The sequence below is a fragment of the Talpa europaea genome (assembly GCF_964194135.1).
Source record: "Talpa europaea genome assembly, chromosome: 8".
Classification (NCBI taxonomy): Eukaryota; Metazoa; Chordata; class Mammalia; order Eulipotyphla; family Talpidae; genus Talpa; species Talpa europaea.
Genome location: NC_140075.1, coordinates 96,989,196 through 97,054,425, shown reverse-complemented (window position 1 = coordinate 97,054,425; position 65,230 = coordinate 96,989,196). Strand labels below are relative to the sequence as shown.

The 65,230-nt window shown below is 38.2% G+C and overlaps 3 protein-coding genes across 4 annotated transcripts in view; all 3 read left to right on the top strand.

Annotated features, from left to right (window-relative positions):
- The window catches only part of LOC311175420 (disintegrin and metalloproteinase domain-containing protein 20-like), a gene marked incomplete at both ends in the record, with an annotated part of 2,367 nt that extends 740 nt beyond the window's left edge, over positions 1-1,627 (top strand). Inside the window, one exon of the mRNA XM_084240291.1 lies at positions 1-1,627. This exon is cut by the window's left edge and continues 740 nt beyond it. Within this exon, the coding sequence (XP_084096417.1) occupies positions 1-1,627 (1,627 nt within the window).
- Positions 1,628-5,710: 4,083 nt separating this feature from the next.
- LOC311175721 (synaptojanin-2-binding protein) lies at positions 5,711-33,059 on the top strand (the record flags this gene model as incomplete). Its single annotated transcript, XM_084240786.1, has 4 exons — positions 5,711-5,774; positions 19,747-19,883; positions 29,949-30,044; positions 32,826-33,059. The coding sequence occupies 4 exons, from the start codon at positions 5,711-5,713 to the stop codon at positions 32,964-32,966; spliced, it is 438 nt and encodes a 145-aa protein (XP_084096912.1). The 3' UTR covers positions 32,967-33,059.
- A 9,801-nt stretch (positions 33,060-42,860) lies between these two features.
- Positions 42,861-61,260, top strand: LOC311175722 (cytochrome c oxidase assembly protein COX16 homolog, mitochondrial; the record flags this gene model as incomplete). Of its 2 annotated transcripts, XM_084240787.1 has the most annotated exons (4): positions 42,861-42,929; positions 46,343-46,414; positions 58,782-58,844; positions 61,144-61,260. In XM_084240787.1, the coding sequence occupies 4 exons, from the start codon at positions 42,861-42,863 to the stop codon at positions 61,258-61,260; spliced, it is 321 nt and encodes a 106-aa protein (XP_084096913.1). The 2 variants fall into 2 exon arrangements, with proteins under 2 accessions (XP_084096913.1, XP_084096914.1); XM_084240788.1 differs by lacking the exon at positions 46,343-46,414.
- Between the last annotated feature and the right edge of the window lie 3,970 nt (positions 61,261-65,230).

Sequence of the window (65,230 nt, the reverse complement as noted above, 5' to 3'; positions counted from 1 at the left end):
AGACATACACATACGAGTTTTGTTCATATGGAACAAAGTAGATCTTGAGTATCTTGGAGATGAGTATACTCCGCCTTTTCACATTTTGGAAACATTTGGTTTATGGAAATATCTTAATATCTGGAAATCTATTGAACACGATTTATCACTGCTTCTTACAGGCCAAAAAATAGGCAATGCCTATTATTTTTCCTTCCAGGGTGGGATCTGCCAAGCCAACTGGGGAGTAGCATTTGTATATGTAAGACAGTTACAGGTCATTCTAAGTTCAAGTATGGCTGCACATGTGATAGGTCATAGTTTGGGCCTCCCCCATGATGAACCTGGTTGTACCTGTTTTCGAAGAATTGCCTGTCTCATGGCCCCAGTACCTAATATTCTTGATATGATGAGCAATTGTTCTTATAATAATATATATAATCGGATTCATTTATGGGATTCTTGTTTGAGTACCAAAAACATTCCATATGATAATTTTCCTTATGAGGCTTCCCGTTGTGGTGATACTGTCATAAATTCGGGAGAAGAATGTGACTGTGGCACCTTTAAAGATTGCCTTCAAAACCCCTGTTGTGCAACCAATTGCTCCTTCACCCTGGGCAGTCTTTGCAGTAGAGGGGATTGCTGTGTTCGCTGTCAATATGCTCCCCCTGGACTGACCTGCAGAGACAAACTTGGGATTTGTGATCTACCGGAATACTGTGACGGCAAAACCCACGATTGTCCAAATGACTTTTACATCCAGGATGGAACCCCGTGTTCCCCGTTGGCTGTTTGTGTGCAAGGAAACTGTAGTGACCGTGAAATGCAGTGTCAAGCCCTTTTTGGATACAAAGTAAGAGACGCTGCACCAGCATGCTATGAAAAATTGAATGTGATTGGCGACCGCTTTGGAAACTGTGGGGTGAGGGTGATACATGGAGGAGGCAAACCTGTTGCATGTCATGTAGATAATGTGTTCTGCGGAATGCTGCACTGCCGTGATGTCCGACTAGTTCCCGGTGGAGGGGAGCACACTACATTTCACCATATAATAGTCCAAGGTGTTAAAGAAGAGGCCTGCTTTGGATATGATGCCCACTGGGGGGCAGAAGTGCCAGAGATGGGGCTGGTAGTGGATGGTGCGACATGTGGGCCAGGAAAGTACTGTGTAAAACAGAAATGTACTTATCATGAAGACATAGGTTTTGACTGTGATGTCAGCACATGCAATTTCAGAGGAGTGTGTAACAACAAGAAAAATTGCCACTGTGTGCAAGGTTGGAACCCACCATCATGTAATGAGACTGGAGAAGGTGGTAGTGTAGATAGTGGCCCGCCACCTAACAGAGAAAAACGTGGCCGTGTCAAAATACTGAGTAATTTGAACCTAATGCTACTTCTAGTTATTGTTCGGTTAATCTTTTTTCTGCTCACATTCTGTCTTGCAATCTATTTCAAAGTAGAAACTGATAAGAGAAAAGAAAAACAAACTGATGAGACAGAGATCCTGTATCCTGAAGAACAAACTGATGAGACACAGACCCTGTCTCCTGAAAAACAAACTGATGATACAGAGACCCTGCATCCTGATGAACTATCTGAAAATGAAGGAGAAAGTTTAATTGCAAGTGACACAGAGAAATGATCAATAATCATTCTGATAATTTCATATACATAGAGGTATTCTGAGGTTGTCATCTTGAAATAAATGACTTGGCAATTTAAATTGATCTGTGTGTTTAAAATCATTTAGCAATTCTTGCCTGGTCAAATCCTTAATATTCTGTAGATGATTGTATATATTGGCAGATAAAACAGGAAGATCAAAACTTCCATTTCACGGGCATGTGAATTTCAACAAATTGACTACCTGGTAAGTATGGGATCTTGGATAAATCTTGCTCTTGGTCTTACAGAATTTCAAGGTCCATGTGTAACATTCAGAAATAAACAGTTTATTTCCAGGTCTTTGTGATGATAAAAAGAAAGGACATAAGATGACCCTGGATCATTTTAGGTACTTATTACTCCCTTTTCTGTACCTTTTTCATAGTTTTCATTATTACTCCTGGTTTCTGCTCAATCTGGGAAAACCTGGTTTTTGATCAAGCTAAAAGGTCCATCAAAAGGCAATCTTCCTTAATGTGCAGTGCTTTTGATCTCTAGCATTTCTTTTGGATTCTCATGTAGGATTTCCATCTCTCTGTTTATATCACATTCTGTTCTTGCAGGCTGTCTGCTTTATCCATCAGAGTCCTCAGCATACGACCATAGTTGCTTTCAATTCCCAGTCTGATCATTCCAATTTTTCTGCTCTATTTCTGAGGTTTTCTTCCTCTCTTCAAAAGTGCATCATTTCTTTGGCGTGCCTTGTAATTTTTTTCCTTGATTATCAGATATGATGTACCAAGTAAAAGGAATTTTTGTAAATAGACTTCTAGTGTTTTCTGAGATGGGTGGGAAGGGCATGGGGGTTGTATTCCACATTCCTATGGTGACATCTCAGTCCTTAGTAAACCTAAGCCTCTGTCTGGGAACTTCACAAGTGTTTCTCATGTTGTTTTGCCACTCTTATGTTATTTCCCTTACCCCAGGTCCATTGCCCCAGTGTGTTAGGCTCTGGTTAACTGTTTCTTCTGAGACTGAGGCCTTGCTAAGAAGAAAGAGTTCTTTGCCATATTTCAAAAATGGTTCCTCTCTTCCAACCTTAGTCAGAAGCAGGAGAGGCTTTTTCTCCAATATTTAGTGTGGAAATCTAATCTAGCTCCTGAAGGTAATTCTCTCAATAGTCTGGGACCCCTTGGAGTTTTAACTTTCAGATTTTTCCAAGAAAAAACACATTGCAGCAGCTTGTCAACTGCTGTTGTTTTTCCTACCCTGGGACAGGTTTCTGCAGCACTTTCTGCTCTGCCTCTGTCCAGGAGCCATAGCTCCCTGTGTTTGCCTTTCTCTCCAACCTGGGGAGCAGTGTGTTTCCCTGTATCTTTCTGTATCTTAGGGATCCAAGAGTTGTTGATTTTTCATTCTGGTCATCTTATCGGTCACTGTTAGAACACACTGGAGACACCCAAGCTCCTTTCATGTGGCAAAGACATCAGATTAGAATTCTCATTCTCTGTTCATGAGAGGTATTGTCATCTACTTTTCTTTTCCTTATGAAGTCTAGGTTATGAAATGATTTTGAAAGACTTTCTCCATGCTATCTTTCTGTAAGACTATACAAAGTGGGTATTTTTCTTTGTTGACAATTTGAGAGGATTCATCACCGATGCAATCCAGCTCAAGCTTTCTTTATGGTGGCGTAAGGATAAAGTTTTAATTGCTATAAATGACATTCTCTCTTAGAGCAATCTTGGTAAAAATATATATAAAGATTTATTTATTTATTTATACAAGCACTGGGTACAGTCAGAAGCACGGGAGGGTGAGAGAATTCACCAGAGCCAGATCGGGGAGCAGAGCAGGCAGAAGGACCGAAGTACACTGCTGAGGGGAGCAGCGGGTGGCAGGAGAGGTCTGCGCGCCATGCGGGACCCTCCTCCGGTGGCTGGGGAGCAGCCGGGGATCGAACCTGCGCTGGGGAGGCTTCGGGCAGCTTCGCAACCCAGCGCTCAACCGCTGCGCCACCGGGGGGGGGGGGGGGGGCGGTAAAAATATTTTTAAACCAAATTTTTTATTTTATGTGTATTCTGGAGGATTGCCGGTGGGGGTGGGATGAACCTGAGTTTCATTTCATTTAGTCTTTCAACAACCTTTTTAAAAGCTATTATGCCCTTTTTCAGGTGAAACTGAATTAGGTGACGTTAGGTTATTCTGCTCAAAGCCTTTCAGATGGAAGATGGTTGAAGTTTGAGATCAGCTGTGACATCATCCCCAGTGTCTTTTCCACTATTTGATATTAACTTCTCAGGATTAGCAAATAAAAGACCTTCCTGCTGAATCTGCCTCTTTTTTGTTTTGTTTGGTAAATACAGTAGCTTCTAATTTGATTATTCAATCTCAATTTCAGTGCCATTATTGGAACTCCATTTTTCAATCCTCCAGAATTCCCACGAATCCCTAAAGTCTAGCTCCAGACTGCTTCCCACAGTTAGGTCACCTTCTTAGCACTAGGTACCATTAGCATAAAGAAACCCTCCCCGAATGTGTGGTAATCAGACTGAAAAATAAGGTGAATTCCTCAGATCCTTGTCCAGCTAACCATGGATGCCTATATATTCTATGTACTCACGGTGTTGCAGAAAAGACTTTTTTTTTGTTTTAAGCTTTTGAGTTTTGACCTCTGAAGGTTCCTTCAAGTCCTGTTTTGAAACTCTACCTGAAAATGCCAGGAAGGCTGTCTCGAAATCACAGCTAGTTCATCCACTGGTCTTACTGTAAGATTTTTTTTTTTAATGGTATTTTCCGTCATTAAAAGGGAGACTTTTATCTCACTCTCCTAGTTAGAGGATTTTCTCGAGCAAACTTGTAATTATACATCCTTCCTCTGCTAGATGATATAGCTGTGCAGATGTAAATGTAGATGCCTTTTAAATAGCTAAACAAACTTCTTGTTAGGTGAAACCCAAGAACGTTGTTTTTCTTAAAACCCTGGGAGCCAACTTTTGGAAATGCAAATATCAAAGAAGAGCGTGTCCTGTAACAGATAACTAAAGGAGTTGGCTAGGTGGTTTGCTCCAAGGTGTGGGTAACTGACATAGAATTTTATTTTTCCTTTTCATAATGGCAATCCACTAACATATAAAGTCACACCAAGGGTGCACAGTCCTCTTACATGAGAACAAGCACAAAATGGATTGTCTCTGCGTGGCTGCGTAAATGGGAAAGCTTTCCTTAACGCTTGCCCCTGGCGACCATCCTAGTCTGGCTTAACGCTTGCTGAGTAATGGAAATACTTTTCTTCCACCCCGCCTCCCCCTGTTAGGGGGAAAGGATGTCCTAAAGCTAATTCTATACAGGCTTTGTGGACTCCACCCCCACCCCAGGCCAAAGCCAAAGACACTGGGAACTCCAAACCCCATCACCACCAAAGGGAAGGTAGCTGGGACCTGAGGGTGGGGTTAAGCAGCCAGGTTGATATAAAGCCAGACACGTGGGCTTTGGGGGACCCCCATTTTGGCTCTCTGCCATCTCGCAGCTTCCGGCCAGCTCTGAGAGTGCTTTTTGGGTTTCCAGGTCCTCGGATCGGGTAGGACGCATTAAAGATTTTATTTCTCTATTTTCTCCCTGAGTTGTACATTTTCCTTATTTCCTTTTCCCTTGTAAATAAACCTTTTATTAACCTTTTGTGTGTGCCTGTAGTGGAGTATTCATAAGTCCCTTTTTAAGCGCGCAGATGAGGACCCACAGCCAGGAACCCCATTCAATATCGGGGCTGCTCTACAACACCCCCACTTTTTACATTTGTGGCGATTTTATGATTTCAAATTTTTCTTCTGCCTTTACTACCCTCCCCCGCCCCCCGCCCCGCTAACCCTCACCCCCACCCGCGCCAACAGTAAACGAGGACAGGGACTCGCTCTCGGTCCGTCCTGCTCGGCGGGGCTTCCGCCATTCGTCCGACCCAGAACCACGACTCCCAGCATGCCCCGCGCGCCCGGTTTCCGCTTCCGGTCTGGGGCTGCGGAAACCGAAAGGGCTGTGCTGCGGGCGTCGCGCCTGGGCTGCTTCACCTTCACCTGTGCGAGCCCGACCTGACCCAGGTGCGAAGCCAGACGGGCAGTGCGACATGAATGGAAGAGTGGATTGCTCGATTACTGAGGAGGAGATCAACCTCACCAGAGGCCCCTCAGGTATGTGTGGAGCGGGTCACCTCTCCGAGCAGCGTACTTGAGGGTGTGCTTGCAGAGCGGGCACCTCTGCTGCGGAGCCAGAGTCTTCTGGCCTCGCAGCAGGCAGGCCCTAAGTAGGGGGTTTTCTGCAAGGCTGAGGGCGTAGAATACACGGGCATCCGTGGTTAGCTGGACTCGCATCTGAGGAATTCACCCTGGTTTTCAGATTACTACACCTTCGGGGAGGGTTTCTTTATGCTAATGGTACTAGAAAGCCCTGGGGGTGGGGGATCCTGCTTTGGGCCGTGAACCCCACACCCCGCCTTCTTTTGCCGGTTCTGTCCCTGTGAGGAGAGACTGTTGAGCGTATGTCGGAGCACAGATTGTAAATACATTGCCGTTTTCTTTGTCCAAGTATCCCTCTTCCCCTCCTTTCATTCTGGGAAGTTCCTTTTGAGGGTCAACTATAGTGTTAAAGCAGAAGGAGACCTGAGAGATCTATGACAGCAGTTCCCAAACCTGGTTCTGCCTGAAAGTCACACAGGGTTTTTTTTTTTTTTTTGCTTGTGGAGTAGTTTTTTGTTTGTTTGTTTGTTTGTTTGTTTTGTTTTTGGCTTAAAAAAAGAAAGTTCCTGCTTTCCCACCTCTAGGAGTGTGGATTCAGTGCAGGTGTGTGTTTTTTTTACGCTACAGTCCTCTTTTCCTTAGACCCTCTTCGCTCCACTAGGCTCTTGACATTCCTACATGCTCCCTGCCTTGGATTTTGTTGCTTTTTCTTTAAAACTGTGTAGTGTATCTATTAAAATCTTTAATTTGGGGATCATGTAGGCCTCAACTTGGTATCTGTCCTCTGATTTATTCTTTGATATTTATGGCAGACTAACTTGAATGTTGAAAGCCTTAGTTTCTCATGGGTAAAATGTGCACTATAGTATTATCCATTTTATAGGGTTGTGAAAATGAAATGAGTTAATCTATATAAAATTTTTAGAGCATTGCCTGACACATGGTGAGTGCTATGTAAGTGTTTGCTACTACTCTTGTCATTGTTGGTAGATGAATGGCTAGATTAAAACAGTGAATTCTACCAAACAGTTATTCTAAGAGTCATCAAATACTATGAGTTCTATCTCTGAAGTGTTTCTGAAAGCCTTCCACTCCTTTCTGTTAACATTACCACTACCTAGAACAACCTGTCACTTCTTTCTCATCTGGAGTTTTGCAGTAGTTTGAGCAACACTCAAAAGATTTTCTTCATATGTGTGGCTACCAGAATCATCCATACTTTTTCTTCTTATATAAGTCAGTGTTACTTTTGAGAATATAATTCATTGCAAATCTATATGGCTTAGTGTCATACTCCATATGACCGCCTAAACTTTTGACAGATGCTCATTTAATATGCTTTTGACTTCAATATGCTCTTGACTTCATTTTTCTGTACTTTTCATCCATTTGGGCCTATTAAAATAGTGATAATTCCTTTTGCTTTTGCCCAACAAGTATTTAAAAGTATCTACTTGTTCTGCCTCTGTTTTGTGCCTTTTATAGCCTAAATAGCCCTAATTCTTACCTTAGCTCTCTTGTGATACGGTTTGAGGTTTGTTTTGGGTTGCTTGCTTAATAATTTAACATACTTTGACATTGTTCTTTTGCTGCAGCATTCTATGTATTTCTAATGTCTCCTGATGAAAGAAGAGCAGAAAGCTGATATTATCTTGTGTGTTCTAGCCACTGAATATTTTCAAAGTTCAGTATATGTCACTTCACCGTTTTTGGTATTTGCTTAACAGTGTTTCTTACTGTTCAGCCCACCATTCACTAAAAATTTTAACCCTATTCATTTTATAGACCTAAAGTTCCTTGCATTAGTAGTTTTCTGAATCACTGGAGGTAGACAGACTTCAAGGAATTGATGAAGAAGAATAAATATATCTAACTAATATATTTCACCCAAAATGGTTTAATTTCTGTGTTGTAAGTGCATTTATTCAAAATAAATGGACCTGTTCTCCCAATAACTTCTTTCATTTAATACCTCCCACTATAGTAGCCCTGCCTGAGGAATTAACTGCCAACCTTTGTTTTGACCTTTATTTTGTTAAATCTTACCTTACTCCCAGAAAGATTTGAGGTATTTGAAATGACTAAATAATCCACTGTGACAGGTATTTAGTTTGCTGTCAGTAGTTGAGGACATGTCAATAGGAGAACCTAAAAACAAGAAACTCTATGAAGTCCAAGCATTTGACAGTTTTCTGATCAGTAGGTTTATGCACCAAATATCTGAGACTAGAATGCTATATATCCTTGCCCTTTATTTTCTTGATTACATCAAGTGTAGTCCTCACAGAATTACAGTCCAGTGGAGACATGAGGTTTCACATGTAAACGTTGAATTTCAGTGCAAAGGTATAAATGATTAAGGGCTATGATGTGCACGTATGTAATGGGAGAGCAAAGAATGTGTGGAGGGGAATGTATTAGTCTGATCCTGTAGTGGAAAAGTTCAAAGACTGAAGCCATTGCTAATGGCCAGATTGATCACTATCAAGAAGATAGAACTTAGGTTGATTTTTATGAACGGACTTTAGGCTAGATCCAGGAATAGGCATGGATATAGCTTATGCAGTAAGAGAAATAAATGAAGCATATTCTGAGGTCAGTGAGTAAACCAGCCTAGATAGAAGGGAGGGTTTATTTAGGACCGTTCAAGGTGATAAGGTTGTTGAGATAGGTAAAGACTGGATTATGAATTATGCTAGCATTATTAATTAATGCTAGTGGGGAAAACAACTTTAAAATTCCATCTTAATTCCTTCACTGGTTAAGACTCAATTCAGAGCTATTTCCTTCAGACAGCCTCTCTTACCCAAGCTGAATATCCCCTTATAAATATCATTTATTGAGTGCCTGTCCTATATTGCCAAACTAAGTATTTTATATTATCTATTCCCAACAAGGAGCAGATGAAATGGTGATTATCCCATTTAACAAATAAGAGAAGCTTGGCTCATATCACACAATTCGTGTTTAAAATTAATTAATTGGGCTTCCCTGGTGATGCAAGGGGTTAAGACACAACCTATGAAGCAATCCGCAGCCACTACAGCACGAGTTCGAGCCCCAGCTGGCTCGAGCAACCCACATGGCACAGTAGACCTCTCCTGACTTGCCCGTTGCTCACTTCAGAAGTGTATTTCAGTCAGTCTGCCTGTTCTGCTCCCCCGTCTGTCTCTGGTGAATCCTCTCACCCTTCACATCTTTGGCCTGTACCCCAGTTCTTGTATGCATAAATTAAAAAAAAAAATAATTATATTTTTCATACATCGTTGTAGTCCCCATAGTATTTCTACTACCACGTTACTCATGAACCATCACTATATTCTCTTGTGTTCTTCCCTCCTGTTTTGCACCAACTTTCTCCCTCTCCCTTGCTGTATTCCTCAGATCTATGGTCATGTTGCTAGTTTTGGCTTTTTCTTAACCTTGTTAGGTTTCTCTATATTCCACATATAAGTGAGACCATCTGATATTTATCTTTTTCCTTCTAATTTATTTTGGCTAGCATAATCCCTTCCAGCTCTACCCATGTTGCTCCAAATGGCAAGAGTCTGTCTTTTTGTCTGCTGAGTAATATTCCATTGTGTAAATATACCACACCTTTTTGATCCATTTGTCTATTTTGTGACGTTTGGGTTGTTTCCATGTCTTGACTTTTGTAAATAGTGCTGCAATAAATATAAGGGTGCAGGTTTTCCTTCAAATTAGTATTTTTGTGTCCTTTGGGTAGATTCCTAGGATTGGAATTGCTAGATCATACGGTAGATCCATTTTTAATGTTCTGAGGAACGTCCACAGAGCTTTCCATAGTAGCTGGACCAGTTTCCATTGCCAGCAGCAATGTCGGAGGGTTCCTTTATCCTTTACCCTCTACATCATTTGTTGTTTCCTGCTTTTTTAATGTGGGCCATTCTCACTGGAGTGAAGTGGTATCGCATTGTGGTTTTTATTTGCATTTCCCTGATTAGTAATGTTGAACATTTTTTTATATGCCCACAAATTAGGTTTTTTGCATTCTTCAAGTACATACTTAGGAGTGGAGTTAATGGGTTAAACGGTAGATCTATTTTTAATATTTTAAGAAACCTCCATACTTTTTTTTTTTTTTTAAGATTTATTTATTTATTTATACAAGCACTGGGTACAGCCAGAAGCGCGGGAGGGTGAGAGAATTCACCAGAGCCAGAGCGGGGAACAGAACAGGCAGACTGACGAAATACACTGCTGAGGGGAGCAGCGGGCCCGGCAGGAGAGGTCTGTCGTGCCTTGTGGGACCCTTGCCAGCAGCCGGGGATCGAACCTGCACTGCAGAGGCTGTGGGCAGCTTCGCAGCCCACCGCTCAACCGCTGCGCCACCAGGGAGGCCCCCTCCATACTTTTTTTCAAAGATGCTAGACTAGTTCACATTCCTACCAACAGTATACAAGGATACCTTTTTCTCCACTCACACTACTTTATTTCAGTGTTTAAAACAAAACTGTCTTTATCAACATACTGTAGAATTTGTATGGATAAAGACAGGTCAGTATTGGGCCTCCATTTAAAAAGTCAATTGTTTTTTTATATAGACAAGAATGTATTTCAGAGGGGAAAGGATATTGTTTTTAACAGTGTTGAGACAACTAGATACCTATATGAATGGATGAACTTAAATACTTACCACAGAACATATGCAAAATTAATTTCTTTGAAATAGATCACAGAACTAACCAGAAAAAAAGCTAATCTATAAAATTTCTGTTAGAAAATACAGAAGAAATTCTTTTTTCCCTGGGGTGTTTAAAATTTCTTACATGTGACACAAATAGTACTGACCATAAAAGAAAAAAACCAGACAAACTCGAACTTAAAACCTTCTGCCCTTTAAAACACATAGCCTATCCCCATCCACTGCGCCCCCCGCCCCCACCCCAAAACAGGCAGGAAATTACTGAATTGCAAATGTTTACTACAATACAATAGTGAAACACTATAGGCCTGAAGTTGTCTTTCTGGAAAGGTTTTTGATCATGAATTCAGTATCTTTGATACATTTGAAGGTATTTTTAATAGATGTGAGGATTATCAAACAGTTTTGTTCTTGAGTCGGTTTTGGTATTGTGGCTTTTTGAAAGAATTTATCCATGTTATCTAAAATACCGTAATAATATCCCTTTATCTTTTTAATGTCTTTAGGGTATGTAGTGATAATTCATTTTGTATTTTTCATATTGGTAGTTTGTAAATTTCACATTGGTAGTTTGTAAATTTCATTTTTCTGGCTTTGTCTTGGTGACAATTAATCATTTACTAATCCTTTCAAGAAAGCATCTTTTGGCTTTTTTGAATTTCTATTTTATTCTGCTCATTTTACTGTTTCCTTCATTTTACTTCCTTTAACTCTAATTTACTCTCATTTTTCTAGCTTAAGATAAAGAATTAATCTTTGATATTATACCTTTTTTCTTTTCTATTGTAAGCATTTAAAGTTTTAACTTTTTTTAAAAAAATATTTATTTATTTACATAAGCACTGGATACAGTCAGAAGTGGGGGAGGGTGAGAGGATTCACTAGAGCAGAGCGGGGAGCAGAGCAGGCAGACTGACGAAGTACACTGCTGAGGGGAGCAGCAGGCGGCAAGAGAGGTCTGCGCGCCATGTGGGACCCTCACCCGGAGGTCAACTGGAGGCTGGAGATCGAACCAGCGCTGCAGAGGCTGCAGGCAGCTTCGCAACCCAGCGCTCAACCGCTGCACCACTAGGGAGGCCTCTTAACTTTCTTTTTAAAGCTATAACATTGCGTTAGCTGCATCCCACAATTGCAATATATTGTTATTTCATCGTCATTCAACCTAATACTTCCTATTTTTTTCTTATGCCTTCACCTTTCACATGTGGATTATATGATTTGCAACATTTAGCAATTTTTTAGATATTATTATTAACTAGATGGATTGTGTTTCCCCTCAGAGTTTACATGTTGAAGCCCTAACCCACTATATTGGGAGATAGGGCCTCACAGAAACAATTTAAGTTAAATGGTTAAATGAACTTACAAGGGTAGAACCCTGATTCTATAGAATTAGTGTCCTTATAGGAAGAAATCCAGAGAATTTACTCTCTCTGTGCATGCGAAGAAGTCATATGATTATATACAAGTCAAAGGACCCATAATGAAATTGGCACCATGAGGTTGGACTTTCCAAGCTTCCAACACAGAATGTATGTTGTTTAAGCTACCCAGTCTATAGTATTTTGTTATGGCAACCCAAGAAGACTAATACAGTTAATTTTACAGATTTCTAATTCAGTTCTACTCTTTGAAATTTATTGAGACTTACTTTATGGACCAGCCTACGACCAGTCTTTGTGAACATTACCTGTGCGCTAGAAAAGAAAGTTTACCTGATAGTTATTGAGTGTGTTGTTTGATAAAGGTAAATTAGATCAAGTTGGTTCTTAGTCTGGTTACAGTGTCTTATATTTTTACTGATTTTTCTGTTTATCTGATGTATCATTTATTGAGAGAGAAATGCTGAAATCTACAACTATCATCCTTTTCTTTCCTTTTTCTCATTTCAGCGTTTGCTTCATGGATATTCACGTTCTGTTGTTGCATTCATATTTAGTGTTTTAATGTCTTGATGAATTGACTCTTTTTTTCATTAGGAAATATGCCCTTTTATTCCTTGAAATGTTTCTTATTCTAAAGTCTACTTTTTATAATATTGTAGGACCAATCCAGCTGCTTAGTATATCTATGTCCATCCTTTTAATTTTGACTTGTATTTGTTTATGTATTTATGACTTCCACAGTATTCATCCCTTCCATAGAATTTTCATTCAGTATTATTTTTCTTTTGCCCGAAGAATTTCCTTGAACATTTATCATAGTATAGATCTGATTGTGACAGATTCTCTCAACTTATGTTTTCTAAAAAAGTATTTATTTTACCTTATTTTTGAAGGCGATACTCACTTGATAACAGAATTCTAAGTTGACTGGTTTTGTTTTGTTTTTGTTTTTTTTTAAAAGATTTATTTTTAAGATTTATTTATTTATGCATACAAGAGCAGGGGTACAGGCCAGAGGTGGGGGGTGGTGGTGGTGAGAGGATTCACCAGAGACAGAGTGGGGAACAGAACAGGCAGACTGACTGAAATAACACTGCTGAGGGGAGCAGCAGGCGAGACAGGAGAGGTCTGCCTTGCCATGTGGGTTGCTCCCTGGCTGGCCAGGATCGAACTCCTGCTGCAAAGGCTGCGGATTGCTTCATAGTGCTGTGCTTAACCCCTTGCGCCACTAGCGAGGCCCTGATTTTGTTTTTTAGCATTATGTTTATCTTGATGAGTTTGTTATGTTTCTTGGATCTATTTCAGTTTCATCACATTTGAGCCAGTTATTAACGAAAGATGCATCAAAGGTGTATGTGGGGGAAAAAAAAAAAAAGGTGTATGTGGGAGCTATAACTCTTAGAAGAAAATATAGGGGAAAATACTTCATGTCACTGGATTTAGTGATGATTTCTTGGCTATGACACCAAGAGCCTAGGCAACAAAATTAAATTAAATAAATTGGTTTTTACCAAAATGAAAAAAAATATGTATCAAAAAACACCATGACGAGATTTAAAGATAACTCACAGAATGGGAGAAGACATTTGCAATTCATATACCTGAAAATGGGTTAATATCCAGAATATATAAAGAATTCTTACAACTCAACAATAACCAAAAAAAGAAAAAACCCAATTCAAAAATAAGCAAAGAATTTAAATAGATATTTCTCCAAAGGAGATATACAAATGGCCAGTAAGCATATGAAAAGATGTTCAACACCACTAGCCTTAGGAAAATGCAAATCAAAGCCACAGTGAGATACTGTTTCATCTCCATTAGCATGACTGTTATCCAAAAAGTTTATAAAAAGCCCCAAAATAATAAATGTTTGCAAGGATGTGGAGAAATTGGAATCCTGGTCACTTCTTGCAGGCATAAAAATGGTACATCTACGGTGGAAAACAGTTCAGTTGAGCAGTTGCTCACATTGTTAAACATAGAATTACCATGTGATCCAGCAACTCAGTTCTATATATATACCCAAAGGAACTGAAAACAGGCACTCAAACAGATACTTGAACATAAAATTCACATCAACATTACTCACAGTAGCCAAAATGCGGAAACTTGGATTGAGTGTTCATTGACAGATGAACAAAATATGATATACATACCATAGAACATTGTTCAACCTTTAAAAAGATTGAGATTCTGATACATATTACAACATGAGGGAACTTAGAAAACATTATGCTTAGTGAAATAGAGCAAAACAAAAGAACATTGTAGGATTCTACTTACATGAGGTGTACAGATTAGGTAAGTAGAGAGAGAAAATATGATACAAGTTATTGAGGGCCAGGGCAAGAGGAGTGAGAAGTTGTTTAATGTGTACAGAACTTTTGTTTGCTATGATGAAAAATTATGGATATGAATAGTTGTGATAGTTATTACACAACATTATGACTGTACTTAATTATACACTTAAAAATGGTTACAGTGTTAAATCGTTATGTTATATATATTAACCTAAACAGTGAGTTGAATGATCAACAGAGTTTGATTTTATGTTACATATATTTTACAACAAAATAATTAAATAGTAGGCTGTCAGTGCAATTGAGTTGATTGATGTTTGGGGAAAATTAGTGAGATTATCTTGGGGTGGAAAAAAATCTGCAGATCGATGGGGAAATTGGATGTTTGTCAATCTGCTGTTCATAACTCAGTAAGTGGTTATCATTATTGGTATTAGTGGACTGTTTTGTTTCATTTTGACTATGTTCAGAATTAGTATTATCAGAATAATGATAAACACTTGTATTTTACTTTATAACTTTTATATTTATAGACAAGAATCTGAATGAATGAAGAGTTCTATTCTTTGACCTGAAAGTAAGCAATAGAGGCCCTGACTAAGGTAACAGAACTCTAGAATGACCAGTTCTTCCTCTGGAATATATTACCTGTGGGGACTGTTCTACAAGCCATTATCCCAACAATCTTACTCAGAGTCAGCCCAAAGACAGGTTGACTCCCAAGATAGCCAGCAGTACTTAGCAAACTTCTTTACTGAAGCAGGTGTTCATATTTTCTGCAAAGGGGCAGTATAGCAAAATGGTTTAAAACTCACAACTTGCTGTCAAACGTCCTGACTTAGTGACTTGGTTTTGCTTAGAGCTAACTGTGTATGTAACCTCTTATAAAATTATTTATTTCTTCACACCTGACCTTTTCCAGTTATTTGTAATAAACAATAATCACTTCATGTGTTAGTTGAAAAAATCAAATGAGATTTTATATATGTATATATAAAGTACATTGCATAACACCTGATACATATTAAAAGCTCCTCAAATTTTAATTGTTAGTGCTGCCATTACTGCTCTTAAAGACTCCTAGTCAGGAGGCATCCTCAACAAGGCATTTCTTGTTCAACTTTGCAAGGCTCTCATGTAGACATTCTTTCATTCTCTCCCAATGCTAGAGTGGTGTCATTCTTATGCCATCTTTACTTTTTTTGCATCTAGATGTCTAAATTGGGTCAGACAACTCATTTTAACCTACTACCATTTAAAAATTTATAGCACAGAAATTTATAACCAGAGTTCATTTTGCAATACTTCACTCACTTTTTAAAAATGTCTATGGAGGGCCTTCCTGGTGGCTCAGTGGTTGAGCGCTGGGTTGCGAAGCTGCCCGCGGCCTCTGCGGCACCGGTTCGATCCCCGGCTGCTCCCCGGCCACCGGAGGAGGGTCCCACATGGCGCGCAGACCTCTCCTGCCACCCGCTGCTCCCCTCAGCAGTGTACTTCGGTCCTTCTGCCTGCTCTGCTCCCCGCTCTGGCTCTGGTGAATTCTCTCACCTTCCCACGCTTCTCACTGTACCCAGTGCATGTATAAACAAAAACAAACAAACAAACAAACAAATAAATAAATAAAACATGCCTCTATAAAAAAAAAAATGTCTATGGAGTCTTGTTCTTTTTCTTCCTCCCTTTCACCTCAACCCCTTTTGGATCATTGAGGCCAAGAACTGAATTAATTATATGTTAAGCTCTATAACTCTTAAATTCCATGCTTTTTAAAAATTAGTATTGTTTTGTGGAGGGGCATTTAATTTATAAGAAGATATTATGCTATTAACATCAACATTATATTTTAAAACTCTTGCTTTTTATGAACTTTTTATGATTAGTTGTGCTTCTATTAACTATATTTAATTATCTATTCACCAAGGGATAGATACCTAAATTACCATTATTTCCACACTATCACACAACATACTGCAATTAACATATTCTTAATTACCTTTTTTAGATAGGAAGATCCCATTGGTTCAAACTGAAATGCTTTTGAAATTGAAGGGGACTATTTCAATTATACTGCGCCAACAGGTGTACATCAAGACATCCAAATAAACTAGGATATGTGTTCTACCCTATTTGTGGAAGATTTTCCTGGAACACAACTGATAATCAGCATATATGTACTAGGATAGCCTTCCCCTTTTGGTCATTTCTAGCTGGTATCTGTTGCAGTTTGTCAGCACATGTACTGGGCTGATTGTACATATTTTAAGTACCACCCTTGCTAGAAGCAGTTTATAAGGGAGACCTCTGGGTCACAGGTTATGGACCAACTTAATAAGTAAGTTCCAATCCAGTTTTGTCCTATTAGATGGATAAACTTTTTAATCTATCTTTCAGGACTTGCCATAATGTTTATTTAATAATATTTTTGTACTTAGCAATATTTGTTTATTCATTCTTTCGCCATCAAACTTACCTACTTTGGGGCCTTTACGGGCACTATTAGCTTATTAACAACTACTTGTAGTGCCTTAACCCAATATAGCAACAACTAAACAATTATAAAGGAATTTTTCAGATCTTATTTTATTGGATCCTAACTCTTATATTTTGAGGTAAAGAGGGCAGAATTTGTAATCCTTATGCTGCAGAAAAGGAAATTGAGGATCAGAGGTACACTGACTTGTTTTAGTCCACGTGTGTCTGACAAGTTATGGAGTTGAATTTAGAATCAGGTTTTCTGACTTTAATATGCTTCTTCAAAATCTAAAAGGGCAAAGAAAAGGATAAATTTCTGTGGTAGGGACTGTCCCTACCACAGGCAGAGACAGGCAGGGTCTGTTCTGTTTTAGCTTTGTTTCTGGGAATATAACTCAGTGCCTGACATATAGTAAATGATCGATAATTTTCAGTGAATTGGGTGTTATGTAGGTATTCACATATGTGTGATTTTTAACAGGAAAAAAATCAAACTAGCTTTGATTTTTTAACTGGAATTTTAAAGCTACTCAGTATGTTGGGACCCCTGCTAATTGCAGAAATGCTGTATGTTACATATAAATGTGGTCCTATAAAAGTCTAGTTGGAGAAAGGAACTTCATGTAAGTCCAGGAATTATAATGTTATGAGATGGTTCATTTACAACTTAAGTAGTGATAGGTTATAACCATGTCTCTATAGTGTGATTTCTGGTGAGAGGGGCAGTAAACTGCAGTTGTTTGTTCATTGAAAATAAACAATCAGTAAGATTTCGTCTACTCTCCTTTTTTTCGACTTCTTTCTTTTTTTCGACTTCTTTCTATAGCTTTGAATACCAGTAGCAGAGTCTCTCCTTTTTCTAACTACTATATTGCATTTAGCAACTTAACACATACTTTCTGTTCCCAAGAACCCCAGAGGCAGCTGTACTGTTTAATGAGGATGTTGGATTTCATTGAAACATTTTCTCCAAATAGTTGAGAAAGGCTGGTTGGCCTCCGTCGCCTTTCTCAAATATGTCACAGTTTTTGAAGTCATTTCAAAGCCTTTTTTAATCAGACTGCACCTACCTTTCCATCTTATTTCAAATAAATAGCCACCATTCCCTTTCCAATACGTCCCCTGCCAACACTAATACAAATTCAGAGTTACCATTTAATAACTTAACATTTTCATACCCTACCCTTCAAGGAAGTTGAAATAGGCATCTTTCAGAAGTAACTCATTCTATCTTGTATCTTAAATCCTTCTTTTCATTCTCCAACTGCAGATACACTGTGTATAAGCCACGCTATAAATTATGCTTCCTACTGCATCTCTCTTTAGCCATGTGTTTCCTTAAATCACGGATTGATTTGGGAGTGCTTATTTTAATACTGTGAGTTTTGATTTTTTTTAAAGATTTATTTACTTATGCATACAAGAACAGGGATACAGGTCAGAGGTACAGAGGGTGAGAGGATTCACCAGAGACAGAGTGGGGAACAGAACAGGCAGACTAACTGGAATACACTGCTGAGGGGAGCTGCAGGCGAATCAGGAGAGGTCTGCTGTGCCATGTGGGTAGCTCCCTGGCCGGCTGGGGATTGAACTTGTGCTCCATTGGCTGCGGATAGCTTCATAGTGCTGTGCTTAACCCCTTGCGCCAGGGAGGCCCTAATACTGTGAGTTTTATATATAGAAGATTCCATACCACTAATTGGGAACACTTTTTTTTTTTTTAAAGAAAATTGACATCTATCTCTTAAGTATTTTTCTATTGAAGCCTGTAGGTGGCTAGTGACTGTAGCTACCTATGTCTTTAAATTGTGCTGCCAAGTTTTTGCTTTTCAATTGTTTCCAAACTATCTCCTTTCTCTTTCTACTATGATTCCTAAGTCTATAGTTCCTAACATAAAGAAAACCTTATGGAAGTGCCTTTCTTTTTTTTTAATGCAGCAGTAAAATTCCTTTAGGGCTGTAAAGTGAAATCCTTCCCATGACTTAGTGGTTGGTCCATGGAATTACTATTTTGGTAGTCAGTTTCTTTTCTTTTTAAAATTTAATTTAATTGTAATAAAACACACTTAACTGAGATCTCCTCTCTTAATAGATTTTTCAGGTGTAATACAATACTGTTATCTGTGGGCACAGTGTTGTACACCATATCTCTAAAATGTATTCATCTTGCAGAACTGAAATTTTATGACTGTTAATATAGCCACTCATAGAAATGAAGAATAGAATGGTGCTTGCCAGGGGATATTGGGGATGGGGGTAAATGGAGAGTTGCTGGAGGGAGGGGAAATGGTGAGTTGCTAATCAATGGGTAGTCCATTTTCTACAGTGAATAAATCTGGGTAATCATTGTACCCAAGTATGTGATTGTTTGCTCTTGAGATAGAAAAGGAGAAAAGAGTGGATTTGTTGATTTAGTCCTGTCATGAAACATCACTTACTTACTTTTTTAGTTCCCAGGTTTTTTGCCAACACCTATACTACTACCCCTTCAACTCAAAAATAAATAAACAAACAAATAAATAAATAAATGAAACCCCCAAGATCATTTCTTCCAAAATTTCATCATTTTCAAACTCTCCCAAAGGTTGGGAGAAGAGAAGTTTGGAGGGGAAGGTTTTGTTAGGATTATCTCTCCCATTGAATTAGGAACAGTTTATTTGTGAAGTAGTTAAAAACATAGCTGACCATGAACACAGCAAATATAACAGGTTATATTTATAACACAAAAGTCGAGAGGTTGGGTCCTCTGAATACTACCAACAGTATCAAAATCAAATGTGAACAGAAGCACATCTTATAAGAATTGCCATTATTCTTAAAATGAATTTAATATAGATTATTCTTTTTCTATTCAGTAAACCATGTTGATGACTGTATTTTAGTCCTGCCTAATCTGGGTGGGAAAATCTGAATACTCTTGACCTCTGTGGATGATGCTGTTCACCGACCTTGCTGTGACTATTTACCAGCTACTTGGCAGTCTAACTCAAGAACACCCCCGTCCCACTAGGTCTTTCTTTTCTCTTCCTCCTGTTCTTCTCTAATCCCTTTCTTTCATCTTCACTCCCATCTCCTTCACAAATCCTCCATGATTTTCTTAGGGCTGGGCTTCAACATCGTCGGTGGGACAGATCAGCAGTATGTCTCCAACGACAGTGGCATCTACGTCAGCCGCATCAAAGAAAATGGGGCTGCGGCCCTGGATGGGCGGCTCCAGGAGGGTGATAAGATCCTCTCGGTGAGAATTGGCTTTGGTCTTCTTCACAGTCCCTTGGTCCCTAGATTTTAGTTCCTATCCCTGACCCCTTCCTTGGGAAGATTCCTCCCTGCCTTTTGGATCTGGAACTATCTAGACCTTGATCAGTCATCTTTTCCAGCCCTACCATAGAGCCTGAAGGATATTATTTGACATACAAGGCAAATTTTAAGTCCAAAATAAGTCATATACCCGGGTTCCTAAAAGGTAAACCTGGAAGGGGTGAGCAACTGATGTAGGAGAAAGGAACTTAAAATCTAGGTTATTATTCTTGCATTAAACTTGATCACGTTCCTTTTGTTGATTAACACTAATGTGTGCCTCCCTTTAATTCACAAGGAACAATAAAAGACAGTAAGAATTAAGTGCCATTTTAAACTCTGAGCCCTTTTTTCACCCATTATTAAGATGAAAAATTAGAAGGCAGTGTGATTAGGATATCTGCCTACTGTGTTTCCATTTCATTTTGCTTATGTCTGTAGTGAGATGTTATTTATTATTTTCTGCAATTTCCTCTATGGCAAGGACCAGATTTCTCTCTTCTTCCCCCCGCCTTTTTTAACCTTTTATATCCTAGCACAATGCTTAACAAATGAACAGATTAGGAAAATTCAGGCAAACCCAGAAAGGTTGACTGATCCAGAATATAAATGTGTTATCATGGGTAGTGATATCCCATTTTAGTCTTTCTATTTTGCCTTTTTTCAGTCCATTAAACGACTCCTACTATGCCCTATTTATTTGTGAGATAGAGACAGTGACACTCTATCTTTTATCTTAAAATGGTGTTGAGCAGTTTAGAGGCAGATTATTTCCTATAGCTCCCAAGAGAAAGATGTTCTACAAACATTAAATCAGCTGGAGTGGTATATTAAGGAAAACAGGATGTTGTTTAAAAAAAAAAAAAGTATAGCATTATAGTTAGAAATTATGCAGTTTTAATGTTTTGACACATTCCACATTCTCTCTAAAACACTAAGACCTGAGTTCCATGGGCAAAGAGGAACTTAAAAAGTATAGGGGTTAAGAAGAGAGCATATTAATTAAAAAGCTATAGTTAAATTATTGGAAAAATAGGTAAATTATTAAAAAATGTGAATGGTTAGAAGTTTTTTTTTTTTAAGCTAAGGTTGTATTGGGGTATGCCCAGCAGGTATTAACCACCATAGTATACCCACCAACTCTTTTGAACACTGTATACCAAGCAATATGATGCAAACTTTAAACTTAATATTGTAATAAAGCTATTAGGTGTTTATTAATTATGCTGTCACCACTATTATGCTATGTTGTAGCCATGGAAACTGGGGCTTGGTGAGGTCAAGCAGCTTGCCCAAGGTCACACAACTAGTAAGTGGCAGAGTACTAAATCTTTGATCTGTCTGAATTTGGAGCCTCTACTCTTAACCAGAATACTATACCGCCTCCTAAAAAGTAAGAGAGGAGCTAGAATGTTATTCTAAACAGAAAGTTGCGTGGTGAATTAATAGATTTTATATACAGTTTTACGTCAAAACTAAGCTTAGTCTTTCTATAAAGGGTAGAATTAGAGAAAGGAAAAAAAGGACATAGACCTCAGGGTGAGAGAATTTATTAGATAGAAGCTGAGATGAGGCACCTTTCTTATGTAGGCCATTGCCTCATAGAGAAAAGAAGAATTGAAAGACCAGTTAAGTTTTTTGAAAATGTGTGGCAGGAGATAAATTGTCAATAAAGAGATTGATGTTTAAAAAATTAAAAGTGATAGCAAAGAGAATTTTATCAAAATAAAAGGAATGAAGATCTATACAAGATATTACATACTACTAATATATGTAAGACATTACAAAGAATGATTGAAGTTTATGTTCTGGCTAGCTAAGGAAAGGACATGTGAAGGAAGGGAGGAGGAAATGACAGATGAAGGAAAAACAAAGTAGAAGACAGGTATGAAGAGAAATAAAGGAGACAGAGAAAGAGAAAAAGATACATCTACTAGAGGAAAAGGCCAGCATAAGCTCTTCATTCTATCTAGAGCTATATTCTTTGACTCATTTCCCTTCCAAGAATTTGCTCCAAAATTCTTCTGCTTCTGTTACCACATGTGCCATCCTATTCCCTGTCTATCCTTCAGTGAACTAACTGGGTATTAACCACTAAATGGTTCCATTTATTCTTAAGCTCATTGTTTCTGTTTGATACACTGTTTATATCTGTTTGATATATATATCAAATATATATATATCAAATATATATATATCAAATATCAGATATATATATATATGTTTGATATACTTAAGTATTTGGTGGCTTTGAATGACTGTAAAATGACACAACTATTAGTTTATATTCCCATTCTATATGATCTTTCCTATTGTTATATGTGATATTTTCCCATGTTGAAAAATGTGTCCAACTCTTTCATTTAATTTTTGTTAGATAATCAAACTAAAAATACGTTTCTTCTTAATACATATTCATTTTGGATAACTAACAGAAGCATCACTATATAATCTAGATTTCTTGTGAGTTGTTAAATAATAATACCCTAAACAATACCCATGCTTTGTCTTAATTTCAAGCTCTGAAATTAAATAACTTCATGAATTATGTAGTTTCCTTTTTCTCATGAAAAGTGAAATTTAATTTTTTTTAAGATTTATTTATTCATGCATACAAGAATCAGGGCACAGGCCAGATGTGCAGAGGGTGAGAGGAATCACCAGAGAGAGTGGGGAGCAGAACAGGCAGATCTACTGAAATGCACTGTTGAGGGGAGCAGCGGGCAAAACAGGAGGGAGGTCGGCCACCCCGTGTGGGTATCTCCGCATCCAGCCAAGATCAAACCTGCACTGCAGAGACTGTGGACAGCGTCACAGCACTACACTCAATCGCCTGTGCCACCAGGGAGGCCCTGATATTTACTTTTTTATGATCACTTTGAATGGCTTAAACTAAGAAGAAAAGATTTTTTAAGTAATGTAAATGACTTTCAAGGTCCTTTTGCATCTGACAACCATGAAATAAAAACAAATACTGCCAATAGAAAAACAGACCTGAAGTTGAGATGAGAGCTGGAGATTTCTCACTCAAAGTTCATTTTGTATATATGATAGTGAAGATGGCTTATTTTATGTACAACTTTACCAAGAAACTTGGGGAAATTTTTTTTTTGGGGGGGGGGAAAGTAAACTATCTTAAGTTTCTCATTTCCCCTGTGTGTGCCTAAATGAAGAAAGATGGATAGTCAGGAATAGTCAGTTCTCAGTGAACTGTGTATTTTGATGAACTTCAGGGTGATGTGTTTAATTATTGTACTACACAAGTAAATGTTTCATTATATAATAACATGTCACAAATTGGGCCGTTAGTCAACTAACTCATTCTCTGCAGATGCAATTCTTAATTGTGGCAAATAAAAGAGTTGAGTAGTCATCAACATTTATCAACTATTGATGGGCGCTAGAGCACTGTGCCAGGTGATAGAAATTAAAAGAAAATGAAAGCCTGGTCTGTGCCCTTACTTAGACATCAGTGGGAAAGACTCACCAGAAACCCTCATGCAGAGACATTGAAATTTACAAATCCTTTAGACATTGTGCCTCCAGAGAAGGAGAGTCTTTATCTTTTCCTCTCTATATCCCTAGCATGTAAGCCTCTAGCTGGCATTGAGTAAGCTAGAGGCTTGTTGTGTTAGCTCTTCTGCGAATGAATTATGACATAACTGACTTTTTTTGGCTGGACCGGATTAATCGAAACTAGATAATCTATTTTTTCCTTCAACTTTGATGAAAAAAGAGACCCTCCACTCCCTGCCAAAATAAATATTTTGATCCATTTCAGGATGTTGGTAAAAAATTTAAAATATCCAGAGCATAATCTAAGGTCAGTGCTTTTAAAATTGATCCCATTCTTTCCCTACATCTTATACATCTCCACTTGTATTATCCTACAGTCAGCGCTCTCATAACTCTTAACATTATCCTGAGATATTACCCTATCCTGAGGCAATTCAAAATTGCCACACCAAAGAAAACCAAGCCTAAGATAAGAATTAGGTAGCTCATTTTTAGAAGACTTCCTGCAACCATAGATAAAGCAAAAATGTGTGTGCTTCCCTTTCAGTTAACTGGAACATCACCCCTCCAGTTTTCATTACAGTCAGCAAAATTTTCTAGCATGTGGCAAATCTACCATAGCTCAGTTTGAGTCAAATTTAAACTATGCCGGGCCTCCCTGGTGGTGGCGGTGCAAGGTGTTAAGATGCAATCTGTGAAGCAGTCCGCAGCCACTGCAGCACAAGTTCAATCGCCGGCTGGCCAGGGAGCAACTCACATGACGCAGCAGACCTCTCCTGACTAGCCCGCTGCTCCTCTCAGCAGTGTACGTCAGTCAATCTGAATGTTCTGTTCCCTGCTCTCTCTGGTGAATCCTCTCACCCTCTGTACCTCTGGCCTGTACCCCAACTCTTGTACGCATAAATAAATAAATCTTTTAAAAAACAAACAAGTTTACACTATGCCACCAGTTAAGAAAGCTGAAATAACAAGTGTAACAGTATTCTAAGATTCCTCAGCCTTGTCACTCTTGGTACTAAAAGTGAAATCCAGGGCCTGTCTAGCTATAACCTAGGAGCTTGTTAGAAATGTAGAGTATTGGGAACCTCCTCAGACCTACTCAAATCAAAAGCAGCATTATAATAAGATTCATAGGTGAGTCTGTGAGTAAAGATTGAGAAGCACTGCTATAGGCAGGTATTTTTCAAGTCTTTTAAATTGTGATCTGTAATAGGAAATACATTTGCACACATAGACACACACATAATGTAATGATTAGCAAAATACTTCTTTCTTTTACATGTGATATGTTGTGTTTTTAAAAGTTTTTCACTTTTTAAAAATTAAATCATGGTCTTGATCCCACTGCATTGACTTCAAAATTTTGTGCAATTGGTCAAGAGACCCATATTTGAAAAACCACTGCTCTAATGAATGAAAAATCACTGAGGAAATCTGTGGATGCATAGACTATGTATTAAACCAGTTAAGCAGTCCATGTATAGAGAACCATTCAGAAGACTGTTTCAAGCAGTTTAGGATAAAGAAAACTCAAATTTCAAAATCACTTGAAGGGCTTGCTAGAACGCAGAATGCTGGGATGAGGCCTAATAATTTGTACTTTTAACAAGTTCCCAGATTAATGTTAATGTTACTGGGGCTACATTTTAAGAACCTCTGGTGTGTATTAGTAAGGCTAATAATAAAGAGTATGGATTCCACATACATTCAGGGATAAAATCTATTGAACTTGGAGGTTAGTTAGTATGAGCTGGAATCTGTAAAATACTTAGTATTGGAAAGCAAATTCAGCTTTGTAGTAGAGATGACTGTCAAAAAAAAGATACAATCATAATTTATTTTATGGGATGGTTTACCTTGAGCAAATGATGGACATCTTTCTTTTAAAAAGAAATTCCCTTTGTATTGCTAAAGGCCTCTTTGGGGGGAATTTTTTTTTTTTTTTAAAGCAAGTAGAATAACTGTCCTTTTCTATCAAAATACTTTGGGCTCAACTAGGAGGTTGAAAGTCATAATTGGCATAGTTGGTCTGTGCTCTGTGTAAGCACTTTCTTTTACCTGATGAGGACCAAGATTATACCCTGAGTCATTGGCAAGTAAAGCTGCTGTTAGAGCTCCTATCTTTCAGCTCTGTGTAATATTGAGAATATATCATTTAGACTTTGTGTAGTTAAACCTTTTGTGGAGTGCACTCTGCAACCAAACCTCAGGAAATCATGTGATTATACTTAAGTGTTGTTCAAAGCACTGTTCAGATACTATAGGAGTTATAATAATGAATTGAAATTCATTCTCCAAGTTAATTACCATAGAATTTAAAGTGATATGATTTAAAGCAGAGTTCAGTTTAAGCTTTTAGATAGTTACATAATATAGAGATTAAAAAAAAAATAACTGTCACATCTTGTGGAATTATCTAGAAAGGCCTTGTCAGTAAAGTGGTGCTTAAGTAAATTCCTTTTTAAATTGGAATGCTACTTCACTTTTACAAATTGGTAAAAATATTAATGTATAAGCACTCTTATACAACTCTAGGAGCTAAGTTATATACAACTCTTAAAATTTTTAAACGTAATATAAGATACAAGTGAAACTGCAAACCAATAAAACTTGAATTTACAAATTAATGGATAACAAATACATTGCTGAAATAAAATCCTTGCTAACAATGTAGATTTAGTTCAGTGTTTTAAAGTGAAGGTTTTGGGGCCCAGTTGCTTGAGTTTGAATCCTGGCTTTGCCACTTATATTCTATACATTTTTGGACAAATTGCCTGGCCTTTCTGGTTTTATCATCTATAAGATAGGAGTTTCTGACTCATAGGACTATTGTGAAGACTAAGTTAGCACATATAAAATGCATGGATAACTTTGACATTATAAGAAATATGCAGAGATTCCTGGCAGTTATTACTGACTACTATGGCAAAGATTATTTCAAGCTCAGTGTTCCTGCCTTTATGTCATATAGTGACTCAGTTCTCCAATTGCATTTATATTACTCTGATACTGAGTTTGATATCTTTGGCATTCATTAATATGCCTATGTCTTTAACTTAAATACCTATTTTTTTACAATGAGAAAATACAGTTATCGTTTGGACTAGATTAATTGAGCATTCTCACTGAAATCAGCAAACTTACACCTATTTTTCTCCCCTAGGAACTAATTAGAAAATTAGCCATTGAGATTTCATTGTGATGTTTCTAGAACCCCTGAAGTTCTTTCCCTGTGGCATATCTACTAAATGAACTAAGGCATAATCAAAAGGTGGCTTGGTAGCGTAAAATCAAAATTATCAATTCGAAACCTTGTATTATATTTCCATACTAGAGTTAGCAGGATTGATCCTATTTAAGATTAATCTTAGAAGAAAAGTAGATTTTTTAAAAGGAAAAGGTATTCATATTCAGATGGTGGATTCAGCTGGAGGACAGGTATGAATGAAGAATATATGTTTTTGTTCCAGGGTCAGTGAGGTATGTGATTTAGCTAGATTTTCATAGGATATATGAAAGAGAGTTACAATAAGTTAAACAGGGAAGATAGGTTGAAACCATTTCCTAGAGGACTTGGCATAACAAAGTGAAATATCAGGCAAGCACTTTTTCCTCCCTTTCTCCCAGTTTTGTTTTTGCTTTTGAATGTTAAGGTGGTATAAACAGAATTGTGCTTTAGGAGAATTGATGTGAAGATACAGTGTTTGAATGGGTTAGAATGTGGGAGGACCTAGACAAAAAATTCAGAGAGGTGAACACAGTAGTTCAACTAAGAGTATCCATAGCTTAAAGAGAGAGGAAATAAAAGAAAAAATAGCATATGAAGAATGTCATTATGTTAGACTACAGGATCTGGCCACATACTGTGTGTAAAGATTGAGCGAAGAAAATTTAAAAATATCAAAATTTCAGTCTGAAACAGTGGCAATGGCAATTAAGAAGCAAGTAAGAGTAGTCTGTTTTTTTTTGGAAAGCAATGAAGAGGCTTGGATATGTTGGATTGGAGTCTGGTAGAATTCCCAGATACAGGCACCCAGCTGGAAATTGGCAAGTTCAGAAATAGACATGTGGATAAAAATTGGGGCGTTGTCTTACAGGTCGAAATAATAAAAGATTATCACAGGTCAAATGGTAAGAAGACAAAGCACTACTGTCATGAGAAATATTTGCTTACCTTAATAAGGAAGGAAGAGGAATCAGGAAAGAAATAACTTAGAAACAAAGAGAACTAAGTATTCATACACTGAGACAGGAGAGATATGCAAAAGAGAGGGGAGAGTCTGTAGACTGAAAAAGAGCTACAGTATTTGGTGATTGGAAGTCACTGCAGACCTGCAGGGCAGGAGGTTCTTCCCTCTCACCTCATAGAGTATGAATTATAAGGGAGTAGGGAGTGACTGGAGGCTAAGGAAGAGGGAGGAGGCAGTGCCTATAAATAGTTCTTTCAGCAAGTTATGCAGTGAAAGAAGAAGATTGGAAGAGGGTGATAGTGGGTTCCAGAAATTATTTCCATTGTTTTCTTTATAGATGAGAAAACTTTAGTTGAGGAAAGAAATAATTAAAGAATTGAGATGAGCAAATGACTGCTTAAGATTTGTGAGGAGCCTAGAAAGAATATGATCGAGAGAACTAGTGGCTGGTTTTGCCCAGATAAAGAAAATAGAGCTAATTCAGAGAGAAGGGGAAAGCAGCAGTGAGCAGATATCAGGAAACTTTGAGGGAGAAGAAAAGAAAATGGAGAGAATGTTATGATAAGTTTTCAGTATTCCCCAGAAAGATAAAGCAGAGGAATCTGCTGAGAGGAAAGATGGGATTGGAGTTGGGATTTGATGGTAGAAAAAGTCTAGAACAGCTACCACTAGGTATTCATTAGGGAGTTTACCAAATGAAGAGAGGATTGTAATGATATAACAGAGTCAGCCAGCATGGCTCTGTGTATCTTTCTCCAGGAATATTAAACTCAGTAATGACAAGGAACTTAAATGCAGTGGTAGCCCAGTCCTGTAAACATGGCAAAAGACCGTGGATTAAGGGTGTCCGAGTTTACCAAGTGTTTTGCTGAAATCACAGCAGGAACTCCTAAATGAGTAAGGATTCAAGTTAAGTCTAAAATGGTTAAAGATTTTGATGAGGATAAAGAAGAAATTCAGTACAGGAATAGGAAGAGAAAATGGGCTAGAAATTGTCAGGTTTTAAGAGTTTAAGGTATTGGAGCTGAAGTATGTTTAATGTTGAAGTCCAGGACTTATGCCCAGAGGTACCTGTAAAGTAGAATAGAACTGAACACTACTTTTTGGGAAAGGTAGACAGTCTACAAGACCAAAGTGTTGGTAGATTAATTCACCAAAGGTATTGACAGAGGATAGAATAGAGAAACACATATGAACCTCTTGGAGAAGAAAGATGAGAGTTGGGTAAGTCAACACTTGAGCTTCAACTGAGTGGAGAATGTTAATGAGTTGAGATTAGAGGAATAATAGTGCAGAAAGAACAATAAAATGAAGGGGTACTTTGATCTTCCTTGCAGTATTTAAAAACCATAGCCCTGGCTCCTATACTTGCTATGACTTTGGGTAAATTACTTAACCTCACTAAGCTTCAGTTCCTTCATCTGTGAAAACTAGATAAAAATAATGTGAACCTTACAGGATTATTATGAGAATTAAATTAGCTAATATATGTAAAGCATATAGCACAGAACCTACCAAATAAACATATTAGATGCTGTTGCTGTCACTGACATGTATAAAAGATATGTGGCTCTTGCATAAAGTAGGCTATGCTGTGTCATTGGTGCAGCCCAGCATAGACATCATTGGTGGCCAGTTTCATTCCTTACACTAAAAGCGTTAATACCAGTAGTCCTTTATATTTCTCACCAGTAAGTCATAGAACTGACCTGATATCACATATTTTTGAGGAGTTTATGTCATCACAAAAATGCAGTTTTGAGTAAATTTGAGGACAAGAGTATCCATGGAATCAAGGGAAATTGTTCCCAATATTACAGGACCAATGGAACATATAAATTTGTACCACATCAAAATAAACTGTGGGAGTTTCATAGAGTTCCATATCTAGAGTTGAAGCTGGTAATACCAGGAGTTAGGAATATACAGGATATCATGGTAATCTGGAACATCACGTTAGCTATAGAGAAGCAAGCTGGTGCTCATAGAAAACATACCAGTACAATATCAGGATCCCAGCTATCAAAACAAGACAGGTTATAGGACCTCAGAAAGAAGAGACTACTTTTTTCTTTTTTTTAAATTTACGTGCCCTTTAAATGGACCGTGGAACCTCAGTTCTAGGAGAGCATATAATGAAAAAAGTTACTGTAAGTTCTAAGTAACTGCTCTTTCTCTTGGCCCTCGGAATTTGCTATGTGGGAGCTTGTTTTTCAAATGTTTGGTCACATGAAAAATCTTTGACCTGGGGAGTTTGCTTTCTACCCCTCTTACTGCTTTTTCCTTGTTGTTTCCGACAGGTAAATGGCCAAGACCTAAAGAACCTGCTACATCAGGATGCTGTAAACCTCTTTCGTAATGCAGGCTACGCTGTGTCCCTCAGAGTGCAGCACAGGGTAGGTGTCATTGGCAGCCAACAGCCTGGCACCAGGCTTTTGTAACATTCTTGAGAATAAACCCTCTGGTGTCATCTTTGATATTGTGTTTGGCTTTTGTTTCTTTGTTTCTCTCTCTTTTTAAAAAAGATTTATTCATTTATGCATACAAGAGCTGGGGTACAGGTCAGAGATTCAGGGGGTGAGAGGATTCACAGAGACAGGGTGGGGAGCAGAACAGGCAGACTGACTGAAATACACTACGGAGAGGAGCAGCTGGCGAGACAGGAGAGGTCAGCCTTGCCATGTGGGTTGCTCCCTGGCCGGCTGGGGATTGAACTTGTGCTGCAGAGGCTGCGGATTGCTTCGCAGTGCGGTACTCAACCCCTTGCACTACCGGGGAGGCCCCTCATTCTCTTTTGATGAGCTTCTTTGAGATAGATCCTCTGGGGCTTCTGCTTATTATTAAAGGAAACTCTTAATGGTGTGTTTGCAACGCAGGTTCTAGCTTCAAGGTAATGTAAAGCTTAAATATAAAGCTTGAAAATGAAATTTGAAAATACACCAGAATTGATTTTATATTTGTAGTAGGGAAATAAATACATGTCTGCCTTTGAACATTCTTATTTAACAAACTAACTACGATGTTGGATTTTCTGATATCCACAACATGCTGTTTCCTTTCACCACAAGGAGCCCTTTCCTTATCCCCTCGGTGATCATCTTGACCTTAGCATTAGGGCTCAACAGGAATCTCCAAGAAAAAGGAAATTCATCAAGGCAGCACCCTCCCCTGCATCCACTGCTTAGTTTCTAATATTTTAGAATTTTCATGATAGGGAGGGAAGCCTGGGTGGACAGAATTCCTCCCATACGAAGTACCAAGGATTTTAGAGTACATCTACAGTACAAGCTCAGTGTTCCTTTAAAGTTACTCCATCTTAATTGATCCTCCCTTGGCATGAGTGAGGCTTCAGAGCCTGAAGAAGAGTTCAAAAGGAGATACTGAAAAAAGTGGAAAGGGCAAGGCATGAAAGATAATTAAGGGAAAAAACCAGTTACTAACAGAATCTGGGAGTGATAGGTTAGAAAACAGGTCCCCAGGAGACAGTATTGGTAATCAGCTGCTTCTGCCGTGACTCTTCTTTGTTTCTAAATCATGGAAGGATTTATGCACTAGATGAAGGCAAGGTATTGTAGGCACGCGCTTCAGATATGATTAGAGTTCTTTGTGAAGGTGTGTGTGGGAAATGATGTCCAGTGTTCACTTTCTAGGAAACATCTATAAATAATACTTAGTAAAGCAAATTCTGGTCAAGGAATTAGCCTTGCCCTAAAAACCATGTCTTTTGTTGAGCATAACCTCTCAGAACATCTCGTTAGGAAACAAATGAAAACTGTAGAGGTTGGAATAGTGTGGAAAAGGTAGTTTGTGCGGTCTTGCCTTTCAGATTGAGGGGTCATTTTCATGTAATGACCGGTTAAATCTAACCAAACCAAAATGGTACCATAATTATTGCAAGTTAGCTATTGAAAGTCGATATTAAGAAAAAACACCCTTAAAAATAATGACTGGGCCTCCCCTGGTGGTGCAGTGGTTGCGTGCTGGGCTGTGAAGTTGCCCGCAGCCTCTGCAGCACCAGTTCGATCCCCGGCCGCTGGTGAGGGTCCCACGAGGCGCGACAGACCTCTCCTGTCTCGCCCGCTGCTCCCCTCACCAGTGTATTTCATCAGTCTGCCTGTTCTGTTCCCCGCTCTGGCTCTGGTGAATTCTCTCACCCTCCCGTGCTTCTGACTATACCCAGTGCTTGTATAAATAAATAAACAAATCTTAAAAAAAAAAAAAAATGACTAAAATGAAGAAAGACCATCAGCCACAAAAGGGAATGCTTAAGGCAATGGAAAATTACAATCACTAGGATGTGATTTCTTTTTACTTATTGAGTCATTTGCCTCCGCTCCATAGATGTTTAACCTTTATTTGTGGCTAGTATTACAAAATAGGCAATGCTGGGGCCTCCCTGGTGGCACAAGGGGCTAAGCACCATACTATGAAGCAGTCCACAGCCTCTGCAGCATGAGTGATTCAATCCCCAGCCAGCCAGGGAGCAACCCACCTGGCGCAGCAGACCTCTCCTGACTTGCCCGCTGCTCCCCTCAGCAGTGTACTTTGGTCAGTCTGCCTGTTCTGTTCCCCACTCTGTCTCTGGTGAATCCTCTCACCACCCCCCTACATCTCTGACTTGTACCCCAGCTCTTGTATGCATAAATAAATAAATCTTAAACAAAAAATAGGCAGTGCTGGACATGGCCCCATTTAGGAGGGAGTGGGTTCCTTTTGGGTATTGAAAGTATTTATGTGGCATTGCACTGCATTAACATGACTCAGATCTGCTCTTATTGCACTCTGATGACTGATAATCTAAGTAAAAATACCTTTTCTTACCCAGTACTTTTCAGATCCCTATTGTATCAATAGGCTTCATCATATCTTCATTTCCCTGGTAAGAGTTTGGTAGAGGCAATAGAGAAACAGAAAGAGGTTATCTGACTTAGAACCCCTTTAGGTCAGTAGCATGGTGAGGTAAAATGCCTCCCATCAGGCATTTTGTTTCCAAAGAATCATTGACACGGAAGTATCAACTCAAGAGAAAGAGAAAGGACTCCCTTGCCACTAGTGCTTCCAGGTTTATTGGTTTGACTACTCTGGAGACCCTAGACCCAGCTGTTATGTCAGTTTGAACTTTTTTTGTGGTAAATACGCATTAGGCACTAGAGTTAACATTTTTCTTTCCCTTCCAGTCACAGGTGCAGAATGGGCCGATAGGGCATCGAGGTGAGGGAGAGCCCAGTGGTGTTCCCATAGCTGCGGTGCTGGTGCCAGTGTTTGCCTTCACCATGGTACTAGCCTGGGCCTTCATGAGATACCGGCATCACCTTTGAAAAGTTCACGTTCTTCCAGTGCTCCTGATGAAGATACATTTCTCTCTTCTCTCATCCTCCTTCCCTGCCATTCTCCCATCTTTCCCTCTCTCTGCAAAGCCTACACATGGTTTAAAAGAGACTGCTACCCAACCAGAAACTTGCTGTTGAAAATTTTCAAATCTTTGTACTCTAATGGGAAAGTAAAGTCCGTGTTCGAAGGAAAGCTGAAGACAAGACTTGCTTAGAACAAATTATGTATTTTACTAGCACCACCAATGGAAGTTAAGCTGCAACCCAAAGAAGGAAAGATCCAGTCTTTTCATTCCCATGGGTAATACCTCTTTTCTAACTGGCATGCCTCAGAGACCAGAAAAGACCAGAGAGGATTTTTCTTTTTAAGATCTTCCTTAGGAAGTTCCTGTGGCCTTTATTTAGTTTCAAACCACATACTTGGGTGCCTATATTAAACAAAAGAGAATAAAGAAAGCATTTTTACTTTTTTTAAAAATGCAAATATATGTATGACATATACCTACGTGTACACACACACATGCAGACATGGTTGTGTAACGGTGATGCCTTATATAGGTGGAAAGCTATTTTGCGGTTTCTAATGCAGGGAATAATCTTTATTGAATCTGAGAGGGAGAGTGAGCTTTAAATGAGGAAGCCCAATCTGAGTCATTAAAAAAGAAAAGAACACTGTAACAACTAATTAAAAATTTTAGAATAATTTTTTTTCTCATGTTAGCTGTGATGAAGTTGAGGTAAAATACCATAATCTAGCTTTGCACAAATCAACCTGTTGAAAAATCTTACAAATCTGGGAACTATCCTAGTGACTTTTTGGGAACCTTACAGCCCTGTTAAAGGATCTCCTGGAATGACTGTATCAGAGTTGCATTGATGGTGCCAAACCAACCCAGTAAGAAAATTCTAGAAAGAAAAAACAGTGCCTCCCTGGTGGCCTCTGAACGCTGGCTGTCACCAGTCTTTTTGGTTTCTAAGAGTGGGCAGATTCTGAGAGAACAAATTGCTTCCCTGCAGGATGGGCATAAAATCAGTTCTGCTTCTGGTTTGGTTGGGAGGGTTTGGATTGCTAGTTGTTTTTTTCTTTTTCTTTTAATTTGTTGTTGAAAGGCTTTAAGTACTGGTTATGGCTTCTAATGTATAAGTCATTTTGCTTGAGAGGGAAAGAGGAGGGTTTTGTTTGTTTCTGGGGTAGGGAATTTTGATGGACTTTTCATGGGGAAACCTTGAAAGAAGGATGTGGATGAATGGGCAGTAAGACAGTAACAAGGAGGGAAGCCTCCTGCTTAGGTAGCATTGAAGGGTGATTTTAAAACACTAAGAAGAGAGAACTGAGCCTGACTTTTTGGCTTTAAGGAAAGTTTTCTATCCTCCAAATATACAAGCCAGATTGTGAGGACTTTCTCTCAGGCAACCAGTTGTGTCCAGTTTTTAGTATGGATAATTTAGAATTTTTCAGATGTTGATCACATATCAGCTTCGCTAAGACACTTTCTACAAAGACGCGAAATACATAGCCTCCACCCCAAAAAGTTTTTTTTTAGTTCCATTTGGAAAGAGAACACACATGCATATAAAAATGACATTAGTCCATAGGCAAGGCATTGTAAGTTGGTATCAAGTTTATGTTGCAGACAGCAAAAGGAAACGGTTACTGAGAATTGAGGGACTTGAGACAGTTGCATGGAAGAAAGGGACAAGATAAGGATCCTTGAGGAAATTACAGTCTAGTTAAATGATCTCATAAATAGTTGAGAAGTTAAAAAGTAATTAACAGTTGAAAACAATAAAAGAAATGATATTGTTCCTAACACAACGCAATGACAAAGATGTCAGACAACCATCATTTTTTATTTTGGCATTTAGAAGAAGAAAGCTGACCCCTAATGGCATCAGGCCAGAGTAGAGAGGGAAGGCTTTTGAAAATAAAAACCCCGGTAAGACTGTCCCTCTGGGATCTACTATTAGTATTTGGAGCAACGTACTTTAAATAACCGTGGTAAGACTTCATGGTTTTAGACCTGAACTCTTCAGCACCTTTGAGATTCACTTAGACAACTGCATTTGTAGGTTACACAGAGAAACACTGACAGTATTCCAGTTCTCACCTCCACTGGCCCCACTGTAGAGCACAACCTCTGGCGCCTTCTGTGTCTGGTGGCGCATGCAGCAGCTTCTACAGTGGACCTGCTTACCTCCCGGACTTCATCTCAGGCTTTAGACACTCACTCCTGAGAGGTCCTTGACACGTACAAAATGAAGTAAATGGCAAGCAGGGAGGAAACTAGTTTTTTGTTTGTTATATGTAAATAAAAAGAACACCTATCCCATTGTTGGTAGAAGTTTTGCTTTGACTGCTAATAGGGATTTTCATGCACTTTAATATTTCAGCTTGTCTCGATTTAAATAGCATTTATAGATCAATATATTAATTTTTAGGCAGATATGTCTTATTTCTGGTTCTCTATTAAAGTAAATTATTATAGAGGCGGTATCAGTCTATTGTAGGTCATTAAGAAACACATCCTCTTTCCAGATTAACTCTAGTATTCCTTTTCAAAATTGAGGCAAAGTATTTTTGAGATCATATATTTAAAACACCTCTCTATGTATCATTCTATCTTGTACATTAATTCTAATAAGATTGTTTGCTTTGGTGTGTCTATTTTTTTCCTGCCAACTATTAGTGTGTGCTGTTGATTTAACTTAACCATCCCAGTTAGCCATGTGCAATGGAAAAAGCAAATTATTATTTGTATTCTGTAATACTTGCATTCTTTGCTAGGTTCTGTACTAAATTGTGACTGGTGCATTATTTGTTTTTGACTCACAACTCTGAGATCTAAGTATTGTTATAAAGACACCAAAAAAGAAAAGCATAAATTACTTCCTTGAGGTTACATGGGTGGTAATAAAGAATCAGGATTTAAACTCAGGACTTCAGGTGCCACCATCAATGATCTTTCCTCACTGGCAGTGTTTCTCAAAGTGAGGTCTCTGGACAGTGTGATTACCTAGGAACTTCTTAGGAAAACACGTTCTTTGGCTTCACCCAGACTTACATTCGGTTTCTAATACGACTAGGGCACCCAGCCAATATTTGTTTTAATAATCATTCCCAGTGACTGATTGTCACTAAAGTTTGAGAATCATTGCTCTTTGCCAATACTTAATCTCCTCAGGTTAGAATCTCCTAAAGAGCTAAAAAATTCTGCTGCCCAGGCTGTATTTAGACCAATTAAATAGTATCACTGGGGGGAACACTCAGTAGTAAAATACAGTCCATTGGTTGATTTCAGTGTGCAGCTTTAGTAAAAAATACATTTAAACCTAGCATTAACTGGTTAAATTGCATAAGACGTTTCTCCATTCAAAAATGAGGAATTCTCTTAGGCATATTTAGTGTCCAGCTGTCCTGAGTTGCCTCAAGTCTAGATGTGGAATAAGATGTGAAACATTCTTGGACTTCTTATTTGCTCTGGCAGACCAACCTCCAGCAAAATGTATTAGTGAGTGTTTGAAATTGCAATCTATTGAAATAGAAACAAATCATAGAACACTAGAATGAAAAGGGAACCAGAAAGTTTCCAGGATGGATCTGTCTTGACATGAGAAAATGAAGGCTCAGGGAGGTGAGTAATCCAGATTGATCAAAGACTTTGTTGCAGAGGTATCCTTTCTCATGTTTACGTCTTGAATGTATCCACTGCATGAACAAACACAGAACTATCCTTTTTATCTCAGTCTGATTCCATCTTCACTGGGACTGAATAAAAGATTGTAAGAATTGACTGATAGCTGAGGATACTATAGGCATTGTGCAAAATTGGAAGGTTTAACAGACAAATCTAAGATGTTCGTCTCAACCAGATAAACATCAGAGATTAATTCCAGTGGCTCTAGAATAGAAACATATGCCTTTTGATGTTGGACATTAATAAGTTAAAATATTTTAAGAATGCCCACTGATAGAGGATTAGATAAAGAAGATATGATATATCCACACAATGGCATTCTATTTAGCCCATAAGGGAAAACCAAGAGTTGCCATTTACAGCAGAATGGAAGTTTGAAGGAATTATGTGTAGTAAAACAAGTCAGAATGACAGAAAAATATTAGACTTTGATATGGTGGACTATTCAACAAAGCAAAATAAATTTTTCAAATAAAAGCTATTTTGATGCTAGGTCTCTGGGAAGAAATAAAAAAGGTATAGGGTCTATCCTTTAAAAGCTCATCTAGCATGACAATGTAAACCAAAGTAGAGGATGCTAAATAATTACATAAATAAAAACACTTAAAGGAACACAGAGGAGAAAGCAATAAAAATATTTAAAGAAATGAAATAAAGGAACATTAGGCTGTTATTGTGTGTGGGGTGGAGTTCATGTTACATGTGTTACATGTGGAACCAATAAAGATTTTACTCTAATCAATTTTAGATGGAATTGATCTTTGGACAGGTGAAGGTTTTTCCTTCATTCAGCAGATGAGTGGCTACTGTGCTAAGTGTTGAAGATGCAAAAGACAAAGTCACTACACTGAAATAGCTCATTGTCTGTGACAGGAGGCATGTTGATTATCTTGATGTTAAGTATTTTTCCTAAAAAAATCTAGAAGTAGAAGGTTGAGTTATGAAACTCTCTACCTCTCATTTGTAGTAGTTTAGGGTTGGTTACTGTCCTGGGGTAAGCCCGTTTTGCTGTCTCTCTTTTATCTGCAAATCATTTTGAGACCAGACCTCAAATCCCCAAGTGTAATTATGATCAAAAGGAAGACAGTTTTCTAAGGTATTATGTTCTGATTGGAGCCAGACTTTTAACTGCCATAGACTTTTGCCTGATTCTGTTACAGACTACAGTGTACTTGGTCTACTTACCTGATGCACTTGATGTTATTGTAATAACCTGTATTGTAAGAAAATGGCTGTGTCTAAGGAATCAAGTTATGCAAATGCTAAAGCCCTATTTCTAAACAATTTTACTCACTGGTGATGTTATCTTTCTTTTTTGCAGGGGGGAAAGGGAAGGGGAGAGGACTGAAATTTGTTTTGAAATTTGTATTTCAATCATTACTAGGGTGAATTATAAAAGAACTTAGTCTTTACTGTAATCATTGCATTTATTGACCACTCAGGGAAATGGGGTGATCCTTCTTCCTAGTTTGCAGATTTGCAAATGGATTCACAGAATTGAATCTCACTTTAATTCTGTGTCTGCAGTGTTGATTTGAACGAGTTTCTTATTACTAATATATGTACATTTTGCACACAGGCTATATTAGCTCTTATAAGATAATTTCCCTTATAACCTTATTTTGCTTCCCTTCTACTTTGATCCCCATGTTCCATGGCGTGCTTGGATCTAAATGGCAATCAGATTATCAGATCAAAAAGATGCCTTAACAACTTGGAAGATACAGAGACACAGCCGTATCCTCCAAGGAATATCACGACACCGTTTAAATGTGTTAATGAGGGCATCAAAATAGATGACAGTTGTTCCTTAGCTTTGCTGCTTGATAACAGATACAGCAAATGGAGTAATAATGTACTTCACTGTGCCTGATTCAGTATTGTCATTCAATAAAATTTGTTGGATTTGTCCATGAATTTTTATCTTTTTTCCCCTAATTTTGAAGGTTGTTGAGTAAATACCTTCTATTTCCCTGCCATTTTGGAGGGAGGGGGTGACATCTCAGACAAAATAATGGAAATAGGAAAGAAAGAAATCAAAATGGTGAACTTAAGGCTTAGCTTTGACAGGAATTAAGAATGGGACACTATCATGTACTGCTAATAATAACTGGCTAACAGGGCTCATCATTTTATTTCAGTTTTGATCTCATTTCAGCTCCTAGAGTAAGCCCTTTATTTATGTTCATTTCATTTTCAAAACAATTCTATAAGATAATTGCTGTTGTTATCCCAAGTACACACAGGAGATAAGGAGGCATAGATTATGTAATTTGTCCACGTTACATAATTAAGTGCTAGCAGGAATTGAAATCCTGGCAATGTAGCTCTAGAGCCGTCTTTACTGTGACACTTTACTGTCTATCTCCATGGTGCCATGCACTACTTTGGGCCACTCCTTTTGCATAACTAACACAACTGTGCAATAACACATTTTTATAAATAAGGTAACTCAAGCTTAAAAGTAGTCAATAACTTGCTCAAGATACACGGCCAGTTAGTGCCACTCCAGGGAATTTACTTAAAGCCAGTGAAGTGGTTTTCCATGACTCCAGAATAAAGTTTGTTAGACTGAATTTGATTCAATCATGCTATCACAGACTTCCATTATAAATTATGGGAAATTGACTACATTGGATTAAATGTTCTACAACAAAAGCAGTAACAACATTTTGTATTTATATACAGAGTTTGAGGGCAATTGCCAACATTAACTTTCTTACTTGCGTCCTCTCCACTCAAAGTCTTATACATAGATGGCAGAAATGGGTTTATCCCACAGGATGAAAAAGGAATTCTCAGAACTACACATTAATCTAATTAACCTAAGTTACTTTGACTCTACCGCATGGATATGAGAGAAAAGGCAGTTTCCATTAAGCAATGTTCTGTCACGTAAGCAAATTTCAGACCTGAAGTCAAAGTCTAACTATAGAATGTACAAAATAATAATTTTCTCCTTTGATGGGCAAAGAAAGTAGTCATCAATTATATAACAACCGCAAGACTTAGTGACTTCAAACAACTTTTATAAGTATGTTTATTGAAGAAATGTTGATTTACAACACCTTGTTTTAAGGGTAGAGGTTCACAACTCCATAGAAATTGTTCTGTGATGGATGTTGAGAAATAGGTAATATTCTATTACCACTGCTATTAAACCTTGCCTGATCTATTCACCTAAACAAACAAACAAAACAAACAAGTAAAAAAAACACCCAAAAGACCAGTTTTTCACTGGGCTTTTAGAAGATAGTTGTGATTAAAATGAATTTTTCTGCCTATGGCATAGCTAAGGGGCTTAGACTTTGTTTGTGGTAAATTTTTAATTCCCTGGTAGTTGGATGTTTAACTTAAATGGTCATTTATGTTTTTAATCACAAAACCAACAATTTCTCTAGATAGTCAATGTATTAGAACTTGAAATTCTCTAATAATACTTTTTACTTTCTCACAGATCTCTATTTTTATTTCTGTCTCATTCCTAATAGATTTAATTTTTTCTTTTAATCTATTTATGATTTCCGGTTTTATTCTTCTGATTTTGTTTGTTTTCCATTTATGTTTTGTTGATTAATTCTCGATTTCTGTTTTTGGTTATTCTTTTTCATATGTCAAATACCTATTTTCTGTGATCTGAAAACACTGGATTTCATAGGAAGTTTTTCTTTTTGATTAATTACTATATGACTTTCCATTTAGATTTGGGGGTATTCAAAATTGTGTTACTAATAGTGTTCTACAAAAGCAGAAACTTTGGGGATATGGTTCTGCAGTTTGTGGGGTTTTTTTAAAGGATTTATTTGATTGATTTATTTAATTATTTATCTGAGATTTATTTATTTATTTATACAAGCACTGGGTACTGTCAGAAGCGCGGGAGGGTGAGAGAATTCACCAGAGCCAGAGCAGGGAGCAGAGCAGGCAGAAGGACCGAAGTACACTGCTGAGGGGAGCAGCGGGCGGCAGGAGAGGTCTGCGCGCCATGTGGAACCCGCCTCCGGTGGCCGGGGAGCAGCCGGGGATCGAACCAGCGCCGCAGAGGCTGCGGGCAGCTTCGCAACCCAGCGCTCAACCGCTGCGCCACCGGGGAGGCCCCAGTTTGTGTTTTTTAATAAACTCCAGGAGATTCTGGGCATACTACAATTTGATAGTCACTGGGACAGAGTGAAAAATGGAAGAGGTTTCTGTTTTAAAATTTACAAGACTGAAGAATACAAAGAGAAATCTCAAAGTGAAGAAGTTCCATAGGAGGAAAACATACATGGAAGCCACGGGAGAAGCAGTTTTAAAATGGAGACAGTTAATATTGCCAAATGCTATAGATAGTTTAGTTACTGAGGGGCATTTGTACTGTTAATATTTCACAAAGTATGAAAGCCTTTTAACCTTTGGGAACTTCAATTTGCTTACCTGTAAAATGAATCTGGAGTCATGCTCTTTCAAACTTTATAAAGCCTTTGTGTGAATGAAATTAGTTATTATATGTCAATTATGAAACCAAATGAAGATTCCCGAGGTAATGTTCCCATACCATAAACATTAAATCTGGCCTTAGTTCTAAAACCTAACTTCAGTTAAAGTTCTTAAGATAGGTGCTTTTAGATAACAATGGTTCCATATATTTGCATGAGTTAGGTGATGGTAGAAGGATGATTGGAAAAATAGTGGAAATTCACAGAATACTTAGATTCACAGAATCTCCTCACTATGGCACATGGAGCAAGAGGGTTACAATGGCAGAAAAGGCAGGCCAAAGTCATATTACAAAGGGTTGTCATTTCCTTGTTTAGAATATTGAAGTGACTACAGTAGGCAAAAACGCAAGAGAACCTCACTAATGTTCATGTCTCTCAGATAACTTTCAGTATGTGGAAGATAAGGCTTAGATTTACAATTAATATGGCTGGTTTGTTTTGTATTTGGGGTTTGGTTTTGTTTTCATAGTTGGCCTGGTGATTTGATAAATTTGGATGTTATTGTAGTGGTCTAGAGTTAAATGAGGCATTTCTCCTCTGGAAAAAGACCTCTTAAGAGTGGAAGATGGTAAGCGATTAAACCCGCAACGTTTCAGTGATAACAGAGGAACAGGGGCAGATGGAACGATTTCAGGGTTACATCGGAAGTATTATTCTCCACCATCAGCAAACTATACTATTCTGTTATCTCAAACAGTATTTGATAGGTGAGACTTTTTCTGACATGCTGGCAATGGCACAGGTGGGGACTATTTCCTAAGCTATCACAAGGCTAAACACACATTCTTTAGCTCTCCAGCAGACAAATGTCTTCTTTAAAGTAGAAATCAGGGCCCGGTGGCGCAGCGGGTTGAGTGCAGCGCTGTGAAGCTGTCCGCAGCCGCCTCAGCCTCTGCAGCGCAGGTTCTATTCCTGGCCGGCCAGGGAGATACCCACATGGCGCGGCAGACCTCTCCTGTCTTGCTCGGTGCTCCCCTCAGCAGTGTCTTTGGTCCGTCTACCTCTTACCTGTATCCCAGTTCTTGTATAAAATAAATCAATCTTTAAAAAAAGTAGTAATCGTATCTTTTCATTTCTGTGTTCCTCAACCCTTCTAATAGTCCAAACGAGTGGGAAATTGGCATTCATAAATGACAGAAGATCACGGGGTATCATATAAAAAGCATCAGCATTAAACCCTGCACTAATTACCATTCAAACTAACCTTTCATGGCGATTGATTTATTTCTAAGAATCATTCTGAAACTGGTAAACTCCCCATCCGAAAATCATTATAGGAGCTAGAATAATAGCTCCCAAATAAGTTTGTTTTGTTTTCCTTAGCTGACTTTATCTATCTCCTCCTATGTTCTGGGGAGTATTCTAAGTATAGTTCGGTTTAACATCCAGAACGTGGGAGATTCCCATTCCCTGTCACCTGAAGGTGACCACAAACATCGTAATTTAAATCTCCGAGTCTCCAAGGCACGCCAGCGTGCCGGAACCAAAGTGCCGCTGCTCGAATTTCCGGGAGAACACGCGAGTAAGTTACGACGAATCGATTGCTTTTGCCTGGCGGAGGCTTTCTAGGGGAGGACTGTGCCCTCGGTTCAGAGGAAAGGTGCAGAGTTCAGGGCGTCTTTATCCGAGAGGGCGCTTGAGCAGCTCAGGCTCCCAAGGTCGTGCCGGGTCTGTTTAACTGGCGACCTGGCGGGTGGAAGAAGTAAGACATGTTTGCACACGCGGTGAGGCGCGCCTTGCGCAAGAACAAGACCCTTCGCTACGGAGTCCCCATGCTGGTGAGTGCGGTGGCGCAGAAGTGTGGGGGTGCAGAAGTGTGGGGGCGCATTCCGGAAGGGGCAGGACCTTAGTTTGTTTGGGTTGAGGCTGTTTGGAATCTAATTCCAGGGAATTGCAACCTGGGCTAGACAGGAGCTGGCCATAAGTTGCCCCCACTGGTGCTGGGCCCTCCAGTCTCTTTCTCTTCCCTGTGAGTTACCAGTTTGAGCTTCAGGGGACGAATGTTGGAGCCGGATTTTAATTCAGGTAAAATGATTACAAAAGTTGCTACCCCTGGCCCCTCACCCCCACGGTTTGACGTGTTTCTGGCTCATTGGAACTGGTTGTGTATTCTTAATTTTTAACTGGAAATTTCAGGAGTCTTCATGATTCGCCTTCCTAGTTTGAGAATTGGCTTAATTCTCCCAGGGTTATTGTTAGGAATTAAACAAAACCTTGTGAATCGAGTGTTTGGCACTCGACCGACCCCATGTAGTTTATATTTTTAAAGCACATTGAAAGTAGTTTTGGTGTTTATGTGTTCGTGTCCAGTTCTGTACTGAGTTCTCTGAAGATCCCATCCGTCATTCAGGTTGAGATTGGTATAAAAACCTGTCACAGATGGAATTCAGACAACTCTTCCCTTATTTAGTTCCTTTGATGAAACAATTTAAATAAAGCATGCGGGCAGAAGTCACTTTATAGTAATAGTAAATACAGAATAGTTTATTACTTTATTGATCTGTGTATTTTACTGATGTGGTTATTGGCACAGGTGAAGATACCAGCTTTTGCACTTAAACTGGAGTATGTAAATAAATGACCTTTAAAAAAGATTTTTTAGGGCCTCCCTGGTGGCGCAAGGAGTTAAGCACAGCACTATGAAGCAATTCGCAGCCTCTGCAGTACGAGTTGGATCCTCAGCCAGGGAGCTACCCACATGGCGCAGCAGACCTCTCCGGTCTCACCTGCTGCTCCCCTTAGCAGTGTGCTTCAGTCATTCTGCCTGTTCTGTTCCCCACTCTGTCTCTGGTGAAGCCTCTAACCCCCCCCCACCCCCCCACACTTCTGGCCTGTACCCCAGCTCTTGTATGCATAAATAAATAAATCTTTAAAAAAATAAAAATAAAAAAGTTTTTTAATGTGTGTGTGTGTGTATATATATATTTCCCCTTCCCCTTTTAGTGCCTCACATCTATGGTCAGCTTTCAAGGGTTGGTTTTAAGTTTGTTTTTGACCCTTTGTTTGGTTTGTGTATATTCCACATAAGAAAAACCATCTAGTATTTATCTAAAAACTAATTTTTTAAACTCATCTTCAGTGAATCTGGATTAAAAAAAAATTTGGAAACTCCTTTTTATATATCTTTTAAAACATTTAAAGAAAACTTTTTATAAGATATTCTTTTATTTTAAGATTTATTTTTTATTTATACAAGACCCAGGGGTACAGGCCAGATGTGCGGGAGGGTGAGAGGATCCATCAGAGACAGAGCAGGGAAAAAAACAGGCAGACTGACGAAATACACTGCTGAGGGGAGCAGTGGGTGAGACAGGAGAGGTCTGCTGTCCATGTGGGTTGCTCCGAGGTTGGCAGGGATCGAACTGGTGCTGCAGAGGCTGTGGTCAGCTTCCCAGTGCTGGGCTCAATCACCTGTCACCAGCGAGGCCCTATAAGATACTGTAAAAGGTTACTCTGTATTGGTCTCTATCTGTACTGCACCTAGAGGACCATGTTTCAAAATATGTAAATCATTTTGTAGAGGAAAATATTGAATTCATTATTCTAAAATCAAACACTACTGGAAAAAACTTAAAAGATACAGCCTTTTCAGCATGTATCAGCCAAATATACCATAATTCCTATACTACATTTATCTTAAAGTAGAAATTATTTCCCCTCTTAGTTAAATAATGATTTGCATATACCTGGTAGACTTGCATGTGGAGATATCAACAGGCCGGCAAGTCTTCAGTCCTGTGGGATACTTCCCATTGAAAATGTGCGTGTTGGAGGCTGTTAGGTTATAGAAGCCACATTTAAAAATCATAGAACTGGATGATGTCACCCAGGGACACAGTGGTGTTGGCTGTAATAGGCAGTTTCCCTTTTGGGAAACTCCAACATTTTAAGGTTGGGAGGGTGAGGAGTAACAGGTAAAGGAAAGGGAGAAGGAGTTAGGAAAACCAGGATGTATCTTTTTATTGAACACAAGAGACATAATTTATTTTATTTGTATAAAGAATTCTTCCATGTTAACATTGCAGCTTTTTTTTTTTTTTTTAAGATTTATTTATTTATTTATACAAGCACTGGATACAGTCAAAAGCACGGGAGGGTAAGAGGATTCACCAGAGCCAGAGCAGGGAGCAGAGCAGACAGACTGACAAAGAAAACTGCTGAGGGGAGCAGCGGGTGGCAGGAGAGGTCTGTGCGCCAGGTGGGACCCTCTCCCTGCGGCCAGGGATCGAACCGGTGCTGCAGAGGCTGTGGGCAGCTTTGCAACCCAGCCCTCAACTGCTGTGCCACCGGGGAGGCCCAACATTGCAGTTTTCGACATATTTTTCCTGATTTGCTGTCTATTGATTTTATGTGTTTTTTATTTCATTTATTTGTCAGGACAGACTTTCAGTTCTTATGTGGTCAGATTTATTAACTATTAAAATTCATAGATTCAGGTTTTTTTTAGTGTTCCAACTTAAACATTAAAAACTTTTATATTATGTTATATATATTTTTGTATGTCTTTAATTGGTAATATTAATATATTGATATAAAAAGAAGGTAGGGAATAAACTATTTTGTTTCCAAGTTACTAGACTTCTGCAACTTTAGGATTAAAACCCATTAGATTATTAGACATGATAAGGCAGCAGTGACAATTCGAAGGATCTTCTAAGGTTTACTGATACTTAATGGGGTAGTTCATAAAATTATTTTGTCACTTGATAAGAACATGAGGGGAAATGCTTGGCAGTTGGCTTATTTTGCAAAATCCTACAATTGAAGGAATTCTAGTCTTGTAGAAACAATGCCAGAATTTTATTCCTGGCTTTACCCAATATAGTAATGGGCGATTAAGTCAGGTGATTATTTGTTTATTTCATCTACTAATAGATTTTTCTCCCTTGACTCAACGAGTTAGTAAGAATCAATATAATAGAATACTTATGATGAAATTATTTAAATCAGGAGGTCAGGTGTAGGTATGGCGTTGATTTCGGTATTTGTTAATGTGCTAAAATAATTCCTAGGGACAGTAGGATAATAATAATAATAATAATTCCTGTAGCCACTCTGAGAAGATGGTACTACAGTGTGACCTATAGGATTTTGTATGCTCTGTCACTGTTGACATTTAAATAGGTAATCTATAAGGAGTCTGAATTCTGTCCTCCTGTTTTTGCTTAATTGTTTCCTTTCTTTGTTTCAGTTACTGATTGTTGGAGGTTCTTTTGGTCTTCGGGAGTTTTCGCAAATCCGTTATGATGCTGTGAAGATTAAAGTAAGACCTGTAATTGGAATTGAATGTCTGTCTGTGTGTATATCACCTGATTTAGGAGAGGACTGTGCTTGCTGTAGCAGGCAGTCTGAATTTTGTTTTGTTTTTCAAGACTGATATATAATTTTTGGCCTCTTTCTTTTTTTTAAAAGTAACATTAACAATCACATGGATATGAATCATGAAAAGTAAAGAATGCAGTAATCTTTCTCCCTATCCATTAGAAAATTGGTAATGCTATTAGCTTACTCCCACAAAATATGCCCTGCTTTCGTTTGTTTTTTTGTTTTGTTTTGTTTTGTTTTTGAAGATTTATTTATTTTTATACAAGAGCTAGGATACAGGCCAGAGGCATGGGAGGATGAGAGCATTCACCAGAGACAGAGTGGGGAACAGAGCAGGCAGATGACAGAAATAACACTGCTGAGGGGAGCAGCGGGAGCGACAGGAGAGGTCTGCTGCACCATGTGGGATTCTCGCTGGCTGGCCAGCCGGGATCAAATCCGCACTACCGAGGCTGTGGACAGCTTCACAGCATGGCACTCAACCCGCTGCGCCACCGGGGAGGCCCTGCTTTCGTTTTTTAGGATTTAGAAGGAACTAAAGAATATGGGACAATGTCATTCTACTTTATTTCATGAGTTATGAATTAGTTATTTCATATTAATTCTAAGTAGTTTAAGAAATTATATTGATATGTAGCTTTAGTAACTATAATTAAAAGGAAATTACTTTTCATTATAAATAATGATGCTTGTCATTTTTATCCTTTTTATAGGTATGCATTTGTAGTAGGACTATACTAATTTCTTCATATATATTATTGTCTTATTTTACAGGTGAGGAATCTGCGGCTCAGAGAGCTTAAGTAACTTTGTGTAGGGTCAAATGTCTATTTAGGCATAGAAGGAAGATACCCACTTTCTATACTGTATAACTACTGTCAAATTCAGGCCAAATGTTATATAATAACTCCAGCTAATTCATTTACAAGTATTTAGTTTTTGTTTGTGTGAGATTATTTCATACATATTTTATGTGTGAGGTTATTTCCAAGTGATGTATATTTAATTTGTGGATCTCAGTAATGTTGGCTGGACATTCAAAAATATTAGTATCACTCAATAGCCTCAGTCAATTTTATTGTTAAGAGGAATGCCAACTCCAGCTAGTCTTAAAGATAGTAGGTATTAGAGTAAATATTAAATTTAAAACAAATACAGTTTTTGTGAGGAAATAGAACAATTATCAATTCTGTTAGCATCCCAATTATATTATTAAGGAATTTTTTCCCTTTTCCTTTTAGATGAAAGGTATAATAATCTAACCTTTAGAAGTAGGGTAACTTGTATGTATTTGAAAAACAAGTGAGTATTTGTCATATGCTTACTATGTGTTAGATCCTACAGATACAGATTCAAGAAACTGGTTCTTACAAAGCTCACGACATAAGTGACAGCGGATAACATTTAATACAAAAATGTACCCAAACATATAACGTTGTCCAGTCAAATGTTATATTAGAATTTTACATAAAATGTTACTCAGACTTCAAAGAGAGGCATATAGTTTGGACTTGGGAAGGGAGTTTCAGGGAAGGTTCTCTAGAGATAAAAACATTTGAGTAAGGCTTTATGAATAAGAGTTAGCTAGAAGTGGAAATGATTACTATTCTATAACAGGGGGGTATTTTGGTCAGATTTTCCTTTTAGAAATAATCTTACTCAAGATGGATGGATAGGGATCAGGGAAGCAAGATAGGAGGTCAGATTTGGCTTTAATTGGAAGTGAAGAAACCTGTTAGCATACTTCGGTGGTAGTATAGACGTACAATTAATGGAACCTAAAATGAAACATTTAAAGTGAGGATAAAAAAATGAATGGGTTCCAGGAAAAAAGTTAATATACATTGGTAGTATTTAGTGATGAATATGATATACATAATGTAAAAATATGAATAAATCTTGGATGAGGCAAAGCTTTTGGTTTTGAGGACTGAATGGATAGAGCTGCTCATCACCCAGTTGAGAAAGAGTGAGGGAGGTTGTGATACTAGACGTCTAAAAGATAGTGTCAAAATAAAGAGAACAAAGTTAAAGATGAGAGGATGAGATTGATTGAATTTGAGAGAACAAGATGAAGTAAAATGAACAAGGCTGAGAAGATAAAATCGGTTGTGGTCTGTGGAAGGAGGCTGACAAGGCAAAGTTGTGGTGAGAACGAAGAGAGAACAGGACATACTGAGATTGAGAGATCCAGGTTGGATGTTGTTGAGTCAAAGTCAGTTGAAGCTAAGGGTGCGTATTCGGGTGAGCTGGAGTTCAAACAAGATTGAGAAGATTAAGATGAGCCTAATTTGAGAGGGACTGAGAGAATACGATTGGTTGAGGTTGATAGGGGCTACATGATTTCAGAGATTGAGAACAAGGGAATGTCAATACAGGAGTAAGAAGGTCAAGACTCATTCAGGCTGGGAGGACAAATTCAGTTGAGAAGGATCGAGAATGGATGAGTCCAGTTGAGAAGTTTTGAGGCTGGTAGAGAAAGATGGTATTGATTCATAGCCACCAGCCATCTTAGTTTGCTTAGACTTCTGATTTTATTTTATTTTATTTTATTTTATTTTTTTTAAAGATTTTTTTTTTTAAAGAGGCACGTATTTTATTTTTTTATTTATTTGTTTGTTTGTTTATACATGCACTGGGTACAGTCAGAAATGCGGGAGCGTGAGAGAATTCACCAGAGCCAGAGCAGGGAGCAGAGCAGGCAGAAGGACCGAAGTACACTGCTGAGGGGAGCAGCGGGCGGCAGGAGAGGTCTGCGCGCCATGTGGGACCCTCCTCCGGTGGCCGGGGAGCAGCCGGGGATTGAACCGGCGTCGCAGAGGCCGCGGGGAGCTTCGCAACCCAGCGCTCAACCACAGCGCCACCGGGGAGGCCCAGACTTCTGATTTTAAAACGAGAATTCTGCATCCCCAGCACCCAAAAATGTCTGCTTTTCAATCGTGGGTATGGAAGGTTGAAAGGAAAGTACAGAACCCCTGAGGCGGGCTTAAAAAAGAGCTAAAAGCAGTAGCTTCAGTTTTTCATATGAAATGGACATAGTTTGTCTTCCTTACTGGCTGTTATTCTTTTTCTTCCTGTCTCCTAATAGCCAGGTACCCTCCGACAAAGCCATTCTTTGAACACTATAATCCTGAATGCTAAAATCCCAAATGGTCCAAATCCTAAATTCTAAAATCTAAAAAAATTCCAATCCTCAAGATTTATTCCTGGAAAAAATAGCTTAAAAATTCTTAAAAGGCACTTATTTACATTTTTTTTTAAAGATTTATTTATTTTTTTATTTATACAAGCACTGGGTACAGTCAGAAGCGCGGGAGGGTGAGAGAATTCACCAGAGCCAGAGCAGGGAGCAGAGCAGGCAGAAGGACCGAAGTACACTGCTGTGGGGAGCAGCGGGCGGCAGGAGAGGTCTGCGCACCATGCGGGACCTTCCTCCAGTGGCCGGGGAGCAGCCAGGATTCGAACCAGCGCTGCAGAGGCTGTGGGCAGCTTAGCAACCCAGCGCTCAACCGCTGCGCCACCGGGGAGGCCTTATTTACATTTTTAATGGGATTTATTTGGGAACCAAAGCTACTTGCTGATGTGGAGGTTCCTCCATTGTTACTGAACACATTAAGTGGTTACTATTCTTGATTAGGGATTTGACTGTTAAAGAAAATAGACTTACATTCACCACTAGCCACTTAAGTTACCATTCATCACTAAAATCTAACATAGAATTACTAGTTCATGCGCCACTTGGGATATGAATAGCATCTTCAAAATTGTCCTCACTGTTTTTTTGAACTATATACATGCAATTCATGCCCCTATAAGATTCAGAAATTCTAGAGTTTATCTGCTTATTTATGTATTAATGACTAGGAAAAGCTAAGCACTTTATAAATACTGTATTTGAAGGTTTGATTGATTTTGCAGAAGTAAATTTATTCATTTGAATCCCAAAATCTCATAATGACAGATTTGGAATTAGGTGCCATCAAGGTTTCTCAAAGTGAATTTCTAAGGTTTGTTTTCACATTTTAGCCTGGTACTCTTGGCAGAAAATTCATTCTTTCAATTTTTTCTGCATTAATATTCCTTCCAGTTAATGAAATTCCCAAAGAAAGAAAGAAATCCCAGAAGCTTTTAATGAATTAAAGTCCATTTGCCTACTAAAGAAGCCAGTCTAGTTCCTTACTGGTTTGAAAATAATTACGTGCATGGTAGGAGAAAAAGGTGTTTACACAACAATGGTGATGTTTCTGCAAAATTTGTGGGCTTTGTATGAGTGCATGCAGAATGAATTTGTGCATACCTGAAACAACATAGAAGCAAGACTGAGAAGATGGGCAAATTTAATAGGCAATGCTCATGTCAGTGTATATCAAATCATAGAACTGCAAAAAGAGCTGTGTCACACAGAAAATGAATGTGAATGTATTCTTCAAGGGGAGTCTGCTCTTAAAAAGCAACTATCCTTCTTGGTGCAAGACTCCAAAATATAATTAATGATTGTGTCAACCAGTTCTTTGTCTCCCTCTGCAATTGCCCATAAGCTATCCCTGTAATACACTTTTTTATATGTTGAATTTTCTTTTTAGTTTTTGTTTTCCTTTTTTCAGCTTTTTTCCACACTCTTAAATTGTTGACATTTTCTTATAATTCACTATACTGTGTATTTCATCTTCTTGTCATTTCCAGTGCTGGAGGTATTGTGGAGAGAGTTTTAGAGAGTTCTAATTTATTTTATGCTTCCTCCCACAAGTTTGATTCTACAAAAATGCATTTTTGCAATATTGACTTAGTGTGTAAGCATTGTGTTGAAACTTCCTCAGTAAATGGAGAGGTCTCCTTTTTGTACATCTGTGTTTGTGAAAGTTAAAATTTCTCCTGACAGGCCTTTTATTGTGTCTGTTCTGTCATGTTTTTAATGAATTTCTCTCCCTTTTAAAATTGTAAATAAATGTACACACCTTTTTTCCCCCCAGAGTTGTTTTCCATACTTCGACCTTTCAGGATTGTGACTTTAGGATTTTACCCTTTGGGGATTTTGATCTTTTGAGATCTCAGTGTTGAGAATTGTAGCAGCTGGGGTTGTGACCAAAGTCTTTTAATACAACCACGGATTCAAAATATAGATCATCCATTACTACATCACTTCAAGTAATATGGCTAAGTGTGCACTAAGTGCATTGTAATCCCTAGCATTAAGTCTTTTCTTGACTTTTCTCGTCTATTTTACTTTGTAAGGAAATAGTGCAAGTTTAATTTTAACATTGTGAATATCATGACCATGTGTAAGATTCAGATAATGAAAATGAGAACAATTAAAATAGCAGTGCCGGTATGATACAGACATCACTGAAAAAGAAAGCTAAATGACTGTTATTTTAATGACAGATGGAAGGACACATACAACTGGATTAGGGAGTTTAATCAAAACAGAGCATACAGCAAAATATGCAAAAAAGGATTTGAAATGGGGCATGGTGCAGACGGGGATATGAAAATACACGAAGACTGAATCTCACAGGTCCAGCATGAGACAGGCAAGTACTTGTAAATCCATCAAAAGTTTACTTGTCTCCCCCCAGAATGCCAATGTTTAGTTGAAAATAGCAGCTGCTGAATTACCTTTTATGTACCATACTAACAAGAATATACATTATCATATATTTCCTTTGATTGGTCTATAAAACTGAGTAAAGTTACTTTTTTTTTTGATTCAGAGGTTAGAACTAAAATAATTACCTGGGCCAAAAAGGAAATTTGGAACCAAATCTGTTGACCCCTGGAACATAGAGTTGATTCCAAGCATGATAACAAGGATCGTGCTTAGAAATAACAAGTGATGAATCATGGCAACAAAATGTTCACCTTACACCTTAGGTAGTCTGTTTTGATTGAAAAAACTGAGTTTTGAACTGTCTTCTGATTTCTTTGAAGATTTTAATGAAGCTACAAAAAATTAAAATAAAAAATTATAGCTATTTTGTCAAATGCTGCTTTTGCCCAATTTTCTTTCTACTATTTCTATGAGATTCCAATCCAGATGATGTTTGGCTCTTTAACATGTCCATTTCTTTGATACTGTGTATTTTGTTTTTTTCCCATTCTTTTCAAATTTTAATTTATATAGATTCTATTGCTGTATCTTCTCATCACTAAAACTTTGCTGTGTCCAGTCTGATATTAAAATCATCCTCTGTTTTTGTGATCTTAGTTACTATATTTTTTAGTTGTGAAATACATTTTATAAGTATATATTCTGATCATCTGGAGAAATCAAAGAAGTCATATTTTCACTCATTTTTCCCTTTAATCTTTTCAACATACATAAATTATAGTTAATTTGAAGTTCTGTTTTCTAACATAAACATCAACAATAGATGTGCTATTTTATTGTCTGATTTTCTCTAAGTTTTTTGGTTGATGATTCTATCTTTGAACATGCCTGTTTTTTAAATTAAATATTGGGTATTGTAAACAATTGTCTAGGTTCTAGGTAATACTGTTTTCCTTCAGAAAGGGTTTCTCCTTTTTGCTAGGTTGGTGGAGTAGGGTACTGATCCCTTAATGCTATCCAGGAGTTGGCCAGGACATGGCTTGAGTGCAATTTAAATACCTCAGCTTCTTCCTTGTTCCTAGGACAAGACCCTATGAGGTTTTCAATTGGGACTCCAGGAAGTTCAGCTCTACTTTTCAGTGATTTTTACAGCATACCCTGGCTTTATGCAGTTTTAGGATTTAGGGAATATCTTGGTGGGATCTCTCTTATAAACTGACTGCTTTGGTCATTTCATTAGTTATGCAATTTCCATACATATATAATTGAACTTGTTTTTTTCTCCTGTTAATCTATTTGTGACAATTTATTAGACTAGCCAAAAGAATTTAGGAGAAAAAAAGCTTTTTCCCTACAATAATTTCCCCTCAATTACCTATTTAGCTCATATTCTTTGTAGTTAACTTTAATGATAGCTCAGTTCCTTGAATAGGTTATCTAAATTCTTTTAGGCAGATAGTGGCAAGATAGTGGCAGAGTGGCAAGATAGTGGCAAGATAGTGGCAGAGTGAAGACTGCAGGCTCTCCTTAAAACATACACAACAAAACTGATGTGAAAGAAAGTTAACTGCCCCCCACTCCAGGGAGAAACTAACACTGCACATTATAGGAGCATCAGCCCAACTGAAAGAGGTAGGAAAAACTAAGTGAAGTTTTTTTTAGAGTGATAATGGGGCAATATAACCAAAATCATCTTCCATACAGCACACTTTATCAGGTTACCCATACCCAAAACTTGAAGAACTGCTTAAACTAATGGTTGAACCCATGTCTAGATCAAAACTCACACAGAGACTTTACAGAAGTAAAACCAAGCTCCTCTGAATTAGAGACAGAAAATTCCTACCTTGTATCTTGAAATCATAATGCCTTTACAGTGACCAATGCACAGAAGGGTCCTTTGGGCTGGTCAACAATAGGTGTTATGGCCCCATGTTGGGTGCCGAGCTGTTATAGGTAACCCCAGGGGAAACTTCGGGGTGATCTGAGTTGTGAGTCCTCTCTTGCTAGCTTAAGAACTCAGGCCGAGACCCAAAAGCAGACACTCAGAGGGAGATAAATAAAAAGACACATGTAACAAGGGATTGAGGAGAGAGAGAGATTAATTGGCTACCGGCAATACCTCTCAGTAGCTCCCTGTTGCAGAAGTCAGGTTCATGGCATGCTGGGAGTTGTAATCCTTGGCACTTGACATCTTTGTGGGGAGATGGGGTGGGGTCCATTCAGGATATCATTCACTGGCTCACATTTTGCTCCTCATTGTTCCTCTGACAATATTAGGCACATATTACCAGGATTACATCTACCTGGTGAATGGATTTTTAGTGTAATGAAGCCTTGCTTGCTAATGATTTCCTTTCAAGACTGTTTTCTTGGATATTAGTAGAGCTTTAACTAGTTTCCTTTTTAATTTAACCTTTCTGTAAGTAACTTATAAACAAGATGTTTTTAATGGTTGTGTTTTTAATTGGATCATTAAAATTATATACATGTAATTTATTAGTATACATAGTTTAAATATATCTTTTTATGTGCTATTACAATTATATCTTTTTGTCTTTTTTTGGATTTAGTCTTTTTTTTTTAGTATTTTGTGTTCATTTGTTAGTTTGAAAACTACATTTACTATTCCACTATAGGTTGCAACATAAGAGATTGTTGTGGTCTGTAGTTTTTGTTTTATTCTTCTACTAACTTGATCTTGAGGGGGGTGGTGGAATATACTACACCAAAATGTGCCACTTTGGCATGTGAATTGTTTTGAGCTGAAGGTAAGTAAGACCCAGAAGACAGGAAATCCAGTTTTACCTCTGTCATAACTGCCTAAAAGACTATGGATAGGGAGCCTTTATCAGAAAGAGTACTATTACCAAAGATAACTTTTTACATCAAAGATAAATCTGCATGGCATGGCAAACATTTCTTTACCAAATGTTTGTTCTCATCTTCCTTTAAGTTGTCTTTCTCCTCTTTGAATCTCCAAGCTCCTGCCCATTATTTCAGGATGGCTGATGCCTGACTGCCTGTGAGTCTTAGGTCCTTGTGGAGCTCTCATATGTAAATATTATTTTTTTGTTCCTATTACCCTGTGTTATGTCAGTTTAATATTAGGCCAGCCAAATAACCCAGGAAGGAAGAAGGAAAAACTTTCCTTCCTTTTTAATTTTTTTTGGAAGAGACTGTGGAGACCTTGTACTACTTATTTAAATATTTTATAGAATTTTCCAGTGAAATCATCTAAGCTGGGTTTTTTTTTTTTAATGTTTTTTTAGCTATGAATTCGTTTTTCTAAACAGGGAATGCTATTCTGGTTATGTATTATTCTTTATCTTATATTTTCTAATGGTATTTACTTGAGCAAAGAAACCATATTTATTTTTAATACAGATTGTGCACTTTCTAAATAATTTTTGTGTGTGTTTCTAGCCATTTTGTTCATTCTCTTAAACTGTAATCACAGTAAGATTCTTAATAGAGAAGCATTAGCAACATTCCCGTTAAAGCTAAGAACAAAAGAGAATATAAATATAATCTTTATATATTTATAGTACTTTTTAGCACTGTTTTGGACTTCATACCAAATAGTTATTAGGCCAAAATACAAAACCGTGGTATGAAGTTTAAAAAGATGTGAAAATGTTAAATGCATCTAAAAAGTCTACCAAGAACTTTGCCCAAGAAGATTACGGCTATTACAATGAAAATGACAAATCAACAAGGTGACTTTTCATGTCTAAATATTTTTTAGTTTCTTTTTAAAATGTTAATGTATTTTAAAACTTTCTCACAGTTATCTTTTGCCATTGGTTTTAAATATTATTGATGGCATCTAGGACAATATTATTTACATGTGAATTTGCCTAGTTTTTCTTGTGCCCTAGAACAAGTTTAATTTTTATAAATATGTTGTGTATTTGAGTGGGGGAAATGGTAATCTTAATTTGCTCAGCTCAAAAATCTATATATATCTATTAGGAAAAAAACTGGTTATCATCAATAATCATTTAATTATAACTCGCTTGATCTGTTAGTTTCTGGGAAAGATATGTTAATTCCTCTAATGTGTTTTGGGTATTTATTTCTTCTATTTTTATTCATCTTGCATAAATTTCAAAGCAGTGTAGCCACATATTTAAAAATTATAAAATCTTGAAATGTGCCTTTTCGATGCATTTGCTTGGAATTCTGTTTCTCTTTCCTTTAAAAATAACTGCTATGTTTTGACCCTCCTACGCCCACTAGTTTGGCGGGGGCGCGGGGGCGCGGCGGTGGTGGTGGTAGCAGAGACAAAGAGAGAAGGGGATAGAAACAGGGCTATCGGGGGCTTGTAGTCATCCAAGGACAGTGTCCAGTAGAGGACAGGACAGGTCACGGCCAGTTTCCACCCGTGCTCACAATTGCAAGACTACTCAGGCTCAGGGGACCATAATAATGGGGTTTATTTAACAAACGGGAAACAAAGACTTAGTAAAGCCACAAGTGGCCAACTATCTCACCCTACATAGTGTCCACAGCATTCAGGAGTCCCAAACAAAAGGATGCCCATGCTGTTTTGCCAATGAGGGCCTGGAACGTGGCAGCTGGCAAACAGCTGGCTGAGATTCAACTCATGGTAGCAGCTCACAGGCAGGCTGCTGAGACGCCACCGCAGCCTGCAGCTACAGCATGAAGGTCAGGATAAACAGCATTGGATGCTGAACCAAGCAACAACAGAGGCAACAGCACTGAGAAGTGATGCTAGGTGATCTGATAAACAGCTGTTTGAAACACCAGGCAGAGGCCAGCAGCAGGACCTGAAGGCAGGTGCAATTACCTGGTCCCTGGAAAACTCTTTGGTTTCTCTCTTTGGAGGTCAGGTGTGGGATGCTGCTGCTGCTTTGGAGGCCAGAAACAGAGTGCAAGGAGTTTTGGCGTCTGCAGGATCCCAAAAATGTCAAGAGCCGCAATCTGGCTTCTGCACTCCAATATATTCTCTTTCAGAGTCCCCCACCCTAATTAATGCATCCTGATTGGGCTGGTTAACTGGCAGGTGCTGGAGGGAGGGGTTGCCCACAGTCAGCAACTTTTGGCATGGGCGGGTAAAATGCCACACTTTTTTTTTATGGCTCCCATTGTTTAGGCAAAAGCCCCTACTGCTAAGGTGGCAGTGACTGGAAAAACCCCCAGTCTTGCCTGTAGTCCACACTGGGACCCCGGCTAGGTGTGTATACAGTGTATTGTTTCTGTAACTCTGCCTTTAACCTTGTACTTTCATTTTGTAAGTGCATTTTTTTAAAGTAGTATATAGTTGAATTTCTAAAAATTTCTAAAAATTTCAGTCAGAAATATTAGTAGTTGAGTTCATCACTCAAAACAGTGATTGAGGAAAAATGCAAATAGAAGTCAAAAGGGAAAGGGGCAAATAGTGAAAACTGAGGTTAAAAGTTATCCTCTCTTGATAACAGCATTGAAGATAAAAGTCCATCTTATTTTAGCATTTGGGGTTGCTGATAAGCTGTCTTTTCTGTATTTTTGCTCTTGAGATTTTCTTTCATCCTTAATATTCTAAAGGTTTACTATCACTTGGTCAGGAATGGGCTGTTTTTGTTTTGTTACGGTTATTGTTAATGTGTTCTTTTAGTCTGAGTGCTACCAACCCAGTGTTAGGGTCCCTTGCCTGCTGATTATAGACTGACCATAAAGCAGAGCAGAACTTTATTGCTTGGCAAGGTAAGGGAGAACTGGGTTCCCAAGCACCCCTTACCTGGGGTCATTTTTACTCTCAAAATGAGGACACTCTCCTTGTCGGTCATATGAAATGTGACTTCTGTGTCCTGCTGATGCCTCAGGTTCCAAAATGCAGGATGAATATTCCTGGTGCACTTCAGTAATCTTTACAATTTATACCATGTAAATTCTCCATATGCATGTATTTAAATCGATTGCTTTTCCTTTGCTAACCATCTGATGCTATTTTGATTACTCACTCAGCCCAAGAAGAATCCAGAAGACTGCTCTGGAATGACTCCCTTTGCGCCTGATACTTTCTTAATATACTTTTTATTATTCATGCCATCCCATTGTGCATTTTTCCAGTGGGATCCTCAGGTTATATTTCTGTTGTACTAATTTGGTCTTAAATGTGTTCAGTCACTATTCAGGTATTCCATTTAATTTAGGTGTGTGTGTTTGTTTAGTAATTTCAGTAATTATATTCTTTCCTGAAGACTTTGTCTTCAGGCAACAGGTAACACAGCATCAGCTCCTGTTGACCACTATGGAATCCTGTCTAATTTTTCATGGGTACTTATTTTTTTTCTCACTTGTGGAAGGTGTACCTTTTTGTTTTCAGGAGCAACATTAAGTTTATTAGCATTTTAATATTATGTCTTTGTAATGTAATTTAGGATGGTGCTTAACAGCATGGACTCTGAAAGTAGAGTAGGAAGATTCAAAGCCAATTTCTGGCTCTTTGACAAGTTATTTAAGCTCCCTGTGTCCCATTCTTATTAGTGTTAATAATGATAATAATTCAAGGTTTTTTGTGAGTATTAAGGGAATATACATCAGAATGCCTGGTGAGTGCTTGGTAAGTGTCACTTGCCACTTTGGTAGTGGTGGTAGCGCTTCAGTTACCATTTTGTGATTGGATGAATGGTGGAGATTTTTTCAAGTGTCTGTAATCCTCTAGACTGTCCCAGTCACCCCTTATGTAACTCTTTGAATTGAGAATTGAATCTAACATATATAATGTATGGTTCCTCTTTCTTTTCTACAGATTGATCCTGAATTAGAAAAAAAACTGAAAATGAATAAAGTATCATTGGAAACAGAGTATGAGGTATAGTCTGGTAATACAGTCTTCTTTTACTATCTTCTTAGTAACTGGTTCTGTCCTCTTTAAGGTAAACAAATTATTTGCAGTATAGAAAAAGGTTGTTTACCTTAAATTATTTATCTAGTTAAAAAAATTATCTATTATTGGGACAACTATGTAATCATTTGAAAAGAAAATGGAAAGTGGATCTTTATTTTTATATACTATCAATAAATAAATTCCAGGTGAATGAAGAATTTAAAAATAGATAGCAAAATGCTGAAAGTACTAGGAGATAAAAAAATGAAGATTCTTTTTTGTGATTTTTTTTTTTTAGATTTTTTTTTTTTTAATAGAGGCATGTTTTATTTATTTATTTGTTTGTTTGTTTTGTTTATACATGCACTGGGTACAGTCAGAAGCGCGGGAGGGTGAGAGAATTCACCAGAGCCAGAGCGGGGAGCAGAGCAGGCAGAAGGACCGAAGTACACTGCTGAGGGGAGCAGCGGGCGGCAGGAGAGGTCTGCGCGCCATGTGGGACCCTCCTCCGGTGGCCGGGGAGCAGCCGGGGATCGAACCGGTGCCGCAGAGGCCGCGAGCAGCTTCGCAACCCAGCGCTCAACCGCTGCGCCACCGGGGAGGCCCTCTTTTTTGTGATCTTGAGTCAGAAAAATTCGTTTAAATTTGATACAAATGCCCAGAAGCCTTAAAAGTAAAAAGTAATGAGCTTAAACATAAAGTTCAAAAGTTGAACATAAAAAAAGTGTATATAAAGTCACTAGTTAAATGAGAAATCCTAAAAATACTGCTTATCTTTTGATGAATTAACTGTTAAATATGAAGAGCATTTACAAATCAATATGGAAAAGTTCAAAACCTCAGTTGGTCAGCAGGAACACAAGCAAAGTATGTAAAGAGTTCAGAGAAAAGAAATAAGTAATCTTAAACATATGAAGAGATACTCAACTGATAAGGATAATGTTAATTAAAATTATAAAGAGATGCCATTTTCTACCCATCTGATTAGCAAAAAAAAAAAAAGGTTTTTATTTTGTACGCTAAGGAGGTATATTATATATCTCACATTCTGCTACAGAACCACATATATGTAACACATCCTTCATATATGGTGTATTATAGGAGGTGGTGAGGAAGGTTTTGTTCATTTTGGGCCATGGATCAATTTTTTTATTGAATGGTAGACATTGTGAATAATACATTGAAGAAACTTATGAAGAGTGTCAGTTCTCATTTTAGCAGCAGTTCAATTATTGAGTGATCATTGTGAGCTTAGTTTTGTGCTTCGTAAGGGAGGATGTGTGAGAAGACTTTGAGATTTCCTAAACTCTCTTAACTTGGCAGAACTCATTTCCAGACTGTATTCCCAGAAGCAGAGCTTGGCTTTAAATTTTGTTAGAGTGAATCTAAAATAGTAGGTCTTACTCTTGACATATTCCTACTCCCAAAGAACAGCCTTTTTGGGGTCTCAGCTGGGTGTCAAGGTAATAAATAGGTATTAAAAAGTATCCATTCTTGCAGTGCTGAAAATTCAACTATGACACTGTTTTTCCTAAGCACTTTTTTTCCCCCAGGGAAAAATTTTACTTGGTATTTAGGCCAGTGAACAGGCTAGAAATACTAATGCTGAAAATGTAACAACATTCATGTTCTAAATTCAAATTCTACTGTTTATAATAAAAGAATCTCCATGTTGGGTTTCACGATTTCAGAACAGGCTTCCCAAATTCAGGGCATTGAATCAGAATCATATAACTTACCTCCTAGCTTCTCTACTCCTGGTAGGCTGCTTGCCTCATGATCGTGTGATATTTAATTTTTATCTTTAATTTAACAGACACTTCCTAGCAGACTGTAGGCTCCACCTTTGTTTTTTTTCTCTTGTTTACCACAGTCACCCAGGCCAACCTGTGCTATCATTACTATGCTGGATCAGTTTTTAGAGTTAGACTTTCATTTTCCCACCTTCTTCCTTTTCTTTGTGTTCTTAAAATTAAAGTATGTAGACTATTTCAGTAGTTTTATTCTTATGGGAGAAAAGGTAGACATTAACATCAATATCAAGCAAGAAAAATTCCAAATCCTAAGAAATAGGCTATTTCTTCAGTTACTATGCTTGATACATAGTTGATGTGTTTGTGAAAATTAAAATTGAGGGCCTATTGGATTCTTTCCACTCCCTTACTGATTCATGCATTCAGTGATGTCCTACTCAAAGCCACAGGGCTCTTACACTAATAAATACACACACACACACATATACACGCACATTATATATATATGCTTTAATTTTGTGGCTCTATAGAAAATAAAAGACTCCGCTTTTGATGACTGGAAGAATATTCGAGGACCTAGGCCCTGGGAAGACCCTGACCTCCTCCAAGGACGAAATCCAGACATCCTTAAGACAAAGACAACTTGACTTTGCTGATTCTTTGTGTCTCTTTGAACTTTAAATAAAAATGTTAACTGGAATTTCCACTACATATTCCTATGGACAAAAATTTCCAGACCTGTAGAAGCCTGAATGTGAGAGTTGATGACATAATCTTCATGAAAAGTTAAGTCCAGCCTTTATACTGTCCAACTCTTTCATTTGCAGATAAAAGTAACAATGTTGACTACATGTATTTTATACCACTCAATAAAAATTTGACTACTACTTAAAGAGTGTCATTTCTTCCATTCCCAATTACTCTGTTCCTTTTCCACCAGCTACGTAGGCATTATTTTGATACTTCAGTCTGATTCCTAATGAGAAATAGTAGGTCTAGATTCAAACCCTCACAAATATCATCAAGCAGTGATTTTATGTCATATATATAGAGGAAAATAATGTTGCTCACAATTTGATAAGAGTCTTGGTTTTATTTATAACCTTCATAGTATGTTAATCTCCAAAGCGTCTCCTGACAATTGTATAAATACCATTAAAATGTGTTAAAAATTATTGTTCTTTAAAGTAAAAATCATGAATAGTGTATATCATATGCAGCTATGGCAAATCTCTTCAGGTGGTCCACAGATGACTGCAGTTTAGAAAACAGATTTAAGATATACTTTATGCCTTAGCATAATTTGTAAGCAAATTGTGCCCCAGGGCTTTTGTTGGTTGGTTTTTAATTTGGCATTTGTGATGATCTAAATGCTAGGCAGAAGGATAAAACTGATGGGAGTTAGTTTTGTTTTGAAAACTCATTTTCTTTTCACACCTGTCTCGGTCAGCCTGTTTCTCCCACCTTCTGTTATTTTCCTGAGTTCCATACACCCAAAATCTTAATTGAAACACTCCCCTCATATCTCCAAAATACGGAAATCTACCCCCACCACTTCCCCAGTCAAAATCTCTCTTTTCAGTGGGTAAGTTGTGGTAGAAATGGCTTACAAGATTCAGTTATTGGAAAGAATGTTGTTATTTTAAAGAAGGGGGGAAAAAAAAGGAAAAACCTCTACCTAATCCTCACTCCCTATACAGAAAAATTCAAAATGGACCAAATTTAAATGGCATACATAATAACACTATAAAACTTAGGTAAAAACAGCAGAAAAATCTTTAATGATCTAGTGCATAGTTCTTGATGACAAGTCCTTACTCAAAAAAAACCATGAAGGAACTTGACTCATTGAAAATTTTGGAAGTTTCACTTCTTGCAGCCCCAATAGGTTTTCACAATGAATGCTGGAGAAAAATCTTGTGTTTCCAGTAGAGGGAGGGGAAAGTAATCATTTTTGAAATATGCCTCCAAAATTCTGCCCTCAGGAAACTTCTTGCCAAAGTCTAATCACACCAGGTTTTACCAGAGCCTGGCATAAGGGAAATATCTAACTTCAACCCCCTCTAGCCTTTCTGTCTCACCTAAATGAAAGTGGGGTGTGAGTGGGAGGAAGGCTGAGTAGCAAATGTGTAGGTAACATCCCAGTGACCTACACTCACTAAAAGACTGAGCTGAGACCAAATCTTTTAATCTTTTTAAGCTTTATTTCTGCATAGAAGAACTGGGGTATAGGCCAGAGTTGCGGGGTATGGGGGTGGTGAGAAGACTCACCAGAGACAGAGTGGGGAGCAGAACAGGTAGATCTACTGAAATACACTGCTGAGGGGAGCAACAGGCAAGACAGGAGAGGTCTGTTGCACCATATGTGGCTCAGCTACCTGGCTGGGGATCAAACTCAGGTAATGGCAGTGATAGCACTGAGACTTAACTTCCTACACCTTATCTTAATACTATAGAATGTTCCCCTTTGTGGTCCCCCTATTCGGCCACCCATTTTGTTACCTACAATTCTAAATCCTAAGCAAGGTCAGAACGGCCTGGTCAGTTAGGTACAGGAGCCCAACCCTATAAGGTGTCCGTCAAATCAATCAAGAGCACAAAGCTGGATCACGCTAGGAAGGCTATGCATCACGAGGTATGACCGGGACCGCCTGGGGGGCTGAGGACCGATGTATAACAAGGGACCCCAGAAGCTGATCAGTGGGAAGCCTTGTTGATAAGGTTGAAACCAAGGCTGGGGAACTAGAGCTTGATCTCAATCACAATATCAAGTCATCAAGCAGATGAGAAGTGTCTGGAGGGCAGACTCACAACCCCTGATATTATAGATGACAGAGCACCTTTTCTAGTTTCACCCCTCCCTTTTCTCTTTGTCCTCCTTCCTCTCAACTGATGCTGTATTAGAAGGTCAGGATCTTGCTCTTCAGCAGCATCCTGCATTATGTAGCCTGCTCCATGACTCCCATTTATCTGTGGTGGTGTCCGATGCAACACCCCTCTCCCCTCACATTACCACCCCGTCACTGAGAACTTAATTACTGGAATGTCTTTTACCCAGTCCAGTTTAGTATCCAACTTTTGTTAATTAATTGTTATTAATTAACAACAAAAACTATAAGCTATACTAAAAGACAAAGCAAGCATCAGAATCAGATTAATCATGACTGGGATGGTGGAATTATCAAATTGAGAATTTAAAATAATATACTAAGAGCTCTAATGGGAAAAATATACAACATGCAAGAATAGACAGGTTATGTGAGCAGAGATGGAAGTTCTGAGTCAAAAGAAAATTCTAGAAATTAAAAACACGAAGAATGCCTTTGATGAGGTATGCAATAGAGTGGAGGTGACAAAAAGAAAGAATGAAGGAGAAAGAAAGGAAGAAACATACCATGTTTGATTGGTGCTAACACCAATCAAAGCTGGAGGAGCGATTTAATTTCAGGCAAAGCAGACTTTAGAGCAAGGAAAGTTATCATGGATAAAAGAAGCATTATACAATGATGGCTCAGTTATTTAAGACAATAATCTTTAATGCATTTGAACTTAATAACTGCAGTAAAATAACTGAAGCAAAAACTGACAATTGCGGAAAGAAAAAAATCAATCCACCATCAAAGTTGGAGACTTCAATAGCTTGCTATCAGAAATGGACAGATACAAGAAGGGAGAAAAGGACAAAGTTGAAATTAGCAGTGCCATCAACCTATTGGTCTAACTGACATCTGTAGAACACTTCAGAAAAGACAACAGAATAATACATTCTTCTTACAGAACAGTTTTTAAGACAGTACTCTTGTTAGGGGGAAATGATGTCCTGAGTTAATCCCATACAGGCTTTGTGGACCCCACCCCCACTCCAGACTAAAGCCATCAGGACATTGGGAAAGACAAATCCCATCACCACCAAAGGGAGGGTGGCTGGGACCTGAGGGTGGAGTTGGGTAGCCAGGTTGGATATAAAAACCAAACACGTGGGCCTTGGGCTCGCTGGCTCGCGATCGCTCGCCTCCTGGCTTCACGGCTCCTGGCTGGCGGCCAGCTCTGAGAGCGCCATTTTGGGATTCCTGATCAGCGGATCGGGTAGGACGCATTTAAAACTTTGTCTCCCACTTTTCTTCCAGAGCTGTACATTTCCTCATTTCCCCTTCCCTTGTAAATAAACCTTTTATTAATCTTTCACGTGTGCCTGCAGTAGAGCATTGATAAGTCCTTTTAAGCGCGGGTGAGGACCCACAGTCAGGCACCCCGTTTTGTATCAGGGTTGCTCTACAACACTCTGGGTGATGAAACAAACCTTAAACTTAAGAGAATAGAAGTCATACAAAGTATGTCTTTTTGTGTATCTGTACAGTTTATCAAAATGTGTTGGATACAGTGAAAATGCTTCAAGGGAAATTTATAGTATTGAATATATATCAGAAAAAATGAGAATTGACTTTTGGAAACTAGTGTTGTAGGGCAGCCCTGATATTGAATGGGTTGCCTGGCTGTGGGTCCTCACCCACGCACTTAAAAGGGACTTATGAATACTCCGCTACAGACACACACAAAAGGTTAATAAAAGGTTTATTTACAAGGGAAAAGGAAATAAGGAAAATGTACAACTCAGGG